Source organism: Gavia stellata, chromosome 33 (genome assembly GCF_030936135.1).
Source record: "Gavia stellata isolate bGavSte3 chromosome 33, bGavSte3.hap2, whole genome shotgun sequence".
Taxonomy (NCBI): domain Eukaryota; kingdom Metazoa; phylum Chordata; class Aves; order Gaviiformes; family Gaviidae; genus Gavia; species Gavia stellata.
Genome location: NC_082626.1, coordinates 3571433 through 3640776, shown reverse-complemented (window position 1 = coordinate 3640776; position 69344 = coordinate 3571433). Strand labels below are relative to the sequence as shown.

At 45.9% G+C, this 69344-nt stretch overlaps 5 protein-coding genes across 5 annotated transcripts in view; all 5 read left to right on the top strand.

The window, feature by feature from the left end:
- Positions 1–3627, top strand: part of LOC132320024 (E3 ubiquitin-protein ligase RBBP6-like) — a 13040-nt gene extending 9413 nt beyond the window's left edge. The window contains exons 4-6 of the mRNA XM_059832123.1: positions 844–888; positions 3124–3212; positions 3621–3627. Coding sequence (XP_059688106.1) covers positions 844–888; positions 3124–3212; positions 3621–3627 — 141 coding nt within the window. The remainder of the gene's footprint in view (positions 1–843; positions 889–3123; positions 3213–3620) is intronic.
- A 512-nt stretch (positions 3628–4139) lies between these two features.
- On the top strand, positions 4140–8792 carry LOC132320023 (E3 ubiquitin-protein ligase RBBP6-like). Its single transcript, XM_059832122.1, has 7 exons — positions 4140–4219; positions 5128–5303; positions 6058–6161; positions 6535–6657; positions 6801–6879; positions 6974–7031; positions 7979–8792. The coding sequence occupies exons 1-7, from the start codon at positions 4140–4142 to the stop codon at positions 8790–8792; spliced, it is 1434 nt and encodes a 477-aa protein (XP_059688105.1).
- Positions 8793–26990: 18198 nt separating this feature from the next.
- Positions 26991–38494, top strand: LOC132320022 (E3 ubiquitin-protein ligase RBBP6-like). The gene is made up of 6 exons (XM_059832121.1): positions 26991–27156; positions 30543–30642; positions 33291–33327; positions 37001–37045; positions 37990–38078; positions 38488–38494. Exons 1-6 carry the CDS (start codon positions 26991–26993, stop codon positions 38492–38494), a joined length of 444 nt encoding a protein of 147 aa, XP_059688104.1.
- Positions 38495–39006: 512 nt separating this feature from the next.
- Positions 39007–58388, top strand: LOC132320021 (E3 ubiquitin-protein ligase RBBP6-like). The gene is made up of 11 exons (XM_059832119.1): positions 39007–39086; positions 39994–40163; positions 40918–41021; positions 41395–41517; positions 41661–41739; positions 41834–41891; positions 43107–43878; positions 48280–48417; positions 56006–56128; positions 56519–56641; positions 58269–58388. Exons 1-11 carry the CDS (start codon positions 39007–39009, stop codon positions 58386–58388), a joined length of 1890 nt encoding a protein of 629 aa, XP_059688102.1.
- A 5519-nt stretch (positions 58389–63907) lies between these two features.
- Positions 63908–69344, top strand: part of LOC132320020 (E3 ubiquitin-protein ligase RBBP6-like) — an 18238-nt gene continuing 12801 nt past the window's right edge. The window contains exons 1-2 of the mRNA XM_059832118.1: positions 63908–64073; positions 67690–67789. Coding sequence (XP_059688101.1) covers positions 63908–64073; positions 67690–67789 — 266 coding nt within the window. The remainder of the gene's footprint in view (positions 64074–67689; positions 67790–69344) is intronic.

Here is a 69344-nt window from a genome sequence, read left to right as displayed (position 1 = left end):
TGTGCTCTGAGTCCATGTTTTCATCATCCTTAGAAATTGCTTTTGGACTGGTAGCAAGGAGAATAATATTAAATTCTCACAGTTCCATAACCAATTTGGAGAGTATGGCCTGTGGTCTAATAAAATACAAGAAATCAGTTTTTATAGGCTACTCTGTCGTGGTAAACACCTTTATTTCAATACTTTGAGCAGTTTCTTTTTTTTCTAGACAAAGTGGTGGGTTACTGCTATGGCTGATGTTTTGGGTTGGCATTTTTATTGGGGTTTTGTGGGGTATGGTGAGTTTGGCGTTTCTAAACTTACTGACAGGAGGGGCAGAGTTCGTGTTTCAGGGCTGATCTGCCTGTGCTTCATTTTCACCGGCAACTAGACTGCGTTCATAAAAAGCATAACCATGTGCATTTGTAAGTGAGGAGACGTGCACTGATTAATTTCCAAACTACCCTGAAAATAAGTTTCCTGTAGTGATGCTTCCTTCTCAAATAAACTTAAATTTTTTTTCAAATCCTTTTTTTTGCTGAGAATTGGCAGCTTCCTTAGCCCTTTGACTTCTAAGCAGTTGTAAACATTAGACAAGGGTCCCTCTCTGAGATACTCTGGAGCAGTAAGTTGATCTCCAGCAGGTTTGGTTATTGTTGTTTCTCCTCATTAACCACATAGGCACTCTTAAGCTGTCATAGGTTTGGACTTTGTTTGGAACAAATACAAATTACACTAGGTTGGAAATGCCTCTTTCCGTGACACTCAGAGGATATAGTGCAGACTTTCAGGCTACAGTAGAGGTTAACTATTGCTATGTTTTGATTGTAGAACTTGAACGTGTGTTTAATTTTTTCTGAACAGATTGATGACTCTTCCGCACCGATTCCTCTGGCCCAGCTTATTAAGGTATCTCGAGAGTCTTGTCAAATACTTTAAAAAAAAAAAGGGTTTGCTTCGTCTTTTTAAATCTTATACTGTGATCTGTAGCTGGATAACTGTTGTAATGTGAGCAAAGCTTGAATGTAGTTTTTAAGAATTTAAAGTATTTCTTTTAACTTTAAAGTGTGTGTGTATTTTGATACTATCCTGTGAAGAGTAGTCGCCAGTTTGGGAAGATAGAAGGGGAGTACCTTAGCAGCCTCAACGTAATGTTGCAGTATTACTCGTCTTCAAGACACAAAGAAGCAGCACTTCAGAAGCTGTTTACCATTTTTCATACCTTTCGTTAATTTTGCACTGGAAACTCACACAATTTTCACAGAAGAATTTAGTTGGCTCTAAGTTACGGACATTTCAGGGGGTTTGCAGCAGCCAAATTAGAGGCGTTTCTGGAACGTGGACAATTGCATGGCTATTTTTCAATTTCTAGTCATTATAGTTATAGATCCATTCTTTGAATGCTGCACGATTTCATAAATCAGAGTAGCTAGAGAGTGGACAACACAATAGACTTTGTTTGAACGCAGGCTGTGTCAATTGTGTAAATATACCTAACTATTTATAGGACTAGACCAAGGGGTACGTGTGGCATATTAGCAGATGTGACCTTCTGAAACTGTTGTAATGCCATGTTTTGCCATGGAGCTGCCTGCATTTTTTGCTCAACAATGTGTAACTTTCTCTGGGAAAGCACTAGTGGTTGCACTTTGTGAAAAGGCACAGTGCTAGCCAATGAAATGACTAGTCTTTAAAGTTACAAAGATGAGAGAAGGCAGGGCCTAATGCAGAGGAGCTAGTTCTTTGTTCTGAAAAGAAAGGCTGGAGTTCATTTCCGAGAAGGAGAAAGCTCTTCCCACTGCTACCTTCTTCCATCTCTCACTGCAGAAATTAAGTTGGGTCCATTTGGCAAAAAAAAACAACAAACCAAACACAAACAAGAAAATTCCTTGGGAAGGTAGCCAGCAAAAGAAATTGGTCTCCATTAGTGCTGTCCCTAAACGTGTCCTTGTTTCCGTAAACTCCTGTGAAGTTTTACTCTAAAATGTGGAAAACTGTCCAAGTGGTGTACACATGTAAGCTTCCGAGGAAATTTAAGTATATCAGAAAAATGCAGGGACATAGCATAAAGCAGCTCCAGACTGTTACTTCCTCTAACCTCTTTTGTGCAGACTGGCTTAGCATGGAGGCAATGTGTTGTAAAAAGTTTTCTTTTTGACTCTTACTATGTATTAAATGCCATCTTTGACTTTTGCTCTATTCCTGGGAACGTTTTGTGGGGTTTGGATGTGTTTTGTAAACCGTTTGGGTTCACACAAACTAGTCAAGTATCTGTAAAGTTTTCTGTAAACGTTAACGGAAGCGCTCTCAGAGATGTCGATCTGGACAATGTTACTGTCTGTATGAAACACCCATTTAATAAAATGTTGAAAGTAGTTGGTTGCTTTTGTGAATGCATGCATAGAAGAAGAAAAACATGAGTGGTTGGTCGGAATGATAGGTGCTTGAAAGTCCACATCATTTACAGTCACTCCCTTAGAGCCTGCTTGTACCTGGACTAGTGTGTGATAAAAACATTTGAACAAATACTACTTAAAAACAATCAACTGCCATCAATAATTGGAAGATCTAGTTCTGCATAAGGTTTGGATTACAATTTGTACGTTAAAAGGACACAGTCAGCTGGAAAAAACTGCAGGTTCTGCTTACTGTAGTTTAATCATTTAACATAGAGAAGTTAGAGAAGAATCTTTTGTCTTGCTGAGGGGTTATAAAAAGTTTGATTCCTTCTAAGGCTTCTGTGTCTGAAGCTGGCTTTCAGCAAGGAGAAACAACCTCTCCGGCTCTTCAGTTGTGTGTCCTTTTAATGCTGCAAAATGTAACTAGTGATATTTGCATACATCTTTCTCAATTAAATGTACAGTGGACATCTTCTCCTTCAAATAGTCTGGAGCTTAAAAATCAGTTTAAAGGCAGTGGATAGTCTAATTTTTTCTACACATAGCTTCAGTCCACTTGGAAGAAAACGGGATCGATTAGACAGGTCTTTAGGTAAGGTCCAAACAGAGCCTAAGCAGCTGTTTTCATGCGACCTCAGCGAGCGTTGTGCTGCTCTTTACAGGACTGGGTGAGTGGTGCTGTCTTTGGCTGTGTGGGCTTAAATGTGGTTCTAATGTGTGCATCCAATAATTACCTCTTAAACAGACCACCAATCTGGCTGAAGCCAATGCTTCCGAAGAAGACAAAATAAAAGCTATGATGATGCAGTCTTGCTGTGGATATGAACCAACCAGGTAAGTGCTGATAATGTCAAATCTGTTCTTTGAAGCTGATGGGAAAATGGTAGAGATGTTTGTTTTAACACAAGAGACACATGCATATCTTCTTCTTTTTCTCCCCAAAACCGTTTAGTTACATGAAGAAACCCTTGGGTCCACCTCCACCGTCATATACTTGCTTTCGTTGTGGAAACCCTGGCCACTATATAAAGGACTGCCCGACAAATGGGGTAAGATTGTGGGGGACTTCTGGTCTTAGTTTTTTTTTTTTTTTACCTTGGCAGTTAGGTAACAAATACATGAACACGCATATGAAGAGTTGTTTCTCTTGGGGTGAAATGCACTTTATATGGCAATGTTGCAAAGCCCTTCAAAATTCAAGGGAGACCTGGAATTACAAATGTGAAATTTTCTTTTTTCTAGGTCATAGACATTAAATATGTCCATAGATCTTTCTCTGTGAACTTTCATGCATATTTTTATGTATTTCAATATTACTGGGAATTTTTGTGGTTTTAACTGTGGTTTTAATGACAGTTCACCATTTTCTGTATTTTGTATAAAACCAAGATGTTTCTGTTGACCCCATCTATTGAATATTTGCGTGTGTTAATTGCATGAGTCTCTGGTTGAGCTGAGGGATATTTCACCCTGGAGGAACCTGAAGTTAAGCCAAAGAATGTCGACTGAGTTCAAAACACTGCTCCAGCCTTTGGAACATGCTGACGATACTCATTTAGGAAAATCAGTATTTCAGCTGAGCAACCCTTACGCTAGGCAAAAGGAGAGGATGAAAGGCTTTGCTGCGTAAAATAATCACTGAAATGTCATTTTAAGTGCGGGTCATCAGATGAGATATGTCTGCATGGCTTTTCTTAACAGAACAAAAATTTTGAGTCTGCTCCCAGACTTAAAAAGAGCACAGGAATTCCAAGGAGTTTCATGATGGAGGTGCAAGATCCCAACACAAAGGGTGCTATGCTGACAAGCACTGGAAAATACGCAATACCAACTATTAATGCGTAAGTATGGCATTAGTTGGACTGACCAAAAAGTGAACGAGCAAAACCATGCTTAAATGCCTGAGTGGCAATGCAACCAAGTTGGCCAGCCTCTGTAGTTACAGGGGAGGAAGCATTGTCATTGTGTCTTAACCTTAAAATCGGTGATACTTTCTAGAACTCACATAGGGTGGTCCTACTGTTCGTGCCCCTGGAAGTTGGTTCAACTTGTGGTGTGCTAAGAATATGTATTTCTGCAAAACATTTCAGTCGTGTTCACAGTGGAGTCGTTCTCTTGGAAAGCTCGTTTTGCTTCTCTTTTATGTTTCAAAGGCTTCTTGCAAAATTTAACACAGAGCTGCTGGACTGAGATTTCCTCCCCCTCTGACTCTTGTCAAATGCCATGTGTGAAACAGACTGAGGTTTTCCTGTTGCTCTAAACTAAGAAAATACTACTGTGTGCTGACAAGAGTGGCTGTTTGAAAATGCACTTGGTCGCACTTCTGCTTTTCTGTCGTGGATCTCCTTTTGTAGAAGCTGCACCGTAGACTTCTTCCATTTATAAAACGTAATTATTCGGAGACTAACTTCATCCTGAGCCTGCCATTTACATTTAGCCTCTGGCAAAGGAGTGGTGGGGTTCACTTCACCTGATTTCTAGCTGTCAAAAAATGATTTTTCTAGTCTGAGCTCATCTCTTAGTTGATCCCAATGAATGGGAGAGTTCTGCAGAAGGAAAAGTGTTCCCCCCTCCCTCTTCCAGTATTGTGGCTATAGGAAAGTAGTTTAAACTAAATGCCGACTTTTTAGAAGCCAAATGTGGAGTGAGCAGAGTTCCATCTATTATCTGCCCTTTGATAAAAGCTTGGAAGAGTTTTCCTTTACCCATCTCTGACTGGTTTCTTTTTCCTTCCCCACCTGCCCTCTAGGGAAGCTTATGCTAGAGGAAAGAAGGAAAAGCCTCCCTTTTCACCAGAGGAGCCCTCCTCCTCCTCCTCCTCCTCAGATGATCCCATTCCAGATGAGTTGTCATGTCCCGTTTGTAAAGAGCTAATGACTGATGCAGCTGTTATTCCCTGCTGTGGAAACAGTTTTTGTGACGAATGTAAGTGTTACTCCCATGTTTGTTATTTCAAAACATCACGTCTGATCTTCTGAAAGCAGAAGTAGGAGATAACGCCATTACTTTGTTGCCAGTTCTACTTAACACTTGAGTATCCCCTGAATAGGAAAGGACTCCTCTTGCATAAAGGGAAAAAAAAAGGCAGAAACCTTTTTTCCCTTTTTACATATCCAGGTAAATCCTCTTTACATGCGGAAGGACGAGTATGAGAAGAGTGCGTAATTGTGCAGGTGGTTACAGTATTAGATATCGAATGCATTTAGTTTGTCGACAGCCCTTTCTCTCATACAAAATTAGATAGCCAAATCTGGTGACTCACTGTGGTCTGCCACAAAGGGCATTTAGTTAGGCATTTAATCCACATTCTTCTCCACGGGACAGTTGCTTAAGACCTTCAGAACTCAAACCTACTAATGCTTTTTTGAGATGTGTTTTATTCAGGAACCTTGAGGTTGGTGACTTCTCATTGTACTAGGTAGCGGAACAAAGACTAGTCGAAACATCAAGACACAGCCTACTCTACGACTTCAAATGTTACAACAGTGAAATTTCAAAACTCTGGAGTGATTTGCTGCATACTAGAAGTTATTTACATTACTGAACATGGAGAGCTTCATGCTCTCAATTCAAGACCATATTCACCCATTAATCATATACGTGTTTTTATACTTGGCTAGAACCCCCAAAATTGCCTTAGTTTGGCTAAAACTATTCTGATGATTCTAATGATTCACAGGTATTAGAACAGCATTACTGGACTCTGAGGAGCATACCTGCCCAGCGTGTCATCAAACCGATGTTTCTCCTGACACTTTAATTGCCAACCTGTTCCTACGCAAGGTAACACTATGCCTTTCACATAAACTGTTTGTAAGAAAAGGCAGTTTGTAAAAAGCTGAAAGGGAAGAAAAAGAGCTTAAAAGCTGAAAGGGAAGAGACAATCTGGCAAGTTCAGGTCCCACTTTTGTTTAACATGATTGCCTCACTTTCAAGTTTGGAGCTAACACTGAAGTACTTTAAATACAGATACTCCGAGTTACCAATCATTAGTATCGGGGTTTAATGTGATGTGTTCATATATCTGTACGTCCATTTCTTTTAGGCTTGATAGCATTTACAGGAAGACACAAGCAATTTTACTCTGTGCAGGCCTTTGTTCGTCCCTCTACTGAAGTTTCCTATTAGCTTTTTGTCAATGTTTTTCTGCCTCTAGGCTGTGAACAACTTCAAAAATGGAACTGGCTACACAAAGAGGCTCCGTCAGCAGATTCAGGAGCCACAGCAGCCGCCACCACCTCCACCACCGCTCCTGACTGTTACACCTCCTGCTGCTCTGGTGAGTGCCGCTGAACTTTCTAAATCTTCCTCTCTGTCAGCCAGCAGTTTGTTGGAAGAGAACGTGAGTTTTATTTCAAGATATGCAGTGATTCTTGTATTTTAGTAGAGCTTATTTTCCGACTGTTTGCATTGATTCACAAGGGCTATCAGGTTCCTGTACCAAGGCAACCAGCATTACCAAGCCTTCTGGGCCCCCAAGGACAATCAATACCCACCACCGGTAAGTAACTATAACTGTAGAATTTCTTTAAAAAGATGATCTTCAGAGAAACTGAGTGGGATTTTTTTTCTTTTCCCTCTCCCCACTCCAAAAGGTCGCCCAATGAGTGCCAGTACAATTCGCTCAGCAGGAGGCAGACCGGGCTGGGAACTGTAAGTATTCCACAGAAATTCAATATATTACGACTTGTAACCTGTTAAATGAGGCCGTAAAACATAGCTTACACAACAGCTGGTTTATAATGCAAAACGTATGCACAGGTCGTTGTGGAGAGTACAAGTGGTAATTCATTTTTAAATGGCTTCATTTGAATTGGCTTTAACAAAGGGGATCTGTGCTTGCGGTAAGATTATTGAAAATAGAACTCCAGTACGTGACCAAAAAGAGGACTCTGAAAAATCAACGCTTTTTGAGGAAACCATAATTACATATGAAAAGGAAATACAATTAAAGGGTCAGGTGGAAAGCCAGCCTTTTGATTACTAGCTGAACAGGGATGAAGAACTTGATTTCCCAATAGAAGTCAACCTCCAACATTCTTTTTTTTAACAACTTAGTTGATACTGATTGAGCAAAGTACTGGAAGAGTCAACGCTGTCATTTTATGGCAATTTTGAATTTCTTCTATTTAGTCATCTCAAATAGCCAAGCTGCTTTCTCTCAGTTGGAGAGAGAGGAGTCTGTGGTATCTATTATTGCAGTGTCAAGTTGCATCTTACTGCAACAAAAATGATTTGCACTGCATGTAGCTGCGGAGTAGTGAAAAATGTGCGCGTTCACGTGCCAGTAGAGGCCCGGCTACACCACCGTAAATCAATCAATAGCTGTGGGAGAGTGATCATGTGATAGAAGTGAGTGGAAATAGACTTACCCTTCCTGTATGATTTTACACTAACAAAGCAGCAGCTGCTCTGTCTTGTAAGCAGAAACTTTTGCAAGTTCTGCAATTTGCAGTAGCGTTATGCCAGCAGCTGAAAGAACCTTTGACGTAAGCATGTGGAGAGGAAAAAAGAAAACAAACCAAATTTGGGAGGAAAAAAAATGGGGAGAGTGACTGTTTTGAATTAACTTATCTTTTTTGTCTGTGTGTGTTTTTAAGGCCCAAGTCTCCCTGTAGTGCTTCATCTTCCTCTACAAGTTTGTATACCTACTCCAAGTCAAGATCCGGTTCTTCCCGCTCTCGCTCCTATTCTCGGTCATTTAGTCGGTCCCCTTCTCGCTCCTACTCACGATCGCCGCCGTATGCAAGAAGAGGCTACTTTTCTCCAGACAGGTTTGGTCCACCTGGGACCAGACGAGAGAATTCACCATATGCTCAGGGACGGAGGCAGGATTATCCTGGTGGGCAGAGCCACCAAAAGTGTAATACAGCTGGAAATTCCCCTGGAAAAACTTCTGGAAGAGAGAGGCATGGCATCAAAGATCCTACAAAATCAAAAGAGAAGGAGGTGGAACATCGACTGGGAGGTGACAAAGGAAATAAAGACAAAAAGCACCGGAAGAGAAGAAAAGGGGATGAGAATGGAGGATTTCCCAATGCTGAGTGGTTAGAAGGAATGAGAAAACCAAGAGAGCCACTTACAGCAGAAGACGTGAAAATGGACTCTCTGTTCATGCTCCCAAGCAGAGATGATGCCACCCCTGTGCGAGGTGAGCCTATGGAAGCAGGTTCTATGGCTTTCAAAGCAGCACCTGAAAAGGAGAAAAAAGAGAAGGATAGGCCAGAAGCAAAAACTGACAAGACAAAGCGGAAAGTAGAGGTGGCTGTTCCTCCTAAGACAGACAATATAAGAAAACCAGCAAAAGCCTCCCAGGAGAAGGTGAACACCGATGGTGACAAATCCCCTCCAATGGAACCTGCTGTGAAAAAAGTGAAGGAGGAGCAGCCAACCTTAATGCATTTCTGTTCTTAATTCATCTTCATATTCTCTCTTGCAAAACATTTTTGAACTTGTGCATGCTCTTCATGTTGGAAAAAAGCACACAGCATCAATTAGCTTTTCTCAGTGTTTAGCTAGAGCTGCCAGCCTTTCCAGAGCAGCGCTCTGCTGTAAAACTTATTTTTTGTAAAGAGAGCAAGAGAAATCACACAAAAACATCTGCCCCGTAACAGCCCAATTAAGTAGAAGCACCAAGGACTGCAACTGTGACTTTCAAGTAGCTCAGCTGGGCTAACAGCGAGATGTTCAGATAAGCTTATTGCGCTGACTGAGACCATGTATAATTAAAAGGGCAGCTTTCTCTCCAGATTTCTTATTTGGGAATCCATAAGCATTGATTATGGATTAATGGAATGGTTTAGTTGTAGTCCAACACTATTTGTTAATTCTGATCTGGGGATTTGCTGTATTAGATAGTACTTTGACAGTGCCGTTTAATTCTAGTTTGACTGAGTTTAGAATGGCTTTAATCTTAGTAATACAAGTCACTTTGGTTTTTACATGTAATAAAAATACTCAGACATGATTTCAAACAATAAAACAACATACAATAGAAAGAAACCTGATTTGTTATGTTTTGAGTTAGATGTGTTGTCTATCACAAGGCATGTCAGGTCACTGGAAATGAACTTGATTGGTCAATACAGTAGACAGCCCCCTTTTACATTTGCTTTCTCTCTCGTATTGAATGCATCAAAGAGCTCCAGAAAGTAAAGATCAGAAAAAAGCTGGGAAGGTAAAAATAAAAAGAAACAATAGTTATTCAAGACATAAACCTCCGAAAATATGCAACAGTTTAGTCACAGGAGTATAGCATATTGGCGTGTTTGACTAAGAAAGAGCAGAAGGTGGCTGACAAACTCAGGGCGCAGCAAGGATGTTCCCTCTCCATGTTTTAAGGTTTCTCAATCCTTGGAATGATACTTAAGAGTCCTCTATGTTTTTTTCCTCCTCTAGCTCCAAAGTAAGCTCTTTATCACTTCATCGTAACATGGCTGCCGTACAGCTTTGAAGAAGGAAGGATTAAGGGTGAAGAGTGAATGAGAATTTTTTTTTTTTTGGGGGGGGGAGGGGGGAGTTGGGAGTGGAGGATGGGTGTTGCTTGTACCACTGCAAGCAGCCACTCACAGGTTTTGCTGAAGCATGTGGGTCACTGTTTCCTGCCACGTGGCCACAACCTTTCCTCCTGGTGTCCTGTCATGTGCCGGCAGCCGCGGGACTATGAGCAAGTGAGAGACCACAATCGTCTTGGGAGCCTACAAGAACAGTGTCTGCCCGGGCTAGAGCAGAGAACGTGTCTTTATTTTTTTCCCTTCCCAAGCTGAAGTAGGCAGGAAGCCTACATATCTTGAATGATGGTTTTCTGCAATCTAAATTTAAAAGACCTGACCATGAACTTTGCTGTTTCATACATCTGATGGCATCAAAGCATGAAGGGTGGAGCCTGAGAGATATGTTAAGGAGGCTTTCAGCCATCGGTAGCTTGCTGGAGTCAAGCTCCACGCAGTCACGACCAGCAGATCCAGCCCTCCAGCAGGACGGGCTCTGTGGGTGGGCTCTGAGCATGAGGCTGGTGGTGTCTGTCCAGCCACTTTCAAAATGCGTGTCTGCCTCCTAGGGAAGAAAATAACCATAGCTGGCATTAACTGAGCTTCCATTTTGGCAGTTTCCTTGGAGAAAGAGCCAAATCAGCCCAGACGTTGAAAAAGCTGCAACAAATGAAGTGCTGGTGGGTCAGTGCGATGCAGTTCGTGGCACTGCTGCCTGTGGGGATCAGCTTTACTCTTCAGGACTGTGAATAAAGGTCGCTGATGACTTTTTAAATGAATTCTGCAGGCATTTAGTGAAGAGGAAGGCTGTTGCTGATGAAGCTGATGTGGGTAAGGAGTTGGCTGACCAGGAGGCCATCGGACACTAAAAGGCAACTACCTCTCTTTAAGAGCCCCTACGTGCCTGGAAGATAGCTGCAAAGGACTGAAGATTTTGCTTTTAATACGACCACCTGAGAATGTTGGGGTGATGAGATTGCTGATGCCACTATTCCGACACAAAGGAAGTTTGTGGGGGGGTTTTTTGATTCATAAAAGACATGATGAAAAACAGCTAAGAACTATGTTTTGAGTTACACTTGAAAAAAAACTGGTAGCCCATTCATTTTCAGACCATGCTTTCCTCTTTGCAAAGGACTCCACAAGGCAAATGAATGGGATAAATGAGGGAAGAGGTGAGGCTGCACTACTTTCAAATGTCTACACATTGCTGTGAAACTGTGCACAAGTACAGCGATGAATTCATAGGCTTTTTAAATATTAGTCTGATTGACATATGGGAAAGAGGCAGGCAAATTCAGCTCTCACTTCCAGGGTTACCGGTGGGATTCTAAAGTCAGAGATCCCCCTGGCAGTTCTGCAATATCTTCTTCTCCTTTACTCCCAATGATTCAAACCCAGTTTTGTATTCATAAAAGAAGTTCATGAAGAACCAAAGTTAATTCACTCCACGGGTAATTGTCCTGAGTGATTTATTAAGCACCTTGACTCAAGAAAAAAAATCCAAGTCTTTAAAAAGAGGTAAGTCTTTTAAAAGAGTTCCCTTTTTGATCACTGACCTTAATAATTGGAAGCTGGCAGCTGGGAATTACAGAGACGATCCAGATAAGGTGGCTAACGCCTTTGAAATTACGATTAAGACACAGGATCCTGATTGGAAAGATATTGAGGCCATTACGCAAGTATTGTTTGATAGTACTGAAAGGGAAATGATTCGCAAAGCGGATAGGGCCCAGGTAGAAGCACAAGTTGCTTCCGGGAATCTGCAGGGAATGGTGGAAAATCACCTCCCCTCCACAGACCCAAACTGGGATCCAAACATGGATGGGCATAGACAGCTTCTGACAAAGTCTCGGAAATGGATCTTGTTTAGTATTCAAAATGCATCACCAAAAGCTATCAGTTGGTCTAAATTATACGAAATTAAACAGGATCGGAAAGAATCCCCCACTGATTTGATGCATAAACTAAAGGAAGCCGCCCGTAAATATACTACTATTGATCCTGAGTCAGAGGAAGGTAGAAATCAGTTAGCTCCCCTGTTTATAGGGCAGTCCGCGGATGACGTAAAAAGAAAATTACAAAAATGACAAGGAAATGGTGCCTGTCATTTGGGAAAATTATTAGACGTGGCTTGGGTTGCATACAGAAACAGGGATAGTCAGAAGGAAAGAACAAACAGCAGATTAATAGCACTGTTAGAAGAAAATGCTCGGGGTAAAGAAAAAGGATTATACCAAAGAAGGGGACAAGGACGAGGAGAATCTCCCGGGGATGTTTTGCAGGCTAGACCCCGTTTGGGAAGGAATCAGTGTGCCAACTGAAAAAAAGGAGGGGCATTGGAAACGCGAGCGCCCTTTCCGGAAACAAAATTCCCCTCCGAACCCTCTATTCTCAATCAGTGAAGACTGAAGGGAACCGCAGGAATCTCTCCCAGAGGAACCTCGGGTTAAAGCAAAGCTAGCGAACGAGAAAACTCAATTTTTGGTGGACACGGGGGCTACTTACTCTGTTTTAAATACACTAGAGAGAGAATTAAGTATTAAAACCAGAAATGTTATTGGCGCAACTGGGATTCCTGAAACTCGGCCACTCTTTAAACCCCTACAAAAGAAATTAGGAAAACAATGGGTCACCCACCCATTTTTATACTTGCCAGATTCTCCAAAACTGTTACTGGTGAGGGTTTTACTTGAAAAACTAGAAGCAGAAATTAAATTTAAGGGAGGTGAAATAGAGATTTTAATTCCAGAAGCTAAATATGTGGAGGCGGCAGCCTTGTTGTTACAGGATATAGATCCCAAGAAGGAAAAGATACCTCGAGAAGCGGAAGGTGCTGTGATTCCCTTGGCATGGGCTGGAGAGATCCCAGGCTTCTTCCATCTTCCATCTTCCATCGCTTGCTCATGAATTTTCATGTCCTTCCAGTTCGCCCTGGTTTAACACTTGCCCAGCTTTACTCTGCACAGAGACACAAGATGAAACCCCGTTCAGCCATGTGGCAACATGGCCTCGAATGAAAGAGCACGCGTTCATTCACAGATGAGTTGCAGCTCAACAGACTGAGAAGCAGCGAGGTGGAGAAAGGCAGTTCTGAACACACACACACACACACACACAGACACACACATATACACAGACACAGAGGCAGCAGGGCTGCAGCACTTGGGCAGCTCTTCCCATCCAGTCACTTTTCGGAGTGGAGGGGAGCGGAGCAGAGCAGCCCCAAGTGAAAACTGCCCTTCTTCAGCACTTTCAGGAGAAAATGGCATCCATTTGCTCACCTTTAGAAGGCAATTTGCACAACTCAACATTGTCTTATTCTTACTGACTACAGCTTTCAGGCCATTTGCATTAACTAATGGCCCTCAAAGCAGCAGCTTAGGAATTCAGGATCTCATGGGCAGGTTTGAGTATGCAAATCTGACCAAACTCACTAACTGACTTCAGACACAAGCAGGAGCAACTGACACAATTTCAATTAGAAATTGGACCGGGTCTTGAGACAGACAGGGCCGGACTCCTTCCAAATATGTCTTGAGGAAACCCTGCAATTCTCAGGTGCATCTCAACACAGGAGACTCGGGACATGTTTACGGGAGGCACCGGAGCATGTTACTCCTCAGGGAAGAGCATCCCGGTCTGCCCTCGCAATTGAAAGCAACATTACTGGGGCAATTAAAGGACTGCAGAAAGGCAGACTGTATGCACAAAAGCTTGCTCCCGAGTCTAGGCAGCTCTACAGTTGTTGAAACTGGCCTAAAAGACATAGCAGGAGCTGCGCTGCGCCTGGTCAGCCTGCACCTCTCTCTCCCGTGCTCCACCACACAGTACAAGCTGGCAGCAGCATTTCTTCAGGTTTCTCACTGAGCTGCACAGAAAAACGCATCCTCAACATACAGTGGGAGACACTAGTATTACCACGAGTGATGGTGACTGCCAACTTCTATGGTGATTTCCTACAGCCCATCTAAGGTACTCATGGCATCGGAAACAGTGTTGGAATCACACACTCGCCAGCTTGCAAAGTTCGGAGCACCGCCGCTGAAAGCTGGCGATGGGACCTGGCCTGAAACCCTCTCCTCCTCGAGGCTCAACCCTCACCAGCTGAGAAATGCTGAGACGTATGAAGTGAGTATTTCACGGAACTTGAGGGGAATTTTTAACAGGTACCTTTGTACATACAGCTGTACCTTTGTGTCCGTGCGTGTGCGTGTGTGAATCAACGTGCGGACTCGATAGCCAGTATAGTATTACCATTTCAAATCTGTAATCAAGCTACTCTTCTGATTTTAGTAAATTCAGGGATTTTTATACCACTAAAATGTCAGAAAGCTTTACAAGCCTTTTTATCCTATTTTATACTTTTACACTTGTTCCATAAAACCATTTTCCACTCTCCAGCTTACCATCTCTCTATGCAGAAAAGTCCTATCTGCCACACTTCATCAGCTACATAGGATATGGCAACCTTTCAAATACATCAGTATTTATACAAGTAGAAACTTTAAAATGCAAAAAAGAAAAAAAAAAAAGAAAAAGGGTGGTGGGGGAAAAATTATTTTCTACCTTGACTGTTAGGTTCTTAAGCTGCCGGTATTTAACATTAATGTCTCTGTATTTCAAGGTCATGACTGCATCAGTTCTGCTATTTGTGGACATCAGTGAGAGATTATTTGCCTTTCACCAGTTCAGACGTTCCACCTCCACTTCTTCCCCGATTTGATTTTTTTTTTTTTAATGTTTAAAAGGTCAGAATCTGCCCCTCCAAGGTATAAGGGGCAAAAGAGCACATTTTAAGTGAAATTACATTACGCTTCCCTTGATTTAAATACAAAGTTAGCTCCACTGGTACATTCATCCACAAGAACCTTAACAACTCCAACTTCATAGACACCCATAAATTATTTTTGTAAACAGCACATTACTAAACATAGTGCAACAATCTAGGAAAGAGAAAAAGCATGCACACAATCAGCATTTCCCTTTTTCACTAGAAAATGAAAATCTCTAACAGCAGATAAGCCTGGACCCCAGGTGGCATATGGCTTATGAAATGCCACCTATCTGGACTCGACTCTTGAAAGCAATCACGCACTAAGGAAAATTCTGGGCTGTTATGCAGAGGTTTCACTAGAGTCTTGGCAGTTTAATTTGGGACGTGAAAGGTATTTGCACTACAGTATACCATGTGCAGTAAAAGAAAAAGGGCTCTTGCAGTTCGATTCCAACGCTGCGTCCTCAAACAAAATGAGGCTGCTATGTTTGAGGAATGTGGATGGAAATCTCACCTGCCATCTCAAACGCACGCTGTGGCTTTTCTTCACTTTTTGTCACTTTCCTCGGGCTTGGTAAATCTTTTGCGGAGTCTGAAGCAAAGGCCTACAGCTTTTTCCTCTTTGTAACAGCGGATGTCTGGGTTTTCACAGGTTGGTTTGCTGGGGGGGCACCACTTGTACCCTGGATTTGCCTTCATAAATACATCCTTGTACCAGAAAAGAAAAGGAAAATTACCAGTCATGACATGGTACTATCCACAGGGCCATAGAGTGCATGCTTGTAAGAGGATTTCCTATGGGAAATAATCCTTAAATATCTTCATTTCTTAACGGTTCCATCGCGTGCTTAGAGTCCGACCGCCAACACAAGCTAACAAGAAGAAAGATTAGGATAAGTAGAGCTGTATTTAAAAAAGTGGGGTTTCTCTTTCCTTTCCTGAGGGTTTATCACCCAGAGCAGGCTGAAGTTCTAATCCTGCAAACTGCTCCCCAGCGCTTGTACACTCACTCTGGGAAACAAAGACAGCTATTTGAATTCTTTTGCAGCTACAAGCTTGGTTTACTTTCTCGTTCGAATGAAATGAAAACATACATTTAGGAATAAATGTGGCATAATGCTCCTTACCTTGCACTCACTTTGTTCTAATAGTTCCGTATCTCAGAATATTGGAGTATATCCTTTCCCAAACCGGGCACTGAAAATAAACCCCTACCAGTCTCACCTCATTTTCACTAACTGCTGATACATCATCCCAGTGTTCCTGCCAAAATGTACCATGCTGCATGGCTGCATAAAATAAACTGGGACCCTTTCAAACTTTCTTTGGCCTGGAGCACACAGCACGCTTCTCAGGTGTTTGCTATATTCTCGGTATGAGGCAGCAAAACGAACAAAGCCAGGCTACACATAGTGGGGTAGGGGGAAAAGGTCTGGATCCTACACAGTTTGGGAGGTACGGGGAAGCATGGGAACCTATTTTATTCTCAAAATGCAACAGCGATGTTTTCCAAAACCCTTGCTGACCAGCCCAAAGCAAGATTTTTGAACGTTAACAGCAAAAAAAGAGCACAGTTCAGTGTCTTAAATGCGCTGCTGCGCGAGGTGGAGAATGGACGAATCAGAGGAACGTGCCACACATTCCAGCTGCAGATGTTTGCCTGACAACTGGTAGGGGCGTACAGCACTGGCTGCTGTGGGAGGCTACCCAGTACGGACCAGTGCCGACCGCAGGCAGGAGGAACCCAACACCTTCCCAGGCACTCAGCAGCTCTCGATGGCAGGACACGACCAGAAGAGCTCTTTTCTCCTGCAGTACATGGCAGGGCAGCTGCAGGAAGTGTCTTCCCTGATGGCACATGTTCCCACCCACCCGGCTGTCACCAGTCCCAGCTACAGCACAGAGAAACACTGATGTTTCATGCACATGCCTGCTCAGAAACACACGCCGAAACACACACCCCTGCAAAACCACTGGCCGAGCGCTTGTGGGGAGAAGTGTTCAGCTCTGCCACTGAACGGCAGCAGCCTGGATTCATCAGGAAACGATCGATCCCGACTTCCTGGATCTTGCTGATGCAAGGACGTATTTCAAAATGAAGTCTTTTCTAGCAGGGGAGAGAAGGCTCGAGCAAGAATAATCTGGCTGGTAATTTTCCAAGGCAGCTGACTATTCCCAGTCCCGCAAGAGGGCAGTTGCAGTGAAAGCCCTGTAAGAGTTAACAGAGGACCACACTGCTCCTATTCTTGTAGTCACTAAACATGCTGGGGCCACTCCCGGGGGTTCTGGGAGTCAGGGTGCCTGGTGACTGTGGCCGGAGGGGTCTGTCTCCGTCTCCTTCCCCTCCCCAGCTCTCCGGTCACTCCCGAGGCTGACCTGCGGGGCCTGGCTCCAGCTGACCGGGACCCTATCGCACCGGGCGGTTTGAAGCTCCCCACCACCAGCCCTGGGCGCCCCCAGCCCTCACCTCAGCCGGGCCACAGCTGGAGCAGAGGCTGTGCCTCCCGAGAGAACACGGCTGCGGGGAAGCCAAGTGTGGGGAAGTGGCAGCTCCCAGCATGGGCTGGGAAGGAACATGGCCGCCTGGCCACCCCATGCTCCAGGACTACGGCTCCCAGCATGCCCCGGGGCACCCCTTCCTGCTGGCTGCCTCTCAGGGACACCGTCCCCTTGCCCAGCCCCGCCCCTCCGCAGGGCCCATGGCCGCCTGCCCCGGGGCTGCCCCAGCCCAGGCCCAGGCCCAGGCCCAGGCCCCTGAGCCCCGGTGGAGTCGAGAGGAGGAGAAGAGGTGGACAGAGCAGCGGAGAGGGGTGGGGCAGGGCGGTGGGGTGGCAGGAGAGGAACTGGAGACAGACAGAGGGATGGGAGATGGCCATAGGGGAGGAGAATGACAGAGGGACAAGGAGGGCAGGGAGTGGAGGAAGGAAGAATACTGGCACGGCAGCACCAGGCAGCTCAAAAAACCATCCTGCCTGCACTACCTCGAGCACTACCAGCTTAATTCTGGGCACTTTTCCCTCTTCTTAGGCCTGCTGGTTAAAGAGTCAACGTCAAGAGATGGCCCAGGATGGCAGCAGGGCCAGCGGTGCTGCTTTCTGGATCCTGTGGTGGCGGTGGGCAGAGAGACAGGTGATCAAATCCTGGGGCCGAGTACGTGTGTGGGGCGTCAAGGTCAGCCCTTCCTGCGTTTCCCCAGCAAATCCCCAGCTGATGCCGGCCGCGTGCTGCAGCCCCGGTGCGGTGCCAAAGCTCAAGGAGCTGGGCATTTCTGGGGGCGCTGCACCCTGCCGGGCTCCACCGCCGGCTGCCGGCTGCCCTGGGCTTCCCCCCATTGTCTCCAGCTCTGCTTTCTGCTATTGCCGGGGGCACCACAGAATGTCTTGCCCCCTCCCCACAGCTGTCCTGACCCACGTCTGCAGCTCGTACGTGGTGTCCACGACACACAGCTGATTTCAGCGTGGCAGGTCTCTCTTGTGGCACCCTGGGAATGGGGACAAAGCAACCCCTATCCCATCCCTCCCTTCGAATCTTTGTCCCCAGGGTGACCAAGTGGAGATGTACCGTGTGCTGGAGAGCGTCCTGCAGGGAGGTGAGAGCCAGCTGCAGAGTAACGCTGAGACCCGCCTGACAGCAAAGTCGCCCGGTGGCCGCAGAGCAGCCCAGGTGAGCTGGTTCTCTTGGAGGCCAGCAAAGCAGCCTTCTCTCCACCCATGGTTTTGGTGAGAGATGGAGCAGCGCAGAGATGTTTTGCAGGCTTCCAGGCCTGAGGAGGGTTTCCCAGTGCCCTCGTGAGAGATCCTGCTCCTGGGAAGCGCCTCCCCATAGAGCAGAGGCCGTATCCAGCCGCCTGGAGCTGGGTACAGCTGCCCTGAGGGGTCTCACAGGGAGGACAGGGTCATCTGCCTGGTGGCTGTGGCACAGAAATGATGAGCTGAAGCCCCGTGGCCATGGCTGGCCAGTTCAAAGCTTCTGAGTGCCTCAACCTTTCTTCCCGGGAGCATTTTTCAGGGGGAGAAGATGGACGCTGGGGATGTCCTGGTGGCTTTGGCTACAATGTGCCATGGTTATGGGGTGACAGGATTATGTGGTTCCAGATTTTAAGTGAGTTAGGATTAAAGCGTGTTATAGTTACGGACAGAATCTGGGTTTGTTGGCCCTGGGTTCCTGGGGTTAGGTTATTCTGCACGGTCTTTTTTTGCGGCGAGTCCTTTTTTCAGCTTGTTTGACATTTAGGGTTTGGATAGGGGCCTTTGGTTTGTGTACCATGTTTCTTCTGGTTGTGTTTTTGCTGTTCTGGTGGATTGTGCTGTGTTTTCTGTCTTGAAACCATCATTTCTGGTCTAATATATCTACTGCAGGTCGGGCAGTGTCACTTCTGGTGCAGTTCGACTCATTTCTTGCGAGTTGGTAGGTAGGTAGGTAGGCGGGTAGGTATGGAGGTATGGAGGACTTGCGGTCCATGGAGAATGACTGCCAGACGACTAACAGGCAGTTCTGGGGAGGGGTGAGAGGACTTCTGGCCCATAGGGAATGACTGCCAGAGGGCTACGTGTACTTCTGAATTTATGTGGACTTCCAAATGCATGGTCATTTCTCCTGCCGTGAGGAAGAGCCATGGGAAGACACCAGCCACACGGAAGGACAAGAGTATCCCCAAGGGTCCGTGGCTCTTTGGTTTTTGCTTTTGAGTAAGAAAGCTGCAAAGAGGCTGCTATTGTTAAGTTTAGAGACATTTTGTGAAGTCCTGGACCGAGTATCGCATGACTTGAAACGTTGCTGAAAAGATGGTGGAGGTTTGTCTGCATGTTCTGGGTGCTTTGGGTTTGAACATCTGCTCGTGGCGGTGACTTCATGCAGTCCTTAGCTCCCCTCTGAAGGCACCACGTGTGCTTAGGGCGAGGTTCATCATCCACGATAGTGGATGTGAATCCGTATTTCAAATGGATTTCTTGATCATTTTGAATTTGGGGGGGGCAACTTCTTCTGAGGTCTGGTTCAATCATCCGTGGTTTGGCCTCTTCTTCACGCGGCTGGTGAGGAGCTCATAGGGGGAGCAGGAGAAGGGTCAGTGCTGCTTTTTCCACGTTAGTCACTTGTACTAGAGTTATCATGGTTATCTCCCATCCCCAGTTTCTTTGCAGGCATCTCTTTAAGCCACTTGTCTGTTTAGTGAGGGGTAGTGGAATTAACAGGAGACCTTTTATTCCTCATGAGTGCCTCAGAGGTTTTTCTGTCAATTTTTTTTTTTTTTTGCTTGCTTTTTATTTGTTGTGTTTGATTTAAAAAGCTTATTATAGCTCTTTGTGTTTCTGTCCTTACAGGAAGTCTCTAGTAATTCTACCCAGGAGGGAGATGTCCAGAAAGGACTGTCCTTGTACCCTGCTGTCAGCCTTCAGCCTAGAGAAAGGTCTGGCAGTGGTGTATGCTTAACGGTAACCTAACTGGAATGCATCTTAAGTGGGGACCCTCTAGAGTAGAGAAGAGAATGTGAGAAACATTTCAGTGATACGCATCTAGTGAGGATGTAAGTACCCACTTTCACTTCTTGGGGTGTTCTTTGCATTCTTTGGCAATATCTACTTAAAAGGGTACCTCAGCAAAAGAAGAAGAAATCCCTTCCGATTTCTGTGTCTGACTAAAAGAACTAACCGGGTCATACAGAGGACTGATGTGAGGAGCCCTTTTTCAGCATTCTTGGGCACCTGGCTTGTCGTGCTTTCCCTGTGCGTAGGGTGGTGCTTTGTGCATGGCACTGGTCTGTGCTGCTGGGTCCCCATCCCTGTTGGTTGCCAGATGCGAGGCACAGGGCTTGTCCTTGTTCAAAAGTACTTGTGTAATTTGAGAATCTGTCAACATACACTTAAAAATGAAAGTCTTCCTTGTGCACTAGTAGAGAAGCAGTGTGGAGGGGTTTCAGGGCAGTGCCTGTGAAAGAGCTATCAGGAGATCCTGTCCCTTGACTCTCAGATGGGGCAATGAAGGGTTTGAGGAAGTCACGGGTGTTTTGGTGTTCACCAAATCAGGGGTTTTTTTTCTTTTGTAGCTTCTATAGCTTATGTTTCTTATGTAGGAGAGCTGTGAGGCTGGGAGGAAAGACTGTGGGTAGGAGGGAATGTGTTTAGTTATATATCAAAGGAAGAGAAAATATATAGCTAAGTAAAGGTCAGCGTAACTATTCAGAGGTTTGGCTGAATGGATTTGCTTGCACTTTTCTTGTCTTGCAGTTCATGTGTTGGATCACGAAAGACGGCAGCAGATGTACACACTAGCTAAAACCCCTTTTTGTTGCCAGCCATAGGACCAAAGAAAGTGCAGGGTTGAGCTCCGATCGCTCTCTGTGTGGATTGTGTCTGTCCTCAGCCACGCACGCAGGAGTTTTCACATGAGGCATGGGACTATTCCAGGCCGCAGTGAGCAATCAGGATCCAAACTCTGTTTTGTTTAAGGCAGTCGGGTGGAAATGTGTGGTTGGAGCCTTCTTGGTCACTCACCCTTTGATTTCAGTGCTCTCCTGCAGTCCAAATCTTGCAGTGTTTTTGCTGAGGTATAAAAATTAAAGGGATAACGCAGATTGTCCTCACGCACATACACACCTTCTCCCCAGCTCAAGGTGAACAGACAAAACCTCTGGGGGTACCTTGTTTTATTAAACGTGTATCGGCTATCCAGCATCAGGGGACTTGTGTAGAGCGAGTGGCTGCAGGTGCCTGGGCTTGACCAGCGTCACCTGGAAGGGAAAAAGGAGAAAAAAGGTGCCCATGGGGACTTGTTCCCAGGTATGTTTATTTGTCATTTCATAGAATCAGAGAATCATAGAATGCTTTAGGTTGGAAGGGACCTTGAGATCATCTAGCTCCAACCCCCTGCCATGGGCAGAGACACCTTCCCCTAGACCAGGTTGCTCAAAGCCCCGTCCAACCTGGCCTTGAACATGTCGAGGGTTGGGGCATCCACAACTTCTCTGGGAAACCTGGTTCAGTGTCTCACCACCCTCATGGTAAAGAATTTCTTCCTAATAGCTAATCTAAATCTACCTTCTTTCAGCTTAAAGCCATTACCCCTTGTCCTTTCACTGCATGCCCTTGTACATTGCTGTGTGTGCGCCTTGGAGCGTTTAGCTCGCAATGCTTCCTCTTCTCCTCCCCCTCTTCCTCTTCCTGATCATCTTCCTCCACCTCCTGTTCCTACTCCTCTTCATTGTCATTCTTTTAGCCTTCCTGTCCTCCTTCTGTCTGTCCTACTGCTTGTTCTTGCTGTAGTTGTCCTCATCCTCCTCCCCTTCCTCCCCCTTCCTCCCACTCCTCCTCCACAACTTCATCCTAATCCTTCTTCTCCTGTTAGTCGTCTTTATTCTCCTATTCATCCTCTTGCTCATCCTCTTCTTGTTTCTCCTCCTCCTTCTTGTCTTTCTCCACCTCCTCCTCCACCGCCTCCTCTTTGTTCTGTTCCTTTTCACCCCGTATGTCATCCTCCCCTTCTTTTTTTTCGTCTTCCTCCTCCTCATATTCCCGTTCCTCTTCATTCTCCTTCTCCTTTTCCCTCCTCCTTCTCCTCCTGCTGCCCCTCTACCTCCTCCTCCTCCTCCTCCTCCTTTTTCTCCTCCTTTTTTAACTTCCTTATCATGTTTGTCCCCTCCTCCTTTTCTATAGCATGTTCTTCTGTCTTTGGTTCCTCCTCCGGCTCATCCTTTTCTCTTCCTATTTTTCCTCCTGCTCTTGTGTCACCTGTTGTGCCACCTGTTCCTCTTCTGAGTGTTCCTTGTGTTCCTCCTCCACCTCTTCTTTCCCCTCCTCTTCCTCCTCCTCATGTGCTTCCTCTTCCTTCTTTTCTTTCTCTTCTTCCTCCTTGTTCTCATTGTCTCTCTATGTTCCTCACCCTCTTCATCCCATTCGTCCTCCTTCTGCCGTCCTCTGCTTCATCCTCTTTGTCTTCCTTCTTTTTCTCCTCCTCCTGTTTGTCCTCCTCTTAATTCTCTGTCACGGGATGATCACAAGCTGGTTGGTTGGGTGCCTGGGACTCAGTGATAGAGAAAGGGATTCCCCGTTTAGAAATGGGTTGCCATAGGCCCTTTTCTCATGTCAGCGTGGGAAAAACGACAGGCTGCCATTGGGGGTTTTAAAGGGTTTGTGGGTTGGAGAGGGCAGGAGAATGAGCTCATGCCACTGGGCATCTGGTGGGTACCTGCCCATTATTAAAGCATTGTTATTTAAGCGCTGTTAGTTTTGGGTGTGTAGGGCAGGTGGAAGAGCCAGGCAACTCGGTGAGGTTCACGCCATTCCCGTAGAATTTTATGTGTTGTATCAAGGCAGAAAACCTCTGCCCCACAGGAGGGGAAGGGGGCACTTGTCATTTCCTCCACAAATTAGCCCCTGGAGGAGAAGAGGGAAGAAGTGCTGCTTGATTTTCTAGATGGTGCTCTGTGTGCTGCTGCGCCTCCCTGGGTTGTGACGGGGTCATCACAACCTGGTTGGCCGGGTGCCTGGGACCTTCAAGGCCCGTAAGGAAGGAAGAAGTCAGCCTGGCGCCCAGGAACCTTGAGGCAGATAGGGAGGGGGAGAAGAAGTCTGCCTGGTGCACAGGACCTTCAGGGCCTGTTGAGGAGGGGAAGGGGGACTGCTAGGTGACCAGCACGGTCACAGAGCATGGCCGTTTGCCTCATGAAATGGCCTTCGTTATGCTAACCATATTACCAGGAGTCAGGAGCAGGGGTTACCGGTCACAAGTTCAATTGTTAATCGCCTTTCTTAAGTACTTGGACAGCAGCAACGCAGGGCCCAAATACCAGGTTAGGCTCCAGGCCACTGCTGTTATCCTGGTTCTCCCAGGCAAGGCACAAGCAGAGATGTATCCCTGCCTGCATCTTCTCTGAAGGGAGTGCAGCAGCTCTTGCCCATTCCCAAGGCACTGGGTGGCTCCAGCCCATACAGCGTCGGAGTCAGTATAAACTGTGCTGGCTCCAGCTTCAAAGGCTCGGGTGATGGCCGGGGACTCAGCTCATTGGGCGGAACCTTTTATTTCCTCAGTTAACTCTGCTTTTCCATCCGCAGAAATGGCTGTGGCTTTACCGAACCAAAGACCATTTTTCAAGCGGGCACTTCTGTCTGTAAACCACACTCTGAAAGTATGACTGGGGTCGAAAGAGGGAGCGTCTTGCATAGGAGAGGATGGTGCATCGCTCTCATATTCTTGCGGCAGTCCTATTTGAGGTATGGTTTCAGTGGGAGCCCTTTGTGAACAATCATTTCCTGGGAGGACAGCGCGATGATGGAGGTAAAGGGTCCACAGCTGAACGGTGGGCTTCCGGGCCAACCCCAGGGGCAATTCTTGGCCTTGGAGGATAATTGTCAGAATGGGGAGAGTGATGTTGTCACGAAAAGTTTGCAACTGGCCCGTGCCGTCCGAGGAGAGAGGCTAGGACACAAAGTTTAGAATTGCAAGAGGCATTCTCAATTCATGCACATGAGGTGTCCCAGTCAAATTGGGGCACCCCCAATGTGGTTTTACACCTGGTTCTTATGCTATTTCAAGAATTCAGGTACAACATGATTTGACCAATGGCTACTGAACACACCCATATACTGTTGTTTTGCAAAGCAACTCTAAATCTATCGCATCATCATCCACCTGCTTCTTCCTCAATCGAGACATCCCTGAAGTCGGTCTCGCTGCAGTTCCTTATCTCTGATGCCAGATCATGGGAGGGTTTCCCAGAGGTGTCGGAGGGGCTGGGATGCTGGCGTCATCTAGGCAGTCCAGGGATACCCTTTCTTCTTCAGGGTGGGGGCTCTCCTTCTCCTCCACGCAATGAGCTGGGGTCCTTCAGTCATGCTGACGGAACCGTGGCTGTGCAGTACACAATGTCGACTAGATACATCTTAAGAAAGGTCATACAATTTCATACTCTAAAGACTATTTTGTACAATAGTTAGGGAATGAGATTTCCCTAACAGTCCCTCCTTTTCTTTTGACCATCAGGGACACACTACACTATTCATTAAGTCGTAAGTCGTGTTCATAAGGTAACACAACAGTGTAAACACACATGTATAATTACAAAGCAAAACAGGAGAGTGGATACACAACCCAAATCCTTTTAGTTCACAGTCCTCCACCTAAGCCTGGGAGCCAAGAGGTTAGCCACCCAAATAGATTTAGGGGAGATCCCTGCCTTACTTCATGTAATATTTTTAAATGAGTCTTTATCTTGTTTCTGTCAGTTTCCGTTTTCTGGTCTTGATTTACATAAAACTCCAGCAGCTGTTAGGCAATAATGCACATACTCTGTCCTGGACTTCTAAAAGGTGGTCTAGGGCTAATCGAGTCTATGTTACCACTGGTGATAATAATTTGCTTTCTTCCTGTAGGGCTGTAATACTACCTGCGCTTTCATTAGTGGCTTTTTCTAATTCTCTTGATGCATTTGCAGTAGCTCTTTCTAGTTCTGCACCCCCTAACCATGGGATAAAAGCTGTTACAGATCGGTGGAACTCGGTGCCACATTCTATCAGAGGGCTGTAACACTTTTTCCCCTAGATAGCAGTAGCCAGGAGCTACAGAGGCAGAAGAGATACTGGTTCTAACCTGTGCGGGGGGTGTTAATGCACTTAGAATACACTTTTCAGCTCAGGTTGAGGGTAAATCCTCGAATGCCCTTTCTCCACCTATCTAATATTGCCCTGGTCGTTGTGCAAATAGGGTAGTAGAATCTTCAAATAAATCTGAATCATGTAAATTATTTCCTGTTAAAGGGTTAGCCTGTGCCGGATTTGGTTGATAGGTAATGCTGTAAGGTTCAGATGCAGGGTAGATGACTCTGAGCCTATCGGCCTGTAGCGACAACCAAACTTTTAACATTATGGCTTCCTGCCGAATACCAAGTTACTCTGTCTGCGAATATCCACATTGTCTCGGAGTCTGCAGGGCCTGATAAACTCCCTCCAGGAAGAACTCTACAGCGTGATGGCTTATTGCAATAGGATTTCTGTAAGGGCTTCTGCAGCATCTCCCTTCCACACTCACTGGATGTGGTATATAGTAAGGTTTTGGAAGAATCTGGGGGGGAATACCAATAGCCTTTAGGCATAGGAACAGATCTATGGAACAGATCCAGCGACAAACCCTTCTTGGCAGAAGGGCGGTATGCTTCCTTTCTTCAGGGAAAATTCGTAACGTAGATGCCCATCCTTGTACCACTGAGAATTCAGTGGGACTGATGCCCAGGAGAGTTGATTTCTGGTAAAGCATGGGCTTTTAGTGCATGTGCAACAGTCGGGCTTATTTGCCTCTGCTGCTGTAGTTTGGACTGTGGCTATGGCCGAATGACGGAAAGAATACGTAGACTCCATATTCCACCGCTAGGGCTGTGGCAGCAGCAGCTGTGATGATTGAGAAAGCAAGAAGTATTGTCCTGGGGCACCTCCTAACGCTAATGGTTTGTTCCTTACTCTTTAGTCCTCGTCTCCAGCGTTCAAGCAACTGTGGTTGGGCCACGGTTGGGAAGTACATTGGTTTATGGCAGCAAACTTAAATGGTCACTGGCTTCTTTGACTGAACTTGCCCTAAATGCACCAAGATCCGCTCAAACACCCAGAGATGTCCCCTCCCTTCGCTGGCCCTGCGGCGTGGGCAGCCGAGCGCCACAGGGCAAAGCCCGCTGCATCTCCCCCAGGCTGTCTTGCCCTGGCTGGCTGCTGAGAGGAGGGGACAGCGGGTGGTGACAGCCTGGGGGGTGACAGGAGGGAGACCAGGCGGTGACAGGCCTGGGGGGTTACAGGACACCAGGCGGTGACAGGCCGGGGGACAGCAGGGACACCAGCGGGCTGGGGCAGTGACAGGCCCGGGGCTGACAGGCGGTGACCCCGACCGGTGATAGCTCTCCCCTCGGGGTGCTTGGCGTTAGGAAGAAGATGGCGGGGCCGCCTCGGTCACCTTAGGTGGGCCTTTAGTCATAATGCGCTGGGTCACATGAGGAGGGGGGTGTGGGTGGGCGCGGTGTGCCATTGTGCATGCGCAGTGATGTGCTAGCCACGCCCCGTGCAGTTGTCGGCCGGGAAACCCCTCTGCGGAATGTTGAGGCAGGGGCTCCGGCGTCGCCATAGCGAGCGGTCAGGCCTGGAAGCGCTGTGTGCGAGGGAGGGAGCGGAGGACAAGCCGGGGGCTGCAGGGTCCTCTCCCTGTTGTCTGCCTGGGCTGCGAGGAGGAGCTCAAGCTCAGCCTGTGTTGCTTGCTCCGACCCCCTCGGTGGGCCCTTCCCCGAGCCGCCGTGGGCCCTAACGGGCGCAGAGGTCGCAACGCCATCTGCCGTGGTAGACGCCGTCGCGGAGCGGGCACCGCCTGGCCCTGACCATGTCTTGTGTCCACTACAAGTTCTTCTCCAAGTTGAGCTATGACACAGTCACCTTTGGCGGCCTCCACATCTCCCTGTGCGACCTCAAGCGCCGGATCATGGGCCGTGAAAAGCTGAAGGCGGCCAACTGCGACCTGCAGATCACCAACGCCCAGACCAAAGAAGGTGCGTGGAGGCAGCGGGCGTGGGGCCTTGGGGACCGTGCGGCTGCCATCGTCGCAGATGGCCCCACGGCGGCCGTGGCCTGCGGGACCCACCCTTTGTGGCTCGTCCCCACGTAGCGTGTCTCAGCCTGGGACCCATCCCGCCGGCGTGCAGGGGGACCAGGAGGGCAAGCGGCACCGGGGTTTAAGTGGGCCGGGAAGCCATAATGCGATTCGGCCACGATCGGTAGCTGTGACTTGTGTTGGGGGCCTCACAGAGCTGTTCTTTCATAGTTGCTGTTCTTTCGTAGTTGCTGTTCTGACAACAACCTTCAGATCTGTGTTTTAGAGGCGGAGCTAGGCGGCGAAGAATGTGTGCTTGATGTGCGACATGTAGTGCTTACAAACGTTTTGGTTTCCTGGAATTCTTCTAGGTAGAATGATAAGGAAATGTGGGAGGATAACTTGTAATAACAAACTTGCCAGATTTCTTTGAAATCTGGTGGAGGAAGCTGAAAGTGATAGAAATGGAACAGATGGCTAATTGGAAGACAAAAAGTGGGTTTGGTGACTTAATTTTGTCTTCGACTTGTTTTACTCCACTACATTGGAAAACTGGTTTTGTGGCTGTTACGGAAACTGCTCCCTGCCACGTTTTGGATCAAGAGTGAATCTGTGACTTATAAGCTATACAGAGCCTTTAAAGCCTTGAGGACACTTGCCCATGAGTGTTCTCTGTATCTAAATTATGCTTTGGAATTTCTTGTTAATATACCTTCTTTTCTACACCAAAGACATTGCCATTCAGATGCTACTGAGCATCATTTTCATCATCCCTTTCTACCCGTGTCTTTTTCTCCTGCTACTACGTGTTAACCACATCAGGGCAGTACTGAAGTTTTATGGCAGAACATTTATGGTCAATATACATAAGAAATGTTCTTAGAGAAGGCATATATTCTTTTAAATCTAGTAAATGGTGCTTGATTCTCGGAGGTGATAATGGTTTTGTATTACTTAGTATGACATTTCAGTTTGGTAGTCTGCCATCTTGGTGAGTTTGAATGGGATTAAATACCTTGGGTTGTGACTTTTCGGAAACAAAAAGACTTGTCAAGTGTTTTCATTCCTTAAACATGAAATTTCTTGTCTTTTTCCTCTGGTTCTGTGACACTCTTACAACCGTCTTTTCTTTAAAATGTGTACAGGTGGTTTTTTCCTCTTCCTGTGTGATGTATTAAAGCTTAAACAGGATAATATGTATGCTGTGGGGACCGTAACTTCAGCCCTAGCCTTTAGAGTGGTCGGACCGAAAGCTCGCTGCGTATCTACAGACATTAAAACTATTTTCAGGAGAATGGTTGCGAAGAGACTTCACAGCACAATGTTAGGGGTCTTAGGGATGCCATTGGATTGCATGACATGCGTAGGTAGTGATATGTTTCAGAAGTCTTGAATTTCTCTAGTAGCATTGAATACAATTGTCAGGAGCTTTTGAACAGTGTTTAATTGGCTTGAAGGGCTTTGCTGCAGAGGGTCTCTGAATTTTGTCTTCAGATGCTGATGTCCTTTCAGCTTCACAAATGCTAGCGGGCTGAATGGCCAACTGGCTGATGTCACTCCTGTAATAGCTGGGTCTGTGTCAAACAGAGCCTTAAAACCAGAATGGTGGATGGTTATAAACTGTGATGGAGACCAGTTATTATCACCAGAAGGAGAAATGTTTCGAAATAGGCCAAACATGTGGATTCTGTTATAGCAGAAACTGTTACCAAGTCATATAGCATTCTGTTACAAAGTTTTAGAACAAAAACTTATGCTCGTAAGTATGTTCCCCCCCAAAGTGTTACTCTATATCCATAATACCAGTTTTACAAAGTCTGTTGCTTTGTTTTCATACGTAATCAGAATCCACTGAAGGAAAAGTATCTGCCTCACTAGGTTCTGTTAAATGTGGTGTTGCCTAAAGGTGAAGTTAAAGCAGGAGTCTCTTCCCTGCTTTAAAGAGCATCCCTCTTGTTTGACAGTGACAAGATCCTCCTCTAGGCAGGTTGTGTTGCCCTTTGGCCGTTGTAAAATGAGTATAAAATCTTACACTGCGTATATGAGTGACACTGATGCTTATTGAAGCTTTCCTAAGGGTGTTTTCCATGTGAAAAGGCAAAAATCCCCCAGTGGTTTTCAGAGCAAAGCTAGAGAATACATTTCAGTGCCGTGTATATGTATGCCCAATTTCTGGTTTCTCTGCGTGACCGTGAATTTCAGTTTTTGTTAAGCAGATGTAGATGCTTAAACTCACCTTCAGAAGATAAAGGGAAACACTAGACCCGGATATTCTGCCTAAATGGGATGTTTGGCATTCTTGCACGTGGACATAAAGTATTGGGGTTTTATAACATTGCCTGTGCAGGAGTCCTGACTAAAGGCTGAAATGATCGTGGAAAGAACAAAGTGAACCTTGAGTGAAGGTGGCCTACTTGTTCAGATTTTGCCGAGCACTCTAAGCTTTTACAGTTCAGTAATTGTTACCTTTCATCATGGCAATCTAGTAATAGAAGCAATGCTAATATAAGCTAAAAGGAAACAGGATTTTAAATACCAGTGGAAAAAACTGATGTGATGGACTCTCTTTAAGAACTGCAAACTCCAGAACTCAGGTTTCTTCAGTACTCTTGCCTGCCCTGTAACATTCTGACTCCAAACACTTGGAGAATGTGCTATTCTGCTTATCAGGCAAAATTAAAACCCAAACAAAACAAACATGAGACTCTGGACTGGTCTTAATCTGGTGATTTGTGGTCTGGACCAGAAGGAATACTCCGTATGACTCCGTTCAGCAGGTAGAAACAGCTGCTTTCGGCTTCCAGAACTGCAGCTGGCGTGATCTACCATTGTTTGTCTGGGCGTCAGTGCTGTTTCCATTGAAATGCAAAGCACTGAGCAGCTGAGAAGTGTGGTTGTTGATGGATTAAGCCCCAAGAAATAGGCAGCCATGGCAGGCTCTCTTCTGTGTTCTGTCAGTCTGGAGCACTAGCAGCACAGGTGAAGCGTTTTCAGTTAAGAGCTATGAAAGCGACGGCGCAGAGTTTTCGTGCTTTAGCTAAGTGCCTGGTTTGCTGCAGGGCAAGCTAGGCAGGCTTTAGAATCTGGTTTATGCAGGTGAGACTTTGCTGTGGTTTGTTTTTCTCCAGAGGTCTATTGGTTTTGTAGCCTAACGGAAGCCAAAGCAACCTAAGCTAGATGAGGAAAGAACCTCGTGCATTAGCAGACTCTCCTTTAGTGACCTTTGAGACCATTTTGCTGTTGGCATTCAAACTATTTTAAAAAATGAGGGAGATTTTGCTGCTTGTGTTTGAGTCTCAAACCTGAATTTATGTTGGTTTATGTCTGTCTTTATGTTGTTTTCAGAATACACAGATGATCATGCCCTGATTCCTAAGAACTCATCGGTAATTGTTAGAAGAATCCCTGTGGGAGGAGTTAAAGCTACCAGCAAAACCTTTGTTCTGTAAGTATCCATAAAGCATTGTATTCTTTGTTAGGGGTTTCAGTGTGTTGACTTTTTTTACAGATACTAGTTTACAGAGGCATTCCGCTTGTATCTTTCTTGTTAAAGCTGCTGTTAAGTTTTGTTGTCGGGGTAGATTTTAGCGCATCTGTCCCAAAGTAGACTTACATTTTTTGGCCTGCTGGGGCACGGGGTTCGAACTCCAACAATGGTAACTTGTAAGATGATTCTGTGGGGTTTGTTCCTGGGGTTGACTGTTCTGAGATCCAAGTTGTAGATCCTGTTCCCTCTAGGTGGAGAGATTCCTTATTATATGTGTTTGCTTTTATTGCTTTTATAGTAAAGAGAGATACGCACTGTAGTGTAAACTTGTAATTTGTTCCCGTCTCAGAAGAGTCTGATTCTGAGTGTTTAACTATTTCTTGCATTTGGGGGAGGGGGGCGGGATATGGCAGGTATTCTTACGCCCCAAATCTGGGGGTTCTGCATACTAGCTATAGAGGAAAGACCAAGGGTTGCCAGCTGGCCAGCCAGGCAAACAAGAATTTCCATTCACAAGTGATTCCTATTCGTTTCCTAAAGACAGTGCCTGTTTCAGGCAAGAGAAGAACAACAATATCCTAAAGTGTATTGCCTTTTGTGCGAGCACGATGAAGGAACAGTTAATCCTTTCCAAACTTGAAACTCAGTAAGCAGTTCCGCACGTTCCTAAATGTTACTGGTTGTCTTTCTTTGTCTGTTTTTACCCTAAGCTGGTATCTGTGCTCCAGGTTTTAATTCTGTGTTCCTAAGATTTACGGAGGACAGAGAATCGGGTGTACTGATTAAAATTACAGCTCTTCAAATGCATGTCATGTATGTATTCATACAGTCCCGTTCTGTATCAGCTACATTAGCATTGTTTGAATGGCCATGTTTTCCAGCCGCCTTAAAGGTACGCCTCTCCACCACAATCAGTAGCTATTATTAGCTTGTGGTTTTGCCATGTCTTTCTAACGTTGGTTCTCATAAATCAAGTAGACTGATGAGTTACAGTGTGTCTTGAAGAAACAGTGCAGCAGCGTGCTGGTGCCCATGAAGCATTTGCAAGCAAAAACCCCTGATTTTATGTGGCTCTGCATGTAAACTTTGGGCATATTACTGCAGTAGCTGCTGCAGTGCTTTCAGGCACTGCCTAGTAATTCGGGACGCCACAGCGTTGTGCTTATAAACGTGGCCTTGTTTGGGGGGGGTTAATTGAAATACGGATGCTTAGTGCTGTCTTGTCAGTGCATCCTCCCTTACTGGTTGGATGTCACCCTCTCCTGCTATTGTAACGCTGCCCTAAAACGAGAGGATAGGTGCTGCTAGCCTCAAAGATCAAAGAAGTAGCTGGATGTGGGGGTAAGGAAGGAATGGCACTGCTGTTCTAACGTTGAAAACTAACCAGGCAGATTAGCTTTCTATTCCTTCAGCTGGAAACATTGCAGAAACAACTGGTAGAGTGGTTAACGTTTGGGAATGATGAATGTGTGCTGTAATGGTGGAGAGGCCTTCAAAATGCGTTACTCGCCTTGGAGTATGTTCTTCAGGGTCAGTGGATGAAGAAACCCTTGTGTGGCAATCTAAAGTATCTCCTCGAACTTGCTCATCTTCAGGAGGTACATGGCTCTAACTGCGAGCCCGGTGGTGGTCTAGCAGTGGCAGGAAGCATGAGCCTTTCTATTTGGACATCAGTTCCACAGCAGCCTTTGAATTGCCTCTGCTCATGGGACACTTTGGATGATGTGTGAATGGTTTGTTAACGATATCAGTGGTTGCATGTCTGATTCCTGATGAGCAGCATGCAGATACAGATCAAGGAGTATGTGGGAGCTCAGCAAGGTTTCAAATGTAATAAGTATTTCCCAAGATATTGTAGCATTTTCAAGATTTTCTTAAAGCAAACTCCGGCAATTAAGACCTTTTTTTTTTTTTTGTCACAGGGCTCCTAAAGCGCACAAAACCCTAGGAACTGCTTTCAGGTGACATTTCTACTACTATTTTTAGTCAATGTAGCATAGGTAACCCATGTAGTATTTTGGCACTTTCATGGCTAAGTACGGTAGATATCTGAACACAGTGCTTGGGCTGCCACAAAGAAACACTGTTCTGAAGACTGTGCTGCTGACACTGTTGTTATTTCTTTGTCAGATGACTGATTTTTTCTCTTAAGTAAACTAGCACTTCAAAGGGTCTCGACTACCCCTGTTCTTTCTTAGAAACCAAAGTACTCTCTCTGGTAGCTATTTGTAAGACTAGGGCGGGATATAGGGATTGGCTAAAGTTACCTTCATTATCTTGAGGGTTGAGCATTTAAGAACACAAAACTTAACGCAGCAGAGACAAAATGTCTGAAGACTTCCTCTTGCACTGTTGTGTTCTCGATCTCTAAGTCTTAGAGTGATTTCAGACAAAGTAGACGTGGGATTTGGAGGGTGGGGAGGTGGTGTTTAATGCATTGAATGTTATCAAAAGAGAGAGACGAGTTTATGTATAGGAAGAAATTTCCCCATTCACTAGCCTATCAGAACAGAATGTTTTGATGTTCAGGTTTTATAACGTGTTTTCACTGCTTGATGTTGGGTACAAGTGCTTTAAGTTCTCATCTCCTTGATTTCTTCTTCTAGAAGTCGAACTGAGCCAGTGAGTGGAACACCAAAAGCAGTATGTAAAAACACCATCTCAGACTTTTTTCTCCACACTGCACTTAATTCTCAACAATGTAGCCTTGTATTAATTTTCCAAACATTAACTTAATATATTTTCCAGTAAACCATAGTATATGTTGTGAATACCATGTATTGGATTCAGCATAGTAATAACTGAGTCATGCCATCGTTTGCACAGTTCTAATGTGAATCTTGCTATTTGTGCCTAGTAATGCATTGTGTTTCACATTGAATATGCCAGAATATTTCCTGAATGACTGTGTACTGTGCAGGTAACGTATGATAATTTTTAGATCGTGTAGGCTCAAGGTTTGCACAGTTGAACATGGTGCCATGTTCTACAGCTGTCTGTCGACAGCTAGTAATCTGGATGTTTGTATAGGTTGTTGTGTGCTTTTTGTTTCTTGCAATAAAAGGTGTTTGGAGTGTATTTTTTGCCATTTTCACATTCTGCTTTTTCTTCACTGGAACGGTGTGAGGCATTACACTAACCCTGGATCATTGGATCTGATCACTCGATAAGGTGTTAGGGTAACTTAATCTAGAAATTCATGAACTCTGGGTCTGTGTTGTGTGAAGAATACAGCCTCTGATGCTCGTGGAATGGTAGGCAATCAACTTAAAATTGAAAACTTTTTGTAGGTAGGTCTAAAACCACTACGTCTAAATCTGACATCCATAATTCTATCACTGATTGGTTCAAATTCCTTTTTGGACATGAATGCCTCTCATTGTGATTTTGAGTTAGTTTAACTGGCCCAGTGACCCTAGCAGTTAAAGTAATGCATTTATGTAAACCACGTTTAGAGTATTTGGTCTAATTCTGATGGGGTTTTATTTCCTGAAAACAGTTGTTTTCCTCTTTGCTTACTAGCATGTGTATAAACACAACTCTCATGTTCAAACATTATTATTATTATTGCTGTTGTTGTTGTTGTTGTTGTTATTGTTATTGTTATAAACATTAGCCTCGTGTGCTCCCTGGCATGTCTGTGTTACCTTTCTAAGTAGCATCTTACCATAAGCTAACATAGATGTCTCAAAAAAAAAAAAAACCCAAACCAAAAAAACACAGAAAAAGGAAGACTCCTGGAGTGGGAGGGAAGACTTAGTGTTTGTTAGAACTAATTAAAGTAAATGAAAGACCAGGCAAAAACATTCCCTTCTTGTTTGCTCTGACTGTACCTGACATGGGTTGTGGGTAGCCACAGGGAGGGTGGAAGCCTTGCATCTCTCTTTACAAGTCCTCTCTCTCTCTCTCACTGTCAAAGCACGGCAGTCTCAGGTGCTTCTAGGCTTGGAGGCACAATGAGCTTTATTCTTAAAGCTAGCTCAGGTCTTGGTCTGAAGGGTGGGGGGTTTGTTTTGTTTGGTTGGTTTTTTAATACACGTATTTCTGTAGGTATTTCAAAGCAGAACCTGGATCTTACTGTGGTGGGAATAAACCACTGGAAAGCTTGCCAATTATTGTTGAACAGTAAGGCAGCAAAATGAAGTTTAGTTAAGATATTTTTAAAAAGGCTGCACAAAAGCTGATACTTTAACTCTTCCTTCATTGTCTTGCTGTTATGTTAGCTGTTGTTGTTGTACACTTCCAAATTTGTGCTGCTGGCCTACTGTTACTAGAGCCAAGGCAAGAAAGGGGATCCTTTTTGGTTTAGCATTACTATGTCAGTAGCTGCAAGGATCTCTAGTTGGTATTTGTCCTTAGAGGCTGCAGAAATGCAGAGAGTCGTGCCCATCGTTTTAGCGCTGTTGAGCACAACTGGGATCCTTCCTGGCTGAATTTGTAGTTTAGCCAAGCTGTCGGGTTTTAGGAAACCACTGTAATTTAAATGTAGCACCCCAGCAGTGAAATTAGCCTTTTCGTCCTCTGTTCTGTCCCCTTTCCCACTTGCTTTGTGTTAGTTTCTGTTTAGTCTTCTGTTTGAAATGGGAGTTAATACATTGACTGTCGAGTCTGGGGTTTTGGGTTTATTTTTTGGTGTGTGGGGTTTTTTCCCCCCCAGTTCTTCTGCAGTATTACCTTAGGGCTGTATACACGTTTCATGGAGATGTTGTTTCTACTTGACTGACTGGAGGGACTGGCAGGAAATACTCCAGTAGACATTTAAAGGGAAAAAAAAAAGACACAAGAATGTCGGCTGATTGGAAGGTGGCCGTTGGGCAAACGTACTAAATAGTACATTAATTATCTATTTGCTGCTTTTGATAGCTGTTTAGTAGAAAGGAGTGCTATCACCTCCGTTAAGAAATGAGACTGTTGCCTGCAGGCCATATAATAACCTCTTCCTAAAAACCAGAAGAACTAATTAATAGTTGATTAACTGCTCTGTTTCAGTTACTGGTCAATATTAGACTGTTTAATGCTAGACTCCAGTCGAGAGCTTTCCTCATTTCTTGTTTGCTGCTGAAAAAGCACCACGTGACAGTGGTTGTGCCTGCCAGGAGAGAACATAGGCCTGGTTTCCCACAAGTAAAGAAGAGTGGCATGCGGAGCTGTTCAGTTTACATGGTGAAATTTTTTCCATGTTTTTGAACCACTTCAGACATCGTAAGCAGTGATTCCGGTGTCTTTCTGATAATGTTTTACTAGTGTAAGCTGAAGTGCTGTTGGTGGCACAATGTAATTCAATATGCTGGAAAAGGAACAAGAGAAGAGTTACCCTTTTCACTTGTGGCAAAACTGCCCTTCGGTATTAGTTCTCACTAGACACTGCAGTCCATTACTACCCCGTGGCCTGAGGACTTCATTCCTGCAAGCTGTTCCAGTAGGCAGCAGGGAGGGAGGAGTGTGGCTGCAATGGAGAAAAAAATGACAGGATTGTGCTCTGAGTCCATGTTTTCATCATCCTTAGAAATTGCTTTTGGACTGGTAGCAAGGAGAATAATATTAAATTCTCACAGTTCCATAACCAATTTGGAGAGTATGGCCTGTGGTCTAATAAAATACAAGAAATCAGTTTTTATAGGCTACTCTGTCGTGGTAAACACCTTTATTTCAATACTTTGAGCAGTTTCTTTTTTTTCTAGACAAAGTGGTGGGTTACTGCTATGGCTGATGTTTTGGGTTGGCATTTTTATTGGGGTTTTGTGGGGTATGGTGAGTTTGGCATTTCTAAACTTACTGACAGGAGGGGCAGAGTTCGTGTTTCAGGGCTGATCTGCCTGTGCTTCATTTTCACCGGCAACTAGACTGCGTTCATAAAAAGCATAACCATGTGCATTTGTAAGTGAGGAGACGTGCACTGATTAATTTCCAAACTACCCTGAAAATAAGTTTCCTGTAGTGATGCTTCCTTCTCAAATAAACTTAAATTTTTTTTCAAATCCTTTTTTTTGCTGAGAATTGGCAGCTTCCTTAGCCCTTTGACTTCTAAGCAGTTGTAAACATTAGACAAGGGTCCCTCTCTGAGATACTCTGGAGCAGTAAGTTGATCTCCAGCAGGTTTGGTTATTGTTGTTTCTCCTCATTAACCACATAGGCACTCTTAAGCTGTCATAGGTTTGGACTTTGTTTGGAACAAATACAAATTACACTAGGTTGGAAATGCCTCTTTCCGTGACACTCAGAGGATATAGTGCAGACTTTCAGGCTACAGTAGAGGTTAACTATTGCTATGTTTTGATTGTAGAACTTGAACGTGTGTTTAATTTTTTCTGAACAGATTGATGACTCTTCCGCACCGATTCCTCTGGCCCAGCTTATTAAGGTATCTCGAGAGTCTTGTCAAATACTTTAAAAAAAAAAGGGTTTGCTTCGTCTTTTTAAATCTCATACTGTGATCTGTAGCTGGATAACTGTTGTAATGTGAGCAAAGCTTGAATGTAGTTTTTAAGAATTTAAAGTATTTCTTTTAACTTTAAAGTGTGTGTGTATTTTGATACTATCCTGTGAAGAGTAGTCGCCAGTTTGGCGACTCAAAAACATGAGTGGCTGGTCGGAATGATAGGTGCTTGAAAGTCCACATCATTTACAGTCACTCCCTTAGAGCCTGCTTGTACCTGGACTAGTGTGTGATAAAAACATTTGAACAAATACTACTTAAAAACAATCAGCTGCCGTCAATAATTGGAAGATCTAGTTCTGCATAAGGTTTGGATTACAATTTGTACGTTAAAAGGACACAGTCAGCTGGAAAAAACTGCAGGTTCTGCTTACTGTAGTTTAATCATTTAACATAGAGAAGTTAGAGAAGAATCTTTTGTCTTGCTGAGGGGTTATAAAAAGCTTGATTCCTTCTAAGGCTTCTGTGTCTGAAGCTGACTTTCAGCAAGGAGAAACAACCTCTCCGGCTCTTCAGTTGTGTGTCCTTTTAATGCTGCAAAATGTAACTAGTGATATTTGCATACATCTTTCTCAATTAAATGTACAGTGGACATCTTCTCCTTCAAATAGTCTGGAGCTTAAAAATCAGTTTAAAGGCAGTGGATAGTCTAATTTTTTCTACACATAGCTTCAGTCCACTTGGAAGAAAATGGGATCGATTAGACAGGTCTTTAGGTAAGGTCCAAACAGAGCCTAAGCAGCTGTTTTCATGCGACCTCAGCGAGCGTTGTGCTGCTCTTTACAGGACTGGGTGAGTGGTGCTGTCTTTGGCTGTGTGGGCTTAAATGTGGTTCTAATGTGTGCATCCAATAATTACCTCTTAAACAGACCACCAATCTGGCTGAAGCCAATGCTTCCGAAGAAGACAAAATAAAAGCTATGATGATGCAGTCTTGCTGTGGATATGAACCAACCAGGTAAGTGCTGATAATGTCAAATCTGTTCTTTGAAGCTGATGGGAAAATGGTAGAGATGTTTGTTTTAACACAAGAGACACATGCATATCTTCTTCTTTTTCTCCCCAAAAACGTTTAGTTACATGAAGAAACCCTTGGGTCCACCTCCACCATCATATACTTGCTTTCGTTGTGGAAACCCTGGCCACTATATAAAGGACTGCCCGACAAATGGGGTAAGATTGTGGGGGACTTCTGGTCTTAGTTTTGTTTTTTTTTTTACCTTGGCAGTTAGGTAACAAATACATGAACACGCATATGAAGAGTTGTTTCTCTTGGGGTGAAATGCACTTTATATGGCAATGTTGCAAAGCCCTTCAAAATTCAAGGGAGACCTGGAATTACAAATGTGAAATTTTCTTTTTTCTAGGTCATAGACATTAAATATGTCCATAGATCTTTCTCTGTGAACTTTCATGCATATTTTTATGTATTTCAATATTACTGGGAATTTTTGTGGTTTTAACTGTGGTTTTAATGACAGTTCATCATTTTCTGTATTTTGTATAAAACCAAGATGTTTCTGTTGACCCCATCTATTGAATATTTGCGTGTGTTAATTGCATGAGTCTCTGGTTGAGCTGAGGGATATTTCACCCTGGAGGAACCTGAAGTTAAGCCAAAGAATGTCGACTGAGTTCAAAACACTGCTCCAGCCTTTGGAACATGCTGACGATACTCATTTAGGAAAATCAGTATTTCAGCTGAGCAACCCTTACGCTAGGCAAAAGGAGAGGATGAAAGGCTTTGCTGCGTAAAATAATCACTGAAATGTCATTTTAAGTGCGGGTCATCAGATAAGATATGTCTGCATGGCTTTTCTTAACAGAACAAAAATTTTGAGTCTGCTCCCAGACTTAAAAAGAGCACAGGAATTCCAAGGAGTTTCATGATGGAGGTGCAAGATCCCAACACAAAGGGTGCTATGCTGACAAGCACTGGAAAATACGCAATACCAACTATTAATGCGTAAGTATGGCATAGTTGGACTGACCAAAAAGTGAACGAGCAAAACCATGCGTAAATGCCTGAGTGGCAATGCAACCAAGTTGGCCAGCCTCTGTAGTTACGGGGGAGGAAGCATTGTCATTGTGTCTTAACCTTAAAATCGGTGATACTTTCTAGTACTCACATAGGGTGGTCCTACTGTTCGTGCCCCTGGAAGTTGGTTCAACTTGTGGTGTGCTAAGAATCTGTATTTCTGCAAAACGTTTCAGTCGTGTTCACAGTGGAGTCGTTCTCTTGGAAAGCTCGTTTTGCTTCTCTTTTATGTTTCAAAGGCTTCTTGCAAAATTTAACACAGAGCTGCTGGACTGAGATTTCCTCCCCCTCTGACTCTTGTCAAATGCCATGTGTGAAACAGACTGAGGTTTTCCTGTTGCTCTAAACTAAGAAAATACTACTGTGTGCTGACAAGAGTGGCTGTTTGAAAATGCACTTGGTCACACTTCTGCTTTTCTGTCGTGGATCTCCTTTTGTAGAAGCTGCACCGTAGACTTCTTCCATTTATAAAACGTAATTATTCGGAGACTAACTTCATCCTGAGCCTGCCATTTACATTTAGCCTCTGGCAAAGGAGTGGTGGGGTTCACTTCACCTGATTTCTAGCTGTCAAAAAATGATTTTTCTAGTCTGAGCTCATCTCTTAGTTGATCCCAATGAATGGGAGAGTTCTGCAGAAGGAAAAGTGTTCCCCCCTCCCTCTTCCAGTATTGTGGCTATAGGAAAGTAGTTTAAACTAAATGCCGACTTTTTAGAAGCCAAATGTGGAGTGAGCAGAGTTCCATCTATTATCTGCCCTTTGATAAAAGCTTGGAAGAGTTTTCCTTTACCCATCTCTGACTGGTTTCTTTTTCCTTCTCCACCTGCCCTCTAGGGAAGCTTATGCTAGAGGAAAGAAGGAAAAGCCTCCCTTTTCACCAGAGGAGCCCTCCTCCTCCTCCTCCGATGATCCCATTCCAGATGAGTTGTCATGTCCCGTTTGTAAAGAGCTAATGACTGATGCAGCTGTTATTCCCTGCTGTGGAAACAGTTTTTGTGACGAATGTAAGTGTTACTCCCATGTTTGTTATTTCAAAACATCACGTCTGATCTTCTGAAAGCAGAAGTAGGAGATAACGCCATTACTTTGTTGCCAGTTCTACTTAATACTTGAGTATCCCCTGAATAGGAAAGGACTCCTCTTGCATAAAGGGAAAAAAAAAGGCAGAAACCTTTTTTCCCTTTTTACATATCCAGTTAAATCCTCTTTACATGCGGAAGGACGAGTATGAGAAGAGTGCGTAATTGTGCAGGTGGTTACAGTATAAGATATCGAATGCATTTAGTTTGTCGACAGCCCTTTCTCTCATACAAAATTAGATAGCCAACTCTGGTGACTCACTGTGGTCTGCCACAAAGGGCATTTAGTTAGGCATTTAATCCACATTCTTCTCCACGGGACAGTTGCTTAAGACCTTCAGAACTCAAACCTACTAATGCTTTTTTGAGATGTGTTTTATTCAGGAACCTTGAGGTTGGTGACTTCTCATTGTACTAGGTAGCGGAACAAAGACTAGTCGAAACATCAAGACACAGCCTACTCTACGACTTCAAATGATACAACAGTGAAATTTCAAAACTCTGGAGTGATTTGCTGCATACTAGAAGTTATTTACATTACTGAACATGGAGAGCTTCATGCTCTCAATTCAAGACCATATTCACCCATTAATCATATACGTGTTTTTATACTTGGCTAGAACCCCCCAAATTGCCTTAGTTTGGCTAAAACTATTCTGATGATTCTAATGATTCACAGGTATTAGAACAGCATTACTGGACTCTGAGGAGCATACCTGCCCAGCGTGTCATCAAACCGATGTTTCTCCTGACACTTTAATTGCCAACCTGTTCCTACGCAAGGTAACACGATGCCTTTCACAGAAACTGTTTGTAAGAAAAGGCTACTTGTAAAAAGCTGAAAGGGAAGAAAAAGAGCTTAAAAGCTGAAAGGGAAGAGACAATCTGGCAAGTTCAGGTCCCACTTTTGTTTAACATGATTGCCTCACTTTCAAGTTTGGAGCTAACACTGAAGTACTTTAAATACAGATACTCCGAGTTACCAATCATTAGTATCAGGGTTTAATGTGATGTGTTCATATATCTGTACGTCCATTTCTTTTAGGCTTGATAGCATTTACAGGAAGACACAAGCAATTTTACTCTGTGCAGGCCTTTGTTCGTCCCTCTACTGAAGTTTCCTATTAGCTTTTTGTCAATGTTTTTCTGCCTCTAGGCTGTGAACAACTTCAAAAATGGAACTGGCTACACAAAGAGGCTCCGTCAGCAGATTCAGGAGCCACAGCAGCCGCCACCACCTCCACCACCGCTCCTGACTGTTACACCTCCTTCTGCTCTGGTGAGTGCCGCTGAACTTTCTAAATCTTCCTCTCTGTCAGCCAGCAGTTTGTTGGAAGAGAACGTGAGTTTTATTTCAAGATATGCAGTGATTCTTGTATTTTAGTAGAGCTTATTTTCCGACTGTTTGCATTGATTCACAAGGGCTATCAGGTTCCTGTACCAAGACAACCAGCATTACCAAGCCTTCTGGGCCCCCAAGGACAATCAATACCCACCACCGGTAAGTAACTATAACTGTAGAATTTCTTTAAAAAGATGATCTTCAGAGAAACTGAGTGGGATTTTTTTTCTTTTCCCTCTCCCCACTCCAAAAGGTCGCCCAATGAGTGCCAGTACAATTCGCTCAGCAGGTGGCAGACCGGGCTGGGAACTGTAAGTATTCCACAGAAATTCAATATATTACGACTTGTAACCTGTTAAATGAGGCCGTAAAACATAGCTTACACAACAGCTGGTTTATAATGCAAAACGTATGCACAGGTCGTTGTGGAGAGTACAAGTGGTAATTCATTTTTAAATGGCTTAATTTGAATTGGCTTTAACAAAGGGGATCTGTGCTTGCGGTAAGATTATTGAAAATAGAACTCCAGTACGTGACCAAAAAGAGGACTCTGAAAAATCAACGCTTTTTGAGGAAACCATAATTACATATGAAAATCAAATACAACTAAAGGGTCAGGTGGAAAGCCAGCCTTTTGATTACTAGCTGAACAGGGATGAAGAACTTGATTTCCCAATAGAAGTCACCCTCCAACATTCTTTTTTTTAACAACTTAGTTGATACTGATTGAGCAAAGTACTGGAAGAGTCAACGCTGTCATTTTATGGCAATTTTGAATTTCTTCTATTTAGTCATCTCAAATAGCCAAGCTGCTTTCTCTCAGTTGGAGAGAGAGGAGTCTGTGGTATCTATTATTGCAGTGTCAAGTTAGTCCTTCCTTTTGGTATATATTTGTTATAGATAGCTTGTCAGGGTGTATTGTGTTTATAAAATCTGAAAGATAAAACAAAAGTTAAAAGAAGTTTGAGAGAAGATTAGTTCATATCTGTGCAGTACTTTGAAGATCAGAAGTGGGAAGTATTAAGCATATCAAGGAGTATATCACCGCAGAGGAGCAGTGGGCACTCGGCACATGGGAGATGGAAGTGATAGTGATAGTGCACTGTAGCCATTAAGACTTGCTCTTTTTGCATCTTACTGCAACAAAAATGATTTGCACTGCATGTAGTTGCGGAGTAGTGAAAAATGTGCACGTTCACGTGCCAGTAGAGGCCCGGCTACACCACCGTAAATCAATCAATAGCTGTGGGAGATCGATCATGTGATAGAAGTGAGTGGAAATAGACTTACCCTTCCTGTATGATTTTACACTAACAAAGCAGCAGCTGCTCTGTCTTGTAAGCAGAAACTTTTGCAAGTTCTGCAATTTGCAGTAGCGTTATGCCAGCAGCTGAAAGAACCTTTGACGTAAGCATGTGGAGAGGAAAAAAGAAAACAAACCAAATTTGGGAGGAAAAAAAATGGGGAGAGTGACTGTTTTGAATTAACTTATCTTTTTTGTCTGTGTGTGTTGTGGTGTTTTTAAGGCCCAAGTCTCCCTGTAGTGCTTCATCTTCCTCTACAAGTTTGTATACCTACTCCAAGTCAAGATCCGGTTCTTCCCGCTCTCGCTCCTACTCTCGGTCATTTAGTCGGTCCCCTTCTCGCTCCTACTCACGATCGCCGCCGTATGCAAGAAGAGGCTACTTTTCTCCAGACAGGTTTGGTCCACCTGGGACCAGACGAGAGAATTCACCATATGCTCGGGGACGGAGGCAGGATTATCCTGGTGGGCAGAGCCACCAAAAGTGTAATACAGCTGTAAATTACCCTGGAAAAACTTCTGGAAGAGAGAGGCATGGCATCAAAGATCCTACAAAATCAAAAGAGAAGGAGGTGGAACATCGACTGGGAGGTGACAAAGGAAATAAAGACAAAAAGCACCGGAAGAGAAGAAAAGGGGATGAGAATGGAGGATTTCCCAATGCTGAGTGGTTAGAAGGAATGAGAAAACCAAGAGAGCCACTTACAGCAGAAGACGTGAAAATGGACTCTCTGTTCATGCTCCCAAGCAGAGATGATGCCACCCCTGTGCGAGGTGAGCCTATGGAAGCAGGTTCTATGGCTTTCAAAGCAGCACCTGAAAAGGAGAAAAAAGAGAAGGATAGGCCAGAAGCAAAAACTGACAAGACAAAGCGGAAAGTAGAGGTGGCTGTTCCTCCTAAGACAGACAATATAAGAAAACCAGCAAAAGCCTCCCAGGAGAAGGTGAACACCGATGGTGACAAATCCCCTCCAATGGAACCTGCTGTGAAAAAAGTGAAGGAGGAGCAGCCAACCTTAATGCGTTTCTGTTCTTAATTCATCTTCATATTATCTCTTGCAAAACATTTTTGAACTTGTGCATGCTCTTCATGTTGGAAAAAAGCACACAGCATCAATTAGTTTTTCTCAGTGTTTAGCTAGAGCTGCCAGCCTTTCCAGAGCAGCGCTCTGCTGTAAAACTTATTTTTTGTAAAGAGAGCAAGAGAAATCACACAAAAACATCTGCCCCGTAACAGTCCAATTAAGTAGAAGCACCAAGGACTGCAACTGTGACTTTCAAGTAGCTCAGCTGGGCTAACAGCGAGATGTTCAGATAAGCTTACTGCGCTGACTGAGACCATGTATAATTAAAAGGGCAGCTTTCTCTCCAGATTTCTTATTTGGGAATCCATAAGCGTTGATTATGGATTAATGGAATGGTTTAGTTGTAGTCCAACACTATTTGTTAATTCTCATCTGGGGATTTGCTGTATTAGATAGTACTTTGACAGTGCCGTTTAATTCTAGTTTGACTGAGTTTAGAATGGCTTTAATCTTAGTAATACAAGTCACTTTGGTTTTTACATGTAATAAAAATACTCAGACATGATTTCAAACAATAAAACAACATACAATAGAAAGAAACCTGATTTGTTATGTTTTGAGTTAGATGTGTTGTCTATTACAAGGCATGTCAGGTCACTGGAAATGAACTTGATTGGTCAATACAGTAGACAGCCCCCTTTTACATTTGCTTTCTCTCTTGTATTGAATGCATCAAAGAGCTCCAGAAGGTAAAGATCAGAAAAAAGCTGGGAAGGTAAAAATCAAAAGAAACAATAGTTATTCAAGACATAAGCCTCCGAAAATATGCAACAGTTTAGTTGCAGGAGTATAGCATATTGGCGTGTTTGACTAAGAAAGAGCAGAAGGTGGCTGACAAACTCAGGGCGCAGCAAGGATGTTCCCTCTCCATGTTTTAAGGTTTCTTAATCCTTGGAATGAGACTTGAGAGTCCTCTATGGTTTTTTCCTCCTCTAGCTCCAAAGTAAGCTCTTTATCACTTCATTGTAACATGGCTGCCGTACAGCTTTGAAGAAGGAAGGATTAAGGGTGAAGAGTGAATGAGAATTTTCTTTTTTTTTTGGGGGGGGGGAGGGGGGAGTTGGGAGTGGAGGGTGGGTGTTGAAGGGAAGAGCTTCTTTTTTCTTCTCCAGCAGTCTTAGCGGACGTTGGCAGGAGAAATCCTTTCATTGACTTCTTTATGGGTTATTATTGAAGCTGACGTAAAACCTAACTTGGAGGAAATCATACAAAGGCTTCACCCACGCGACCCGTTGCACTGAACTCCAGAGGAGAACGGAGTCCATGCTTCAACAACCATATAGCTCAGCTGGGTGCTGATAGGGGTCCTCCTGCACCTCCTTCAAGAGGAACAGCACCCCATTGCTTCCACTCACAAGGTATAGCCATACGGATGCTCCAAACCAGGCCTTGGTTCTGCTGTGCAAAGGGACAGGGCTAAACTAGTTTAACTCCCTGCATTTGTCTTTAATAATACCTTTAATTCATTTCATATCCCTTCTGTTTCCTCCCAGTCCTGTGTTCAAGAGCTGTCCCAGGTAACGCTCAGCTCATTTTTAGGAGAACGCCGGCTAGAAATGAAATGAGGTTCTGCAGCTACTCTGCAGTCCTGCAAACAGGTATTTACGTGGTTAGCTTTCTGCATGACAGTAGCACACACAGAACTACAGGGCTATTTTTGCAAGCAGCAGAATATGATATGAAGATGTGGGCCTATTGGCATGCTTACACCACAGTCACAAAAATGGCTTTGAGAGAAAACATCTAGAGCTCCATGCCAGCTGGTTTCCTGAGCTTAATTTGCTAAAAGTTAGCATGGGCAGCATGGGAAAATAATGGAAGATTGGCGAGGAGGATTGTAAACACGCTCAAGTGACCTGCAGCTGGGCTGTAGAAAACTGCATGGATCATAGTAATTGTTGTTTAGCCTTGTGTGTTGTTGCACCCTGGCTAACACAGGGTGCAGATAAGGAGGGGGCCCTGTGGAGCCAGGACAGCCCTGCTTGTGGTCAGCAAAGATAGCAAGATAACAAAAACATGAATGGTTCTTTGTTTCTTCAAAAGGCTTCGTGTCCGATAACTGACTTTTGCCTCATTACCGGTGAAATGCACATTACAACTCACCCCCCTGCATATGCTAGTGAAGATTATAGAGGTCATGCTAAACGTATGTATGACTATAGCACTCGTCTCTCCACCCACATCATGCTACACGTCACATATGCGGGGGGGGTGGGGTGGGAACCTTGTAGTTTTGGGGACAAAAGACAGAGAAAATGATTGTTAAAGTGGGAGAGAAGAACCTCGATACCTGACGGACCAGTCGACGGACTGCATTCTCTTCCTCCACCCCAGGCAGGGACGCCTCTCTGGGTACACGCTACGCCTCTCACCCTCTGGGTGAAAGTTATCCCCGGGTTGTTGTATCACTATCAAGTTTTCTAGCAATATTAACCTTAACTAGGAGCACTATTGTAGTTAGTGAATTTATCAACGGCAATTTCGAATCTGTTTCTGTCGCTCTCAATAAAATAACTGATTTCAATTTTTGTGGATCTGCTCAGTGAAAGTCCTGGGACTCTGACAGACAAATTTTGAAAGTACATTCCCTTAAACGCAACAAAGCTGAGGGCCAGCAACAGCTTTCAGTGCTGGCACCTTTAGAGTAGGAGCAATGGCTGGACTTTTGCAATTTCAGTGATGGGCTCTGGAGAGAGTGAGCAGGAGAGCGAGAGGATATTGGGACCTTTAAGAGTCCAGGCAAGCACGGAGCCCAAGAGTTGGTGGTTCATTTAAGAGGTTACCAGAGGAAGGTGAGGGCCAGCAACAGCTTTCAGTGCTGGCACCTTCTACGTGGGAGCAGTTGCTGGACATTTTCAGTTTCAGGGCTGGGCTCTTATAAGATTGAGAGAGAGAGAGAGAGAGCACCTTGTGACTGTTAGGAGGCAAAGCAAGCGCTGAACCGCAGTGTTGGTTGGCTGTGAAAGGCCTACCCAGGGAAGGTGAGGGCCAGCAACAGCTTTCTGTCCTGCAACATTCCGTGTGGGAGAAGTCACGGGACATTTTCCATTTCGGATCTGTGCACTTGCAAGAGTGCGAGATTGTTTTGGGACAACTATGTGGCTAGGCACGTGAAAAGACCCAGTTTTGATGGGGCTTTGAAAGGGCTGCCAAGGGAAGGTGAGGGCCAGCAACAGCTTTCAGTGCTGGCCCCTTCCATGCGGGAACAGTCTCTGGACATTCTACATTTTGGATCTCAGCTCTGGCTAGAGTGGGATATTATGTTGGGACCGTTAAGTGGCTAGGAAAGTGAAAACCCCCAGTGTTGCTGTGGCTTTGAAAGGGAAGGTGAGGGCCAGCAACAGCTTTCAGTGCTGCCTCCTTCCGCGTGGGAGCAGTGGCTGGACGTTTTCAATTCTAGAGCTGTGCTCTGGCAAAAGTGAGAGAAAGAGTGAGGGTTCATTAGGTCTCTAGGCAATGGCAGAGCCCCAGTCTTTCTTGGGCTGTTAAAGTGCTGCCAAGGGAACGTGAACGTTAGCAACAGCTTACAGTGCTGCCTCCTTCCATTTTGGCAAAGTCGCTGGATGTTTTCAGTTCTGGAGCTGGTGTCTGGTGAGAGTGATAGAGAGAGTGAGGGCACCGTTAGGTGGTTATTCAAGCATAGAGCCCAGTATTTAGAAGGGCTCGTAAAGGGCTGCCAAGGGAACGTGAGAGCCGGGAACAGCTTTCAGTGCTGGCACCTTCCGTGTGGGAGCAGTCACTGGACATTCTTAATTTTGGTGATCAGTTCTTGCCAGAGTGAAAGAGACAAGAGAGCGTTGCCAACATGAAGTGGCTAGGCAATTGCAGAGGCCCAGGGTTGCTAGGGCTCTGAAAGGGCTGCCAAAGAAAGGTAAGCATCAGCAACAGCTTTTATTCCTGACACCTTCATGTGGGAGGAGTCGCTCGTCATTTCCTGTTTTGGAATCTGCCTTCGCTATAGTGAGAGAATGTTGGGAACGTGAAGTGGCTAGGTAAGAGCAGAGCCCCAGCGTTGTTGGGCTGTGAAAGGGCTGCCAAGGGATGGAGATGCCCAGAACACTTTCAGTGCTTTCAGCCATGTTGGCTGTCTGTAAGCACCTCCCTGTCTTCAATATGTCTTCATAAGTCTTCCAGGAGGATGTGCTCCATGATCTTATCAGGCACGGATGCCCTGGAGGAGTCTGCAGCCCTCCTCAGCAGTGAGCCTCTGCAGGAGCATGGCAGACGTCTGCTGCCTGCAGACTTGACCAGTACAGCGAAAGCCCAGGACAAAAGGGCCAAACCTGAGCTGATGCCTCTCCAGGCTTTCAGCTTGACAGAAGAACTGTCAAGGGCCAGTTCTGCATCTCCTCGTATGACCCTGAGCTCTTCTACCACCTGTTGTTGCGTGTGCTGTGTGAGGAGACCTACACCCACCTGGCATATGTACTGGCAAAGATCCTCCCCACGGTCAGTGAGGGGCTGCTGCCCTTTTGACAGCCCCCCCCAATAAAGCCTTTTCTATCTCCACCTCCATGTGCTCGGGTGTCTTTGTTGGGGTGCAGGGACAGGGGCTTGCCCTGCGTGCCAGTCCCTGCAGCCCCTGGAGGCCAGGCCCAGTCTCATCTGCTAGGCACTGGGCACTGCCAGCCTGCCTGATGCAAGCCAGGGCCTTGCGTGCCAGCCTCACCTGCCCTCCCGCCCTCTGTCCCCGCAGTATTTATGATGCTGTGTAATCAGCTGGAACCACCGTCTTCTCAGGCCATGGTAGTTTTTTTACTCCACCTTTTCGGCAAACATTTAGCTACGTGCGGGCCAACCCCTGTAAGCGTGTCTGAAACTACTCCAGCTCCAGCAGCCGGAGATACATTTACACGCAGGCCGGCAAATCTTAGCACCCACAGCCCCCTAGACCCATCCCAAACCCCCTCCCTTCCTCCCTGCAGATCCCCATGACCCCACAGCTGCCCGCCTACTCTAGTGTCCCACAGCCCCTATGGCCCCCACACCCCTCCTCTCACACCACAGCTGCCCAGCCAGAGCCCTTCTCCCTCCCCGTAGCCCCACGGCCCCGGTCTCCCGCACTCCCCATGCTCCCATCCCTGGTGGCCCCACTGCCCCGTGCACCCCTGTCCCCATCCCAAGCGATGCTGTCCCCATGGACCCGCTGCAGGTTGCACCCCATCCCGTGGGCTCCGTCTAGCAATGTCGTAGCCAGTCCTTTTGTCTCCAAAGCCCTATCCCTGCTGACCCCACAGCCACCTTCCATCACAGCCCCGGCTGCTCCCTCCCAGCTTCTCCAGCCGCTCGCAGGTTTTGCTACCGAGGGGAAAGGCCCTGCAGAATGGAGGCCGGAGTGACCCAACCTGCCAGCTCCTGAATGCAGTGCCACTGCAAGCAGCCACTCACAGGTTTTGATGAAGCATGTGGGTCACTGTTTCCTGCCACGTGGCCACAACCTTTCCTCCTGGTGTCCTGTCATGTGCCGGCAGCCGCGGGACCATGAGCAAGTGAGAGACCACAATCGTCTTGGGAGCCTACAAGAACAGTGTCTGCCTGGGCTAGAGCAGAGAACGTGTCTTTATTTTTTTCCCTTCCCAAGCTGAAGTAGGCAGGAAGCCTACATATCTTGAATGATGGTTTTCTGCAATCTAAATTTAAAAGACCTGACCATGAACTTTGCTGTTTCATACATCTGATGGCATCAAAGCATGAAGGGTGGAGCCTGAGAGATATGTTAAGGAAGCTTTCAGCCATCGGTAGCTTGCTGGAGTCAAGCTCCACGCAGTCACGACCAGCAGATCCAGCCCTCCAGCAGGACGGGCTCTGTGGGTGGGCTCTGAGCATGAGGCTGGTGGTGTCTGTCCAGCCACTTTCAAAATGCGTGTCTGCCTCCTAGGGAAGAAAATAACCACAGCTGGCATTAACTGAGCCTCCATTTTGGCAGTTTCGTTGGAGAAAGAGCCAAATCAGCCCAGACGTTGAAAAAGCTGCAACAAATGAAGTGCTGGTGGGTCAGTGCGATGCAGTTCGTGGCACTGCTGCCTGTGGGGATCAGCTTTACTCTTCAGGACTGTGAGTAAAGGTCGCTGATGACTTTTTAAATGAATTCTGCAGGCATTTAGTGAAGAGGAAGGCTGTTGCTGATGAAGCTGATGTGGGTAAGGAGTTGGCTGACCAGGAGGCCATCGGACACTAAAAGGCAACTACCTCTCTTTAAGAGCCCCTACGTGCCTGGAAGATAGCTGCAAAGGACTGAAGATTTTGCTTTTAATACGACCACCTGAGAATGTTGGTGTGATGAGATTGCTGATGCCACTATTCCGACACAAAGGAAGTTTGTGGGGGGGGTTTTTGATTCATAAGAGACATGATGAAAAACAGCTAAGAACTATGTTTTGAGTTACACTTGAAAAAAAACTGGTAGCCCATTCATTTTCAGACCATGCTTTCCTCTTTGCAAAGGACTCCACAAGGCAAATGAATGGGATAAATGAGGGAAGAGGTGAGGCTGCACTACTTTCAAATGTCTACACATTGCTGTGAAACTGTGCACAAGTACAGCGATGAATTCATAGGCTTTTTAAATATTAGTCTGATTGACATATGGGAAAGAGGCAGGCAAATTCAGCTCTCACTTCCAGGGTTACCGGTGGGATTCTAAAGTCAGAGATCCCCCTGGCAGTTCTGCAATATCTTCTTCTCCTTTACTGCCAATGATTCAAACCCAGTTTTGTGTTCATAAAAGAAGTTCATGAAGAACCAAAGTTAATTCACTCCACGGGTAATTGTCCTGAGTGATTTATTAAGCACCTTGACTCAAGAAAAAAAACCCAAGTCTTTAAAAAGAGGTAAGTCTTTTAAAAGAGTTCCCTTTTTGATCACTGACCTTAATAATTGGAAGCTGGCAGCTGGGAATTACAGAGACGATCCGGACAAGGCGGCTAACGCCTTTGAAATTACGATTAAGACACAGGATCCTGATTGGAAAGATATTGAGGCCATTACGCAAGTATTGTTTGATAGTACTGAAAGGGAAATGATTCGCAAAGCGGATAGGGCCCAGGTAGAAGCACAAGTTGCTTCCGGGAATCTGCAGGGAATGGTGGAAAATCACCTCCCCTCCACAGACCCGAACTGGGATCCAAACATGGATGGGCATAGACAGCTTCTGACAAAGTCTCGGAAATGGATCTTGTTTAGTATTCAAAATGCATCACCAAAAGCTATCAGTTGGTCTAAATGATACGAAATTAAACAGGATCGGAAAGAATCCCCCACTGATTTGATGCATAAACTAAAGGAAGCCGCCCGTAAATATACTACTATTGATCCCGAGTCAGAGGAAGGTAGAAATCAGTTAGCTCCCCTGTTTATAGGGCAGTCCGCGGATGACGTAAGAAGAAAATTACAAAAATGACAAGGAAATGATGCCTGTCATTTGGGAAAATTATTAGACGTGGCTTGGGTTGCATACAGAAACAGGGATAGTGAGAAGGAAAGAACAAACAGCAGATTAATAGCAGTGTTAGAAGAAAATGCTCGGGGTAAAGAAAAAGGATTATACCAAAGAAGGGGACAAGGACAAGGAGAATCTCCCGGGGACGTTTTGCAGGCTAGACCCCGTTTGGGAAGGAATCAGTGTGCCAACTGAAAAAAAGCAGGGGCATTGGAAACGGGAGCGCCCTTTCCGGAAACAAAATTCCCCTCCGAACCCTCTATTCTCAATCAGTGAAGACTGAAGGGAACCGCAGGAATCTCTCCCAGAGGAACCTCGGGTTAAAGCAAAGCTAGCGAACGAGAAAACTCAATTTTTGGTGGACACGGGGGCTACTTTGTTTTAATTACACTAGAGAGAGAATTAAGTATTAAAACCAGAAATGTTATTGGCGCAACTGGGATTCCTGAAACTCGGCCACTCTTTAAAACCCTACAAACGAAATTAGGAAAACAATGGGTCACCCACCCATTTTTATACTTGCCAGATTCTCCAAAACTGTTACTGGGGAGGGTTTTACTTGAAAAACTAGAAGCAGAAATTAAATTTAAGGGAGGTGAAATAGAGATTTTAATTCCAGAAGCTAAATATGTGGAGGCGGCAGCCTTGTTGTTACAGGATATAGATCCCAAGAAGGAAAAGATACCTCGAGAAGCGGAAGGTGCTGTGATTCCCTTGGCATGGGCTGGAGAGATCCCAGGCTTCTTCCATCTTCCATCTTCCATCGCTTGCTCATGAATTTTCATGTCCTTCCAGTTCTCCCTGGTTTAACACTTGCCCAGCTTTACTCTGCACAGAGACACAAGATGAAACCCCGTTCAGCCATGTGGCAACATGGGCTCGAATGAAAGAGCACGCGTTCATTCACAGATGAGTTGCAGCTCAACAGACTGAGAAGCAGCGAGGTGGAGAAAGGCAGTTCTGAACACACACACACAGACACAGAGACACACACAGACACAGACACAAACACACACACACACAGACACAGACACACACACATATACACAGACACAGAGGCAGCAGGGCTGCAGCACTTGGGCAGCTCTTCCCATCCAGTCACTTTTCGGAGCGGAGGGGAGCGGAGCAGAGCAGCCCCAAGTGAAAACTGCCCTTCTTCAGCACTTTCAGGAGAAAATGGCATCCATTTGCTCACCTTTAGAAGGCAATTTGCACAACTCAACATTGTCTTATTCTTACTGACTACAGCTTTCAGGCCATTTGCATTAACTAATGGCCCTCAAAGCAGCAGCTTAGGAATTCAGGATCTCATGGGCAGGTTTGAGTATGCAAATCTGACCAAACTCACTAACTGACTTCAGACACAAGCAGGAGCAACTGACACAATTTCAATTAGAAATTGGACCGGGTCTTGAGACAGACAGGGCCGGACTCCTTCCAAATATGTCTTGAGGAAACACTGCAATTCTCAGGTGCATCTCAACACAGGAGACTCGGGACATGTTTACGGGAGGCACCGGAGCATGTTACTCCTCAGGGAAGAGCATCCCGGTCTGCCCTCGCAATTGAAAGCAACATTACTGGGGCAATTAAGGGACTGCAGAAAGGCAGACCGTATGCACAAAAGCTTGCTCCCGAGTCTAGGCAGCTCTACAGTTGTTGAAACTGGCCTAAAAGACATAGCAGGAGCTGCGCTGCGCCTGGTCAGCCTGCACCTCTCTCTCCCATGCTCCATCACACAGTACAAGCTGGCAGCAGCATTTCTGCAGGTTTCTCACTGAGCTGCACAGAAAAACGCATCCTCAACATACAGTGGGAGACACTAGTATTACCACGAGTGATGGTGACTGCCAACTTCTATGGTGATTTCCTACAGCCCATCTAAGGTACTCAAGGCATCGGAAACAGTGTTGGAATCACACACTCACCAGCCTGCAAAGTTCGGAGCACCGCCGCTGAAAGCTGGCGATGGGACCTGGCCTGAAACCCTCTCCTCCTCGAGGCTCAACCCTCGCCAGCTGAGAAATGCTGAGACGTATGAAGTGAGTATTTCACGGAACTTGAGGGGAATTTTTAACAGGTACCTTTGTACATACAGCTGTACCTTTGTGTCCGTGCGTGTGCGTCTGTGAATCAACGTGCGGACTCGATAGCAAGTATAGTATTACCATTTCAAATCTGTAATCAAGCCACTCTTCTGATTTTAGTAAATTCAGGGATTTTTATACCACTAAAATGTCAGAAAGCTTTACAAGCCTTTTTATCCTATTTTATACTTTTACACTTGTTCCATAAAACCATTTTCCACTCTCCAGCTTACCATCTCTCTCTATGCAGAAAAGTCCTATCTGCCACACTTCATCAGCTACATAGGATATGGCAACCTTTCAAATACATCAGTATTTATACAAGTAGAAACTTTAAAATGCAAAAAAGAAAAAAAAAAAAAAGAAAAAGGGTGGTGGGGGAAAAATTATTTTCTACCTTGACTGTTAGGTTCTTAAGCTGCCGGTATTTAACATTAATGTCTCTGTATTTCAAGGTCATGACTGCATCAGTTCTGCTATTTGTGGACATCAGTGAGAGATTATTTGCCTTTCACCAGTTCAGACGTTCCACCTCCACTTCTTCCCCGATTTGATTTTTTTTTTTTTAATGTTTAAAAGGTCAGAATCTGCCCCTCCAAGGTATAAGGGGCAAAAGAGCACATTTTAAGTGAAATTACATTACGCTTCCCTTGATTTAAATACAAAGTTAGCTCCACTGGTACATTCATCCACAAGAACCTTAACAACTCCAACTTCATAGACACCCATAAATTATTTTTGTAAACAGCACATTACTAAACATAGTGCAACAATCTAGGAAAGAGAAAAAGCATGCACACAATCAGCATTTCCCTTTTTCACTAGAAAATGAAAATCTCTAACAGCAGATAAGCCTGGACCCCAGGTGGCATATGGCTTATGAAATGCCACCTATCTGGACTCGACTCTTGAAAGAAATCACGCACTAAGGAAAATTCTGGGCTGTTATGCAGAGGATGGGAACCTATTTTATTCTCAAAATGCAACAGCGATGTTTTCCAAAACCCTTGCTGACCAGCCCAAAGCAAGATTTTTGAACGTTAACAGCAAAAAAAGAGCACAGTTCAGTGTCTTAAATGCGCTGCTGCGCGAGGTGGAGAATGGACGAATCAGAGGAACGTGCCACACATTCCAGCTGCAGATGTTTGCCTGACAACTGGTAGGGGCGTACAGCACTGGCTGCTGTGGGAGGCTACCCAGTACGGACCAGTGCCGACCGCAGGCAGGAGGAACCCAACACCTTCCCAGGCACTCAGCAGCTCTCGATGGCAGGACACGACCAGAAGAGCTCTTTTCTCCTGCAGTACATGGCAGGGCAGCTGCAGGAAGTGTCTTCCCTGATGGCACATGTTCCCACCCACCCGGCTGTCACCAGTCCCAGCTACAGCACAGAGAAACACTGATGTTTCATGCACATGCCTGCTCAGAAACACACGCCGAAACACACACCCCTGCAAAACCACTGGCCGAGCGCTTGTGGGGAGAAGTGTTCAGCTCTGCCACTGAACGGCAGCAGCCTGGATTCATCAGGAAACGATCCCGACTTCCTGGATCTTGCTGATGCAAGGACGTATTTCAAAATGAAGTCTTTTCTAGCAGGGGAGAGAAGGCTCGAGCAAGAATAATCTGGCTGGTAATTTTCCAAGGCAGCTGACTATTCCCAGTCCCGCAAGAGGGCAGTTGCAGTGAAAGCCCTGTAAGAGTTAACAGAGGACCACACTGCTCCTATTCTTGTAGTCACTAAACATGCTGGGGCCACTCCCGGGGGTTCTGGGAGTCAGGGTGCCTGGTGACTGTGGCCGGAGGGGTCTGTCTCCGTCTCCTTCCCCTCCCCAGCTCTCCGGTCACTCCCGAGGCTGACCTGCGGGGCCTGGCTCCAGCTGACCGGGACCCTATCGCACCGGGCGGTTTGAAGCTCCCCACCACCAGCCCTGGGCGCCCCCAGCCCTCACCTCAGCCGGGCCACAGCTGGAGCAGAGGCTGTGCCTCCCGAGAGAACACGGCTGCGGGGAAGCCAAGTGTGGGGAAGTGGCAGCTCCCAGCATGGGCTGGGAAGGAACATGGCCGCCTGGCCACCCCATGCTCCAGGACTACGGCTCCCAGCATGCCCCGGGGCACCCCTTCCTGCTGGCTGCCTCTCAGGGACACCGTCCCCTTGCCCAGCCCCGCCCCTCCGCAGGGCCCATGGCCGCCTGCCCCCGGGCTGCCCCAGCCCAGGCCCAGGCCCAGGCCCAGGCCCCTGAGCCCCGGTGGAGTCGAGAGGAGGAGAAGAGGTGGACAGAGCAGCGGAGAGGGGTGGGGCAGGGCGGTGGGGTGGCAGGAGAGGAACTGGAGACAGACAGAGGGATGGGAGATGGCCATAGGGGAGGAGAATGACAGAGGGACAAGGAGGGCAGGGAGTGGAGGAAGGAAGAATACTGGCACGGCAGCACCAGGCAGCTCCAAAAATCATCCTGCCTGCACTACCTCGAGCACTACCAGCTTAATTCTGGGCACTTTTCCCTCTTCTTAGGCCTGCTGGTTAAAGAGTCAGCGTCAAGAGATGGCCCAGGATGGCAGCAGGGCCAGCGGTGCTGCTTTCTGGATCCTGTGGTGGCGGTGGGCAGAGAGACAGGTGATCAAATCCTGGGGCCGAGTACGTGTGTGGGGCGTCAAGGTCAGCCCTTCCTGCGTTTCCCCAGCAAATCCCCAGCTGATGCCGGCCGCGTGCTGCAGCCCCGGTGCGGTGCCAAAGCTCAAGGAGCTGGGCATTTCTGGGGGCGCTGCACCCTGCCGGGCTCCACCGCCGGCTGCCGGCTGCCCTGGGCTGCCCCCCATTGTCTCCAGCTCTGCTTTCTGCTATTGCCGGGGGCACCACAGAATGTCTTGCCCCCTCCCCACAGCTGTCCTGACCCACGTCTGCAGCTCGTACGTGGTGTCCACGACACACAGCTGATTTCAGCGTGGCAGGTCTCTCTTGTGGCACCCTGGGAATGGGGACAAAGCAACCCCTATCCCATCCCTCCCTTCGAATCTTTGTCCCCAGGGTGACCAAGTGGAGATGTACCGTGTGCTGGAGAGCGTCCTGCAGGGAGGTGAGAGCCAGCTGCAGAGTAACGCTGAGACCCGCCTGACAGCAAAGTCGCCCGGTGGCCGCAGAGCAGCCCGGGTGAGCTGGTTCTCTTGGAGGCCAGCAAAGCAGCCTTCTCTCCACCCATGGTTTTGGTGAGAGATGGAGCAGCGCAGAGATGTTTTGCAGGCTTCCAGGCCTGAGGAGGGTTTCCCAGTGCCCTCGTGAGAGATCCTGCTCCTGGGAAGCGCCTCCCCATAGAGCAGAGGCCGTATCCAGCCGCCTGGAGCTGGGTACAGCTGCCCTGAGGGGTCTCACAGGGAGGACAGGGTCATCTGCCTGGTGGCTGTGGCCATGGCTGGCCAGTTCAAAGCTTCTGAGTGCCTCAACCTTTCTTCCCGGGAGCATTTTTCAGGGGGAGAAGATGGACGCTGGGGATGTCCTGGTGGCTTTGGCTACAATGTGCCATGGTTATGGGGTGACAGGATTATGCGGTTCCAGATTTTAAGTGAGTTAGGATTAAAGCGTGTTATAGTTATGGACAGAATCTGGGTTTGTTGGCCCTGGGTTCCTGGGGTTGGGTTATTCTGCATGGTCTTTTTTTGCGGCGAGTCCTTTTTTCAGCTTGTTTGACATTTAGGGTTTGGATAGGGGCCTTTGGTTTGTGTACCATGTTTCTTCTGGTTGTGTTTTCGTTGTTCTGGTGGATTGTGCTGTGTTTTCTGTCTTGAAACCATCATTTCTGGTCTAATATATCTACTGCAGGTCGGGCAGTGTCACTTCTGGTGCAGTTTGACTCATTTCTTGCGAGTTGGTAGGTAGGTAGGTAGGCAGGTAGGTAGGTAGGTATGGAGGACTTGCGGTCCATGGAGAATGACTGCCAGACGACTAACAGGCAGTTCTGGGGAGGGGTGAGAGGACTTCTGGCCCATAGGGAATGACTGCCAGAGGGCTACGTGTACTTCTGAATTTATGTGGACTTCCAAATGCATGGTCATTTCTCCTGCCGTGAGGAAGAGCCATGGGAAGACACCAGCCACACAGAAGGACAAGAGTATCCCCAAGGGTCCGTGGCTCTTTGGTTTTTGCTTTTGAGTAAGAAAGCTGCAAAGAGGCTGCTATTGTTAAGTTTAGAGACATTTTGTGAAGTCCTGGACCGAGTATCGCATGACTTGAAACATTGCTGAAAAGATGGTGGAGGTTTGTCTGCATGTTCTGGGTGCTTTGGGTTTGAACATCTGCTCGTGGCGGTGACTTCATGCAGTCCTTAGCTCCCCTCTGAAGGCACCACGTGTGCTTAGGGCAAGGTTCATCATCCATGATAGCGGATGTGAATCCGTATTTCAAATGGATTTCTTGATCATTTTGAATTTCGGGGGGGCAACTTCTTCTGAGGTCTGGTTCAATCATCCGTGGTTTCGCCTCTTCACGGGGCTGGTGAGGAGCTCGTAGGGGGAGCAGGAGAAGGGTCAGTGCTGCTTTTTCCACGTTGGTCACTTGTACTAGAGTTATCATGGTTATCTCCCATCCCCAGTTTCTTTGCAGGCATCTCTTTAAGCCACTTGTCTGTTTAGTGAGGGGTAGTGGACTTAACAGGAGACCTTTTATTCCTCATGAGTGCCTCAGAGGTTTTTCTGTCAATTTTTTTTTTTTTTTTGCTTGCTTTTTATTTGCTGTGTTTGATTTAAAAAGCTTATTGTAGCTCTTTGTGTTTCTGTCCTTACAGGAAGTCTCTAGTATTTCTACCCAGGAGGGAGATGTCCAGAAAGGACTGTCCTTGTACCCTGCTGTCAGCCTTCAGCCTAGAGAAAGGTCTGGCAGTGGTGTATGCTTCACGGTAACCTAACTGGAATGCATCTTAAGTGGGGACCCTCTAGAGTAGAGAAGAGAATGTGAGAAACATTTCAGTGATACGCATCTAGTGAGGATGTAAGTACCCACTTTCACTTCTTGGGGTGTTCTTTGCATTCTTTGGCAATATCTACTTAAAAGGGTACCTCAGCAAAAGAAGAAGAAATCCCTTCCGATTTCTGTGTCTGACTAAAAGAACTACCCGGGTCATACAGAGGAGTGATGTGAGGAGCCCTTTTTCGGCATTCTTGGGCACCTGGCTTGTCGTGCTTTCCCTGTGCGTAGGGTGGTGCTTTGTGCATGGCACTGGTCTGTGCTGCTGGGTCCCCATCCCTGTTGGTTGCCAGATGCGAGGCACAGGGCTTGTCCTTGTTCAAAAGTACTTGTGTAATTTGAGAATCTGTCAACATACACTTAAAAATGAAAGTCTTCCTTGTGCACTAGTAGAGAAGCAGTGTGGAGGGGTTTCAGGGCAGTGCCTGTGAAAGAGCTATCAGGAGATCCTGTCCCTTGACTCTCAGATGGGGCAATGAAGGGTTTGAGGAAGTCACGGGTGTTTTGGTGTTCACCAAATCAGGGTTTTTTTTTCTTTTGTAGCTTCTATAGCTCATGTTTCTTCTGTAGGAGAGCTGTGAGGCTGGGAGGAAAGACTGTGGGTAGGAGGGAATGTGTTTAGTTACATATCAAAGGAAGAGAAAATATATAGCTAAGTAAAGGTCAGCGTAACTATTCAGAGGTTTGGCTGAATGGATTTGCTTGCACTTTTCTTGTCTTGCAGTTCATGTGTTGGATCACGAAAGACGGCAGCAGACGTACACACTAGCTAAAACCCCTTTTTGTTGCCAGCCATAGGACCAAAGAAAGTGCAGGGTTGAGCTCCGATTGCTCTCTGTGTGGATTGTGTCTGTCCTCAGCCACGCACGCAGGAGTTTTCACATGAGGCATGGGACTATTCCAGGCCGCAGTGAGCAATCAGGATCCAAGTTCTGTTTTGTTTAAGGCAGTCGGGTGGAAATGTGTGGTTGGAGCCTTCTTGGTCACTCACCCTTTGATTTCAGTGCTCTCCTGCAGTCCAAATCTTGCAGTGTTTTTGCTGAGGTATAAAAATTAAAGGGATAACGCAGATTGTCCTCACGCACATACACACCTTCTCCCCAGCTCAAGGTGAACAGACAAAACCTCGGGGGGTACCTTGTTTTATTAAACGTGCATCGGCTATCCAGCATCAGGGGACTTGTGTAGAGCGAGTGGCTGCAGGTGCCTGGGCTTGACCAGCGTCACCTGGAGGGGAAAAAGGAGAAAAAAGGTGCCCATGGGGACTTGTTCCCAGGTATGTTTATTTGTCATTTCATAGAATCAGAGAATCATAGAATGCTTTAGGTTGGAAGGGACCTTGAGATCATCTAGCTCCAACCCCCTGCCATGGGCAGAGACACCTTCCCCTAGACCAGGTTGCTCAAAGCCCCGTCCAACCTGGCCTTGAACATGTCGAGGGTTGGGGCATCCACAACTTCTCTGGGAAACCTGGTTCAGTGTCTCACCACCCTCATGGTAAAGAATTTCTTCCTAATAGCTAATCTAAATCTACCTTCTTTCAGCTTAAAGCCATTACCCCTTGTCCTTTCACTGCATGCCCTTGTACATTGCTGTGTGTGCGCCTTGGAGCGTTTAGCTCGCAATGCTTCCTCTTCTCCTCCCCCTCTTCCTCTTCCTGATCATCTTCCTCCACCTCCTGTTCCTACTCCTCTTCATTGTCATTCTTTTAGCCTTCCTGTCCTCCTTCTGTCTCTCCTACTGCTTGTTCTTGCTGTAGTTGTCCTCATCCTCCTCCCCTTCCTCCCCCTTCCTCCCACTCCTCCTCCACAACTTCATCCTAATCCTTCTTCTCCTGTTAGTCGTCTTTATTCTCCTATTCATCCTCTTGCTCATCCTCTTCTTGTTTCTCCTCCTCCTTCTTGTCTTTCTCCCCCTCCTCCTCCACCGCCTCCTCTTTGTTCTGTTCCTTTTCACCCCGTATGTCATCCTCCCCTTCTTTTTTTTCGTCTTCCTCCTCCTCATATTCCCGTTCCTCTTCATTCTCCTTCTCCTTTTCCCTCCTCCTTCTCCTCCTGCTGCCCCTCTACCTCCTCCTCCTCCTCCTCCTCCTCCTTTTTCTCCTCCTTTTTTAACTTCCTTATCATGTTTGTCCCCTCCTCCTTTTCTATAGCATGTTCTTCTGTCTTTGGTTCCTCCTCCGGCTCATCCTTTTCTCTTCCTATTCTTCCTCCTGCTCTTGTGTGACCTGTTGTGCCACCTGTTCCTCTTCTGAGTGTTCCCTGTGTTCCTCCTCCACCTCTTCTTTCCCCTCCTCTTCCTCCTCCTCATGTGCTTCCTCTTCCTTCTTTTCTTTCTCTTCTTCCTCCTTGTTCTCATTGTCTTTCTATGTTCCTCACCCTCTTCATCCCGTTCGTCCTCCTTCTGCCGTCCTCTGCTTCATCCTGTTTGTCTTCCTTCTTTTTCTCCTCCTCCTGTTTGTCCTCCTCTTAATTCTCTGTCACGGGATGATCACAAGCTGGTTGGTTGGGTGCCTGGGACTCAGTGATAGAGAAAGGGATTCCCCGTTTAGAAATGGGTTGCCATAGGCCCTTTTCTCATGTCAGCGTGGGAAAAACGACAGGCTGACATTGGGGGTTTTAAAGGGTTTGTGGGTTGGAGAGGGCAGGAGAATGAGCTCATGCCACTGGGCATCTGGTGGGTACCTGCCCATTATTAAAGCATTGTTATTTAAGCGCTGTTAGTTTTGGGTGTGTAGGGCAGGTGGAAGAGCCAGGCAACTCGGTGAGGTTCACGCCATTCCCGTAGAATTTTATGTGTTGTATCAAGGCAGAAAACCTCTGCCCCACAGGAGGGGAAGGGGGCATTTGTCATTTCCTCCACAAATTAGCCCTTGGAGGAGAAGAGGGAAGAAGTGCTGCTTGATTTTCTAGATGGTGCTCTGTGTGCTGCTGCGCCTCCCTGGGTTGTGACGGGGTCATCACAACCTGGTTGGCCGGGTGCCTGGGACCTTCAAGGCCCGTAAGGAAGGAAGAAGTCAGCCTGGCGCCCAGGAACCTTGAGGCAGATAGGGAGGGGGAGAAGAAGTCTGCCTGGTGCACAGGACCTTCAGGGCCTGTTGAGGAGGGGAAGGGGGACTGCTAGGTGACCAGCACGGTCACAGAGCATGGCCGTTTGCCTCATGAAATGGCCTTCGTTATGCTAACCATATTACCAGGAGTCAGGAGCAGGGGTTACCGGTCACAAGTTCAATTGTTAATCGCCTTTCTTAAGTACTTGGACAGCAGCAACGCAGGGCCCAAATACCAGGTTAGGCTCCAGGCCACTGCTGTTATCCTGGTTCTCCCAGGCAAGGCACAAGCAGAGATGTATCCCTGCCTGCATCTTCTCTGAAGGGAGTGCAGCAGCTCTTGCCCATTCCCAAGGCACTGGGTGGCTCCAGCCCATACAGCGTCGGAGTCAGTATAAACTGTGCTGGCTCCAGCTTCAAAGGCTCGGGTGATGGCCGGGGACTCAGCTCATTGGGCGGAACCTTTTATTTCCTCAGTTAACTGTTTTTCCATCCGCAGAAATGGCTGTGGCTTTACCGAACCAAAGACCATTTTTCAAGTGGGCACTTCTGTCTGTGAACCACACTCTGAAAGTATGACTGGGGTCGAAAGAGGGAGTGTCTTGCATAGGAGAGGATGGTGCATCGCTCTGATATTCTTGCGGCAGTCCTATTTGAGGTATGGTTTCAGTGGGAGCCCTTTGTGAACAATCATTTCCTGGGAGGACAGCGCGATGATGGAGGTAAAGGGTCCACTGCTGAACGGTGGGCTTCTGGGCCAACCCCAGGGGCAATTCTTGGCCTTGGAGGATAATTGTCAGAATGGGGAGAGGGATGTTGTCACGAAAAGTTTGCAACTGGCCCGTGCCGTCCGAGGAGAGAGGCTAGGACACAAAGTTTAGAATTGCAAGAGGCATTCTCAATTCATGCACATGAGGTGTCCCAGTCAAATTGGGGCACCCCGAATGTGGTTTTACACCTGGTTCTTATGCTATTTCAAGAATTCAGGTACAACATGATTTGACCAATGGCTACTGAACACACCCATATACTGTTGTTTTGCAAAGCAACTCTAAATCTATCGCATCATCATCCACCTGCTTCTTCCTCAATCGAGACATCCCTGAAGTCGGTCTCGCTGCAGTTCCTTATCTCTGATGCCAGATCATGGGAGGGTTTCCCAGAGGTGTCGGAGGGGCTGGGATGCTGGCGTCATCTGGGCAGTCCAGGGATACCCTTTCTTCTTCAGGGTGGGGGCTCTCCTTCTCCTCCACGCAATGAGCTGGGGTCCTTCAGTCATGCTGACGGAACCATGGCTGTGCAGTACACAATGTCGACTAGATACATCTTAAGAAAGGTCATACAATTTCATACTCTAAAGACTATTTTGTACAATAGTTAGGCAATGAGATTTCCCTAACAGTCCCTCCTTTTCTTTTGACCATCAGGGACACACTACACTATTCATTAAGTCGTAAGTCGAGTTCATAAGGTAACACAACAGTGTAAACACACATGTATAATTACAAAGCAAAACAGGAGAGTGGATACACAACCCAAATCCTTTTAGTTCACAGTCCTCCACCTAAGCCTGGGAGCCAAGAGGTTAGCCACCCAAATAGATTTAGGGGAGATCCCTGCCTTACTTCATGTAATATTTTTAAATGAGTCTTTATCTTGTTTCTGTCAGTTTCCATTTTCTGGTCTTGATTTACATAAAACTCCAGCAGCTGTTAGGCAATAATGCACATACTCTGTCCTGGACTTCTAAAAGGTGGTCTAGGGCTAATCAAGTCTATGTTACCACTGGTGATAATAATTTGCTTTCTTCCTGTAGGGCTGTAATACTACCTGCGCTTTCATTAGTGGCTTTTTCTAATTCTCTTGACGCATTTGCAGTAGCTGGCTGGGGCAGTGACAGGCCCGGGGCTGACAGGCGGTGACCCCGACCGGTGATAGCTCTCCCCTCGGGGTGCTTGGCGTTAGGAAGAAGATGGCGGGGCCGCCTCGGTCACGTTAGGTGGGCCTTTAGTCATAATGCGCTGGGTCGCATGAGGAGGGGGCTGTGGGTGGGCGCGGTGTGCCATTGTGCATGCGCAGTGATGTGCTAGCCACGCCCCGTGCAGTTGTCGGCCGGGAAACCCCTCTGCGGAATGTTGAGGCAGGGGCTCCGGCGTCGCCATAGCGAGCGGTCAGGCCTGGAAGCGCTGTGTGCGAGGGAGGGAGCGGAGGACAAGCCGGGGGCTGCAGGGTCCTCTCCCTGTTGTCTGCCTGGGCTGCGAGGAGGAGCGCAAGCTCAGCCTGTGTTGCTTGCTCCGACCCCCTGGGTGGGCCCTTCCCCGAGCCGCCGTGGGCCCTAACGGGCGCAGAGGTCGCAACGCCATCTGCCGTGGTAGACGCCGTCGCGGAGCGGGCACCGCCTGGCCCTGACCATGTCTTGTGTCCACTACAAGTTCTTCTCCAAGTTGAGCTATGACACAGTCACCTTTGGCGGCCTCCACATCTCCCTGTGCGACCTCAAGCGCCGGATCATGGGCCGTGAAAAGCTGAAGGCGGCCAACTGCGACCTGCAGATCACCAACGCCCAGACCAAAGAAGGTGCGTGGAGGCAGCGGGCGTGGGGCCTTGGGGACCGTGTGGCTGGCATCGTCGCAGATGGCCCCACGGCGGCCGTGGCCTGCGGGACCCACACTTTGTGGCTCGTCCCCACGTAGCGTGTCTCAGCCTGGGACCCATCCCGCCGGCGTGCAGGGGGACCAGGAGGGCAAGCGGCACCGGGGTTTAAGTGGGCCGGGAAGCCATAATGCGATTCGGCCACGATCGGTAGCTGTGACTTGTGTTGGGGGCCTCACAGAGCTGTTCTTTCATAGTTGCTGTTCTTTCGTAGTTGCTGTTCTGACAACAACCTTCAGATCTGTGTTTTAGAGGCGGAGCTAGGTGGCGAAGAATGTGTGCTTGATGTGCGACATGTAGTGCTTACAAACGTTTTGGTTTCCTGGAATTCTTCTAGGTAGAATGATAAGGAAATGTGGGAAGATAACTTGTAATAACAAACTTGCCAGATTTCTTTGAAATCTGGTGGAGGAAGCTGAAAGTGATAGAAATGGAACAGATGGCTAATTGGAAGACAAAAAGTGGGTTTGGTGACTTAATTTTGTCTTCGACTTGTTATACTCCACTACATTGGAAAACTGGTTTTGTGGCTGTTACAGAAACTGCTCCCTGCCACGTTTTGGATCAAGAGTGAATCTGTGAGTTATAAGCTATACAGAGCCTTTAAAGCCTTGAGGACACTTGCCCATGAGTGTTCTCTGTATCTAAATTATGCTTTGGAATTTCTTGTTAATATACCTTCTTTTCTACACCAAAGACATTGCCATTCAGATGCTACTGAGCATCATTTTCATCATCCCTTTCTACCCCTGTCTTTTTCTCCTGCTACTACGTGTTAACCACATCAGGGCAGTACTGAAGTTTTATGGCAGAACATTTATGGTCAATATACATAAGAAATGTTCTTAGAGAAGGCATATATTCTTTTAAATCTAGTAAATGGTGCTTGATTCTCGGAGGTGATAATGGTTTTGTATTACTTAGTATGACATTTCAGTTTGGTAGTCTGCCATCTTGGTGAGTTTGAATGGGATTAAATACCTTGGGTTGTGACTTTTCGGAAACAAAAAGACTTGTCAAGTGTTTTCATTCCTTAAACATGAAATTTCTTGTCTTTTTCCTCTGGTTCTGTGACACTCTTACAACCGTCTTTTCTTTAAAATGTGTACAGGTGGTTTTTTCCTCTTCCTGTGTGATGTATTAAAGCTTAAACAGGATAATATGTATGCTGTGGGGACCGTAACTTCAGCCCTAGCCTTTAGAGTGGTCGGACCGAAAGCTCGCTGTGTATCTACAGACATTAAAACTATTTTCAGGAGAATGGTTGCGAAGAGACTTCACAGCACAATGTTAGGGGTCTTAGGGATGCCATTGGATTGCATGACATGCGTAGGTAGTGATATGTTTCAGAAGTCTTGAATTTCTCTAGTAGCATTGAATACAATTGTCAAGAGCTTTTGAACAGTGTTTAATTGGCTTGAAGGGCTTTGCTGCAGAGGGTCTCTGAATTTTGTCTTCAGATGCTGATGTCCTTTCAGCTTCACAAATGCTAGCGGGCTGAATGGCCAACTGGCTGACGTCACTCCTGTAATAGCTGGGTCTGTGTCAAACAGAGCCTTAAAACCAGAATGGTGGATGGTAATAAACTGTGATGGAGACCAATTATTATCACCAGAAGGAGAAATGTTTCGAAATAGGCCAAACATGTGGATTCTGTTATAGCAGAAACTGTTACCAAGTCATATAGCATTCTGTTATAAAGTTTTAGAACAAAAACTTATGCTCGTAAGTATGTTCCCCCCCAAAGTGTTACTCTATATCCATAATACCAGTTTTACAAAGTCTGTTGCTTTGTTTTCATACGTAATCAGAATCCACTGAAGGAAAAGTATCTGCCTCACTAGGTTCTGTTAAATGTGGTGTTGCCTAAAGGTGAAGTTAAAGCAGGAGTCTCTTCCCTGCTTTAAAGAGCATCCCTCTTGTTTGACAGTGACAAGATCCTCCTCTAGGCAGGTTGTGTTGCCCTTTGGCCGTTGTAAAATGAGTATAAAATCTTACACTGCGTATATGAGTGACACTGATGCTTATTGAAGCTTTCCTAAGGGTGTTTTCCATGTGAAAATGCAAAAATCCCCCAGTGGTTTTCAGAGCAAAGCTAGAGAATACATTTCAGTGCCGTGTATATGTATGCCCAATTTCTGGTTTCTCTGCGTGACCGTGAATTTCAGTTTTTGTTAAGCAGATGTAGATGCTTAAACTCACCTTCAGAAGATAAAGGGAAACACTAGACCCGGATATTCTGCCTAAATGGGATGTTTGGCATTCTTGCACGTGGACATAAAGTATTGGGTTTTTTTTTATAACATTGCCTGTGCAGGAGTCCTGACTAAAGGCTGAAATGGTCGTGGAAAGAACAAAGTGAACCTTGAGTGAAGGTGGCCTACTTGTTCAGATTTTGCCGAGCACTCTAAGCTTTTACAGTTCACTAATTGTTACTTTTCATCATGGCAATCTAGTAATAGAAGCAATGCTAATATAAGCTAAAAGGAAACAGGATTTTAAATACCAATGGAAAAAACTGATGTGATGGACTCTCTTTAAGATGCTGGGGAGGCAAAATGGATGGTTGGGACCTATTTTAAAAGGTGCGGGGGGGTGTGGGGGGGTGTCCTCTTCCATGCTTACTGCAGAGGCAAGTTCTATAAAGGCAGAATTCCCTTCAAAAAGCCTGTACTCGAGAATGATGCATTTAAACTTGCCTCCTTTTAATTTGATCTGGATTTCTTGACCTGTCTTTTACAATAGATGTTCTCACAATATAGTGGAAGAACTGCAAACTCCAGAACTGAGGTTTCTTGAGTACTCTTGCCTGCCCTGTAACATTCTGACTCCAAACACTTGGAGAATGTGCTATTCTGCTTATCAGGCAAAATTAAAACCCAAACAAAACAAACATGAGACTCTGGACTGGTCTTAATCTGGTGATTTGTGGTCTGGACCAGAAGGAATACTCCGTATGACTCCGTTCAGCAGGTAGAAACAGCTGCTTTCGGCTTCCAGAACTGCAGCTGGCGTGATCTACCATTGTTTGTCTGGGCGTCAGTGCTGTTTCCATTGAAATGCAAAGCACTGAGCAGCTGAGAAGTGTGGTTGTTGATGGATTAAGCCCCAAGAAATAGGCAGCCATGGCAGGCTCTCTTCTGTGTTCTGTCAGTCTGGAGCACTAGCAGCACAGGTGAAGCGTTTTCAGTTAAGAGCTATGAAAGCGACGGCGCAGAGTTTTCGTGCTTTAGCTAAGTGCCTGGTTTGCTGCAGGGCAAGCTAGGCAGGCTTTAGAATCTGGTTTATGCAGGTGAGACTTTGCTGTGGTTTGTTTTTCTCCAGAGGTCTATTGGTTTTGTAGCCTAACGGAAGCCAAAGCAACCTAAGCTAGATGAGGAAAGAACCTCGTGCATTAGCAGACTCTCCTTTAGTGACCTTTGAGACCATTTTGCTGTTGGCATTCAAACTATTTTAAAAAATGAGGGAGATTTTGCTGCTTGTGTTTGAGTCTCAAACCTGAATTTATGTTGGTTTATGTCTGTCTTTATGTTGTTTTCAGAATACACAGATGATCATGCCCTGATTCCTAAGAACTCATCGGTAATTGTTAGAAGAATCCCTGTGGGAGGAGTTAAAGCTACCAGCAAAACCTTTGTTCTGTAAGTATCCATAAAGCATTGTATTCTTTGTTAGGGGTTTCAGTGTGTTGACTTTTTTTACAGATACTAGTTTACAGAGGCATTCCGCTTGTATCTTTCTTGTTAAAGCTGCTGTTAAGTTTTGTTGTCAGGGGGTAGATTTTAGCGCATCTGTCCCAAAGTAGACTTACATTTTTTGGCCTGCTGGGGCACGGGGTTTGAACTCCAACAATGGTAACTTGTAAGATGATTCTGTGGGGTTTGTTCCTGGGGTTGACTGTTCTGAGATCCAAGTTGTAGATCCTGTTCCCTCTAGGTGGAGAGATTCCTTATTATATGTGTTTGCTTTTATTGCTTTTATAGTAAAGAGAGATACGCACTGTAGTGTAAACTTGTAATTTGTTCCCGTCTCAGAAGAGTCTGATTCTGAGTGTTTAACTATTTCTTGCATTTGGGGGAGGGGGGCGGGATATGGCAGGTATTCTTACGCCCCAAATCTGGGGGTTCTGCATACTAGCTATAGAGGAAAGACCAAGGGTTGCCAGCTGGCCAGCCAGGCAAACAAGAATTTCCATTCACAAGTGATTCCTATTCGTTTCCTAAAGACAGTGCCTGTTTCAGGCAAGAGAAGAACAACAATATCCTAAAGTGTATTGCCTTTTGTGCGAGCACGATGAAGGAACAGTTAATCCTTTCCAAACTTGAAACTCAGTAAGCAGTTCCGCACGTTCCTAAATGTTACTGGTTGTCTTTCTTTGTCTGTTTTTACCCTAAGCTGGTATCTGTGCTCCAGGTTTTAATTCTGTGTTCCTAAGATTTACGGAGGACAGAGAATCGGGTGTACTGATTAAAATTACAGCTCTTCAAATGCATGTCATGTATGTATTCATACAGTCCCGTTCTGTATCAGCTACATTAGCATTGTTTGAATGGCCATGTTTTCCAGCCGCCTTAAAGGTACGCCTCTCCACCACAATCAGTAGCTATTATTAGCTTGTGGTTTTGCCATGTCTTTCTAACGTTGGTTCTCATAAATCAAGTAGACTGATGAGTTACAGTGTGTCTTGAAGAAACAGTGCAGCAGCGTGCTGGTGCCCATGAAGCATTTGCAAGCAAAAACCCCTGATTTTATGTGGCTCTGCATGTAAACTTTGGGCATATTACTGCAGTAGCTGCTGCAGTGCTTTCAGGCACTGCCTAGTAATTCGGGACGCCACAGCGTTGTGCTTATAAACGTGGCCTTGTTTGGGGGGGGTTAATCGAAATACGGATGCTTAGTGCTGTCTTGTCAGTGCATCCTCCCTTACTGGTTGGATGTCACCCTCTCCTGCTATTGTAACGCTGCCCTAAAACGAGAGGATAGGTGCTGCTAGCCTCAAAGATCAAATAAGTAGCTGGATGTGGGGGTAAGGAAGGAATGGCACTGCTGTTCTAACGTTGAAAATTAACCAGGCAGATTAGCTTTCTATTCCTTCAGCTGGAAACATTGCAGAAACAACTGGTAGAGTGGTTAACGTTTGGGAATGATGAATGTGTGCTGTAATGGTGGAGAGGCCTTCAAAATGCGTTACTCGCC

What these genes read in the sequence shown, in the direction of transcription:
- LOC132320021 (XM_059832119.1), top strand. Translation starts at nt 39,007, where the DNA reads ATGATGGAGGTGCAAGATCCCAACACAAAGGGTGCTATGCTGACAAGC. An exon ending in TGGCAAAGATCCTCCCCACG is followed by an intron (nt 48,418 to 56,005) that starts GTCAGTGAGGGG and finishes CCCTCTTCTTAG; the next exon opens with GCCTGCTGGTTAAAGAGTCA. An exon ending in TGATCAAATCCTGGGGCCGA is followed by an intron (nt 56,129 to 56,518) that starts GTACGTGTGTGG and finishes CTTTGTCCCCAG; the next exon opens with GGTGACCAAGTGGAGATGTA.
- LOC132320023 (XM_059832122.1), top strand. Translation starts at nt 4,140, where the DNA reads ATGATGGAGGTGCAAGATCCCAACACAAAGGGTGCTATGCTGACAAGC. An exon ending in GCAATACCAACTATTAATGC is followed by an intron (nt 4,220 to 5,127) that starts GTAAGTATGGCA and finishes CCTGCCCTCTAG; the next exon opens with GGAAGCTTATGCTAGAGGAA. An exon ending in GGCAGACCGGGCTGGGAACT is followed by an intron (nt 7,032 to 7,978) that starts GTAAGTATTCCA and finishes TGTGTTTTTAAG; the next exon opens with GCCCAAGTCTCCCTGTAGTG.
- LOC132320022 (XM_059832121.1), top strand. Translation starts at nt 26,991, where the DNA reads ATGTCTTGTGTCCACTACAAGTTCTTCTCCAAGTTGAGCTATGACACA. An exon ending in TGAGTGGAACACCAAAAGCA is followed by an intron (nt 33,328 to 37,000) that starts GTATGTAAAAAC and finishes TTTTCTGAACAG; the next exon opens with ATTGATGACTCTTCCGCACC. An exon ending in CTCTGGCCCAGCTTATTAAG is followed by an intron (nt 37,046 to 37,989) that starts GTATCTCGAGAG and finishes CCTCTTAAACAG; the next exon opens with ACCACCAATCTGGCTGAAGC.